At 41.1% G+C, this 72,089-nt stretch overlaps 2 protein-coding genes and 2 non-coding genes across 4 annotated transcripts; 3 read left to right on the plus strand and 1 right to left on the minus strand.

The window, feature by feature from the left end:
* Positions 1–2,383: 2,383 nt before the first annotated feature.
* TRNAG-GCC (transfer RNA glycine (anticodon GCC)) lies at positions 2,384–2,454 on the minus strand. The gene has a single exon. It is a non-coding gene; the product is annotated as a tRNA-Gly (tRNA).
* A 5,225-nt stretch (positions 2,455–7,679) lies between these two features.
* Positions 7,680–32,306, plus strand: Pop1 (POP1 ribonuclease P/MRP subunit). Its single transcript, XM_045749096.2, has 10 exons — positions 7,680–7,901; positions 9,665–9,765; positions 12,511–12,629; positions 13,979–14,215; positions 17,294–17,454; positions 18,404–19,236; positions 20,770–20,988; positions 23,045–23,889; positions 27,651–27,788; positions 31,719–32,306. The coding sequence occupies exons 2-10, from the start codon at positions 9,681–9,683 to the stop codon at positions 32,085–32,087; spliced, it is 3,006 nt and encodes a 1,001-aa protein (XP_045605052.1). The 5' UTR covers positions 7,680–7,901; positions 9,665–9,680; the 3' UTR covers positions 32,088–32,306.
* A 13,972-nt stretch (positions 32,307–46,278) lies between these two features.
* TRNAR-UCG (transfer RNA arginine (anticodon UCG)) lies at positions 46,279–46,351 on the plus strand. The gene has a single exon. It is a non-coding gene; the product is annotated as a tRNA-Arg (tRNA).
* Positions 46,352–53,752: 7,401 nt separating this feature from the next.
* On the plus strand, positions 53,753–70,142 carry Rab1 (RAS oncogene family member Rab1). Its single transcript, XM_045749095.2, has 7 exons — positions 53,753–54,293; positions 59,155–59,227; positions 60,090–60,137; positions 60,265–60,408; positions 64,650–64,781; positions 66,529–66,741; positions 68,749–70,142. The coding sequence occupies exons 1-6, from the start codon at positions 54,271–54,273 to the stop codon at positions 66,727–66,729; spliced, it is 621 nt and encodes a 206-aa protein (XP_045605051.1). The 5' UTR covers positions 53,753–54,270; the 3' UTR covers positions 66,730–66,741; positions 68,749–70,142.
* Positions 70,143–72,089: the final 1,947 nt, after the last annotated feature.

Here is a 72,089-nt window from a genome sequence, read left to right on the forward strand (position 1 = left end):
ATCATTTTGACAATTTTGACATTGGCACCATAGCCTGAGTGATAACCTGCAACAGCCTTGAGAGCTCGGAGCCTCTCTTTATACTGATGACAGTCTGAATACAACAGGACCATACAGTGGCACCTCAAGGTCAAGGTATTTGAATCTGTTTACATAGTCATGCTGGGAGCTATCAGACAGCTGCATCTTGCGAACAGCTCCTCCCTGCCTGGGTGGACGCCGATTTAGTATCTTTGTTTTCTCTGCTGAGATAATTAAACCTAGGTCCTGACATGAGTCTAATACAGAGTTAAGAGTGTTCTGCGTGTTAGCATACCCAGTGGTGTGTATCATTATATCATCAGCATAGCCAATGATGTGAACGTTGAGTTTGCTCGGTACAGAGTTTAACAGCGTGTTTATTAAGATATTAAATAAGGTAGGACTGAGGACACCTCCCTGCGGGGTACCTAGTTCAAAGTCTTGTTACACTCCTATGCCCCTGGAAAAATACAGATGACTTCCTGTTGGATAAGTAACCCCTGATCCAACAAAGAAGCCGACCACCAATATTCATTCTTGCAAGCTCACCCAAGATAACATGTCGATTTGTAATATCAAAGACAGACTTGAGATTCAGGAAGGAGGTATATGACTTTTCAGTGTGCAGGGTAAGAAAGGTGGTGATGCAATGATGCACACTCCTTCCAGTGCATGAAGCCATATATCTGGGTGGATAGCAAGGTTCTTATTCTATGGAGGAGACGGTTTAGGACCATTCTCACGAATGTTTTGCAAATGCAGCTAGTAAGGGAAATTGGGCGGAAAGCATTCTCTTGATTTGGCTTGGGAATTGGAATGATTATACTGTTGGTCCAAGAGATAGGAAGTTCCCCAGTAACATAGCTCATATTATACACCTCAAGCAGGGGATTCCCTGGTACTAAAGGGAGCAGACGCAATATGTCATAAGTGATACCATCTTCACCGGGGGATGTGGCTTTACCTTTGTTTAGGGTGTGACTAATTCAAACTCAGTAAATGGCACATTGCATTCATCTTCCTTGTGGAGCATGAAGTCAACGAGCCTTTCTCGATCTCCGTAACCAGCATTTAATCTGAATTGTGTGTCTGGGGGAAGATTATTGAAGCTAGAGGTGGTTGCCCAAGCATCGACTAACTCGTTTGCTCTGTGTAGAGGGTGAGGGTGTGCTACTTGGCCGATCTTATCGCCTTTAATTCTTTTAATATCCTTCCATGCCTGGCTGAGGGGGGGATGTGAGAGTTGAGACTGTTAACAAAAGTTTCCCAGTTATCTTGCCTGAGCTCTGCCATGCGCTCCCTCGCCTTGGCTAGGGCTTTCTGAAAGAGCTTGAGCATTGCTGGCGTACGTGTTTCCCTATATGCAAGCCCAACTCGTCTGGCAGTGCGTTTCAAAGTACGCAGTTTGGGGGCATTGTAATAGGCATGGTGTATATTACTTTTCATATCGTTGCGACTATTGGATGGTGCAGGGGGCCGACCTAAAGGGTCAGCGAACATCTGAATGCTCTGTACTAGACCGTCGTTAAATGTCTGGACTGTGGAGGGATCATAAGTGCTGTACCACTCTGACACATGACACAAAGTCTTCACGTCAAGCAGGAGGAACACTGAGCCGTTTGCGTTTAAAAGTCCCACCGGGCAGGATGGTATTTCCCATACATAGAGCAGTCAATCTAGGGTGATGATCTGACAACAAATCTGTTACAATAGATGATGTGCACCAGACGTGAGAGACGTTGGCACTAACACAGAGGTCTAGAATGCCTCCATAAATATACGTGGGTTCAAGGTCACCCACAATCTGCACATCTTGGTGACTATTTAGTAGCGACAGCAGTTTATTCCCATTCCCGTTACTGAAGCGAGAGCCACCAATGTCCTTGTGTCTTGTAGGGGGGGTGTGAATAATTAAAAATTCTTAAATAATTTAACTTAGGCCTTCCCTGCCCAGCCTATGTCCGTCCCATACCCTACCCACCTCATTTTCCCTGCAAATTTGGGCAAGGCTCCTCAAGTGTCTGGCTTCCAAATTTGGACAGACATTTTACCTTATAGTAAATAGTATAGATATCTGGCTGTCCAAGAATGGAGGCCAGACGCTTGGGTCTAGCCGCACTTAACTATGCAGAGAAAATGGTCTGGGGATGAGTTGGGTAATGACCACGCACGAGGGGGGGGGGAACACACGCAGGGGAAAGTAATCAACACAGGGGGAGCAATCATACACATTTACCAACATTTTTCCGATAGAAAACGGATAATACTAATGATTATAAGGACGAGAGCATTGACCTTACTCCGTGAATATTGCTGGACAGACTCGAAGTCTCTAGCTGCATAACTAACAAAATAAAAAATGTGCATCGGCCGGGAATCGAACCCGGGCCTCCCGCGTGGCAGGCGAGAATTCTACCACTGAACCACCGATGCTATACGATTTATATATTGTAAAAAGACTTAAAAATAAAACTATTATTTGATGTTTCATCCCTATTTATTTCGGGGTCCTGTGTTTGTGTACTAGTGCTCCAGGTTTGTTTGCTAAGGCTCTGTTTATATGTTTGCTAGAAATCTGGGTTTCTTTTTTTGTATATAGTTCAATTGTTTGCTATGAGTCAATAGTTGGTGTCTAGGGCAAGTGGAGGGTTTTAAGTAGGGCTAAGGAGATTTTTGTTTGGTGGAGCTAGGAATGGAGTTTGGTTGTGCTCTGGAACTGTTTAGCTTTGTGGGGGTTGGATGAGATGTATACTTGCTAGGCTTAAGGTTACACAACTCGTCGGGGTCCGGTTACACAACTGGTCGAGCTTTGGTTACACAACTGGTCGGGCTCCGGTTACATAACTGGTCGGGCTCCGGGGGTGTCACTTGGGCTTTGGGATGTGCATAGTCGAGCTTTGGTTCATGCATGGTTGTGATCCAGAGGTTGTTTGGTTCGTTCATGCTAGGCTTCAGGTTACACAACTGGTTGGGGTCCGGTTACACAACTGGTGGGGCTCCGGTTACACATCTGGTCGGACTCCGGTTAAATAACTGGTCGGGCTCCGGTTAAATAACTGGTCGGGCTCCGGTTAAACAACTGGTCGGGCTCCGGTTAAATAACTGGTCGGGCTCCGGTTAAACAACTGGTCGGGCTCCGGGGGTGTCACTTGGGTTTTGGGTTGTGCATGGTCGGGCTTCGATTCGCGCATGGTTGTGCTTCAGCGGTTGTTTGTGTACTAGTGCTCCAGGTTTGTTTGCTAAGGCTCTGTTTACATGTTTGCTAGAAATCTGGGTTTCTTTTTTTGTATATAGTTCAATTGTTTGCTATGAGTCAATAGTTGGTGTCTAGGGCAAGTGGAGGGTTTTAAGTAGGGCTAAGGAGATTTTTGTTTGGTCGAGCTAGGAATGGAGTTTGGTTGTGCTCTGGGACTGTTTAGATTTGTGGGGGTTGGATGAGATGTATACTTGCTAGGCTTAAGGTTACACAACTGGTCGGGGTCCGGTTACACAACTGGTCGAGCTTCGGTTACACAACTGGTCGGGCTCCGGTTATATAACTGGTCGGGCTCCGGGTGAACCCGGAGCGCGACTCACCGCTGCCACCATTGTAACGGGGGGTGGGGGAAATAGCTCTAACTTGTCCATTATTCCACCCCCCCAGTTAACTAACGAGGCCGGGGGAAACAGCTCTCTCTAGTCCGTTATCCCGTCTCCAGTTAGCTAACTATTCTAGAGCACTCCCAGAGTTCCTTAGGCAGCCTCTCTCGTTCAACACCTTGTAACCTAGGTATTTGACTACCTAGGTGCTAAGACTACAAGGCGCAGTAACTGGATCAGCTACCCGAAACTCTAGAGAGAACTCTAGAATACAGAATCATTGCCACAAACGTATAGGAGAAAACGAAAGGAAAGAAATGAATAGTGAAGTAATTAGTGAGGGTTTGGGGTGAGAGGTAGGGAGGTGGGAGGAGCGAGGAGGGTCATTAGTTGAAAGTGAGAGTTCAGAGAGGGGTGGAGGGAGAGGTGTAGATAGGTAGAAGTAGAAGAGTAGATAGTAGAAGTAGAAATGCTGCCACCATCCATTCATGATCATTACATACAAGACAAGGAATGGAACTTGTCTGTATCACAATATTCACCAAAGATGTTATCAAGAGATCATTATTAGTATGGTCCCATCTTTATCATGTACTCATTCTAAACCATGAAACCAGTAACCACAGAGGCTTTCTCACCTCAACTCAAAATCTCTAGGGAACAAAATAAACTCCATTTAAATAATAAATTCAACAATTATATTTTTCATGATAAGTATCATAACTTAAGCAATCCAATTAAAATGTTAAAGATTAATATTCAAAGTGAGTCATCCTCCAAGAATCTGAGAACACTACAATTGACTGCCCCTGATCTTCACACAACACTTGTAAAACACGACCAAGTCACCTTACTGCTCAACTCACCAAGTGTGTGCCTATAGCTGGATAGAGAGGGGGGGGGGTCTGTAGTTGACGGAGACTCCCGCCCTGCCGGCCGACAGCCTCCCTGCTAGGGCCGTCTGCTCTGCTCTGCTGACTGCCGTTCTTCTCTGTCTTGTTAATGCTAATGCTCCCGAATCGATAGCTCTCCGAGTATATATTGGGGAACCTAGTAGCTAACTCCGCCCACAAGTAGATAGCCTCCGGCTCTCTACCAAGCCACTCCTTAAACGTCGGCATGTTTGAAGGCTACCCGGCTCCAATTATGAGATTAGCAGAAGCAAGGTGAAATTCACATGATCTGAACTCAGGTCACTTGGGGTCATTAACGCTTTGAGGTGTGAGATCTCAGGCCAACAACCTGGCGCCTTTCTCAAATCCTTGTCTGTGACTCATGTACTATATATATTCTAAATAAACTAAACCAAACACTTTACAGTGTTACAGCGTCACTTGGGCTTCGAGTTGTGCATAGTCGGGCTTTGGTTCATGCATGGTTGTGATCCAGAGGTTGTTTGGTTCGTTCATGCTAGGCTTGAGGTTACACAACTGGTCGGGGTCCGGTTACACAACTGGTGGGGCTCCGGTTACACAACTGGTCGGGCTCCGGTTAAATAACTGGTTGGGCTCCAGTTAAATAACTGGTCGGGCTCCGGTTACACAACTGGTCGGGCTCCGGTTAAATAACTGGTCGGGCTCCGGTTAAACAACTGGTCGGGCTCCGGGGGTGTCACTTGGGTTTTGGGTTGTGCATGGTCGGGCTTCGATTCGTGCATGGTTGTGATCCAGAGGTTGTTTGGTTGGATCATGCTAGGCTTGCAGTTAGACAACTGGTCGGGCTTCGGTTTCACAACTTGTTGGGTTCCGATTGCATACCTCCAGGGGTGTGACTTGTTGGGCTTTGGGTTGTGCATGGTTGTGCTCCTGTTTGTACATGGTTGTGCTCCAGAGGTTGTTTGTGTACTAGTGCTAAAGGTTTGTTTGCAAGGGCTCTATGTTTATATGTTCGCTAGAAATTCGGGTTTCTTTTCTTGTATATAGTTCAATTGTTTGATATAGCTCCATATTTGGTTTCTAGGGCAAGTGGAGGGTTTTAGGTAGCGCTAAGAAGATTTTTGTTTGGTCGAGCTGGGAATGGAGTTTGGTTGTGCTTTGGGACTGTTTAGCTTGGTGGGGGTTAGATGAAATGTATACTTGCTAGGCTTATGGTTCCACAACTGGTCGGGGTCTGGTTACACAACTGGTTTAGCTTCGGTTACACAACTGGTCGGGCTCCGGTTAAATAACTGGTCGGGCTCCGGTTAAATAACTGGTCGGGCTCCGGGGGTGTCACTTGGGCATTGGGTTGTGCATGATCAGGCTTCGGTTCGTGCATGGTTGTGCTTCAGCGGTTGTTTGTGTACTAGTGCTCCAGGTTTGTTTGCTAAGGCTCTGTTTATATGTTTGCTAGAAATCTGGATTTCTTTTTTTGTATATAGTTCAATTGTTTGCTATGAGTCAATAGTTGGTGTCTAGGGCAAGTGGAGGGTTTTAAGTAGGGCTAAGGAGATTTTTGTTTGGTCGAGCTAGGAATGGAGTTTGGTTGTGCTCTGGGTCTGTTTAGGTTTGTGGAGGTTGGATGAGATGTATACTTACTAGGCTTAAGGTTACATAACTGGTCGGGGTCCGGTTACACAACTGGTCGAGCTTCGGTTACACAACTGGTCGGGCTCCGGTTATATAACTGGTCGGGCTCCAGGGGTGTCACTTGGGCTTCGGGTTGTGCATAGTCAGGCTTTGGTTCATGCATGGTTGTGATCCAGAGGTTGTTTGGTTCGCTCATGCTAGGCTTGAGGTTACACAACTGGTCGGGGTCTGGTTACACAACTGGTGGGGCTCCGGTTACACATCTGGTCGGGCTCCGGTTAAATAACTGGTCGGGCTCCGGTTAAATAACTGGCCGGGCTCCGGTTACACAACTGGTCGGGCTCCGGTTAAATAACTGGTCGGGCTCCAGGGGTGTCACTTGGGCTTTGGGTTGTGAATGGCTGGGCTTCGGTTCATGCATGGTTGTGATCCAGAGGTTGTTTGTTTGGTTTGTTCATGCTAGGCTTGCGGTTAGACAACTGGTCGGGCTCCGGTAACACAACTTGTCAGGTTCCGATTACATTACTCCGGGGGTGTGACTTGTTGGGCTTCGGGTTGTGCATGGTTGTGCTCCGGTTCGTACATGGTTGTGCTCCAGTGATTGTTTGTGTGCTCGTGCTCCAGGTTTGTTTGCTATGGCTCTATGTTTGTTAGAAATGGGTTTCTTTTTTTTTGTATATAGTTCAATTGTTTGCTATGGCTCCATAGTTGGTTTCTAGGGCAAAGGGGAGTTTTTGGTAGCGCTAAGGAGATTTTTGTTTGGTTGAGCTAGGAATGAAGTTTGGTTGTGCTTTGGGACTGTTTAGCTTGTTGGGGGTTGGATGAGATGTATACTTGCTAGGCTTACGGTTGCACAACTGGTCGGGGTCCAGTTACACAACTGGTCGGGCTCTGGTTATGCAACTGGTCGGGCTCCGGTTACACAACTGGTTGGGCTTCGGTTACACAACTGGTCGGGCTCTGCTGACACAACTGGTCGGGCTCCGGTTACACACTGGTCGGGCACCTGGGCTTACCCTCTTTGTGTAATGAAATTTTAAAATAAAGTTAGATATATATACACACATACTAAAAGTATAGGGGTGGTAGGAGAAGAAAATATCAAATATCAAAGTGTTCAGTGAGGATCCACAAGGTCTTCTCTGGGTACTCTTTATTTTCTTCTCTGAGGCTATGGGTCCCTACACTTGCACCAGAGGTGGTACCCCTTTTAGGTTAAATATATATATATATATATATATATAATATATATATATATATATATATATATATATATATATATATATATATATATATATATATATATATATATATATATATGTATATATATATGTATATAATATGTGTGTGTGTAAATATATTATGTGTGTGTGTGTGTGTGCAGACATAATATTAATAAAACAATTAACATCGTGTAGTGTACTCTATACACCAAAATATATTACTTTGAAACCCGTATCAGTCACTAAACAAAAAATTGGGCTACTCCTGTTACAAATTCGCTACTTTTTGACCGTCAGCTCGCTACTTTTAGCAATTTGGATCATCTGGCAAACCTGGATCCGGGACGATCCGGGGCTGAGAACGCCCCGAGTGTAAACACTGGCCACACGTGTCTCCCAGGGCTCCCGGGACCAGTCTCAGGAACAGGAACAGTCACAGGAAACGTCGCCGCCCTAAACATCTACAAGCACCACCTTTACGCAACCTGCAAACACAATAAAGAAGAAAGGAAAAACCTTAATAACAAACGCATCGCGAAGGAGGGCAACAGGATTGCAGGAAACAATAAAGGTGCCCATCAGGGTCTAAAATCACACACACACAAAATTCTTTAATCAAACTGTAAACAGCATAGTCAGGTTCTGGATAATACGGGCTCACCATAGCCCGTGCTGCTTGAAACTTTTTGTTCCAGGTAGCGAATCTTTTAACTACAACATCTGGATTGTGTGTGGGATCCATTGTGATCCAAACTGTAGAGATTTGAGGTAAACAACCTCCATATTCATCATCAAGACACAACTTGATAGTACTGCAGTCCAGGACAGACTAAAACAACATTGTTTCTTCATTTTCTGATGTGTGGTTTGGCCATCTGTTGCTCTGCTGCCTTCCTGATTCGTGTATATTCATTCCTGGCCCTCTAGTGCCTCCCTGTTTGCTTCCGTACCCATGTGCCAATACTTTTTCCATGTCTTTTCTGTCTTCTCTGTTTCCTTATTACACTGTTGAATTATAGATTTGCTGATCTTCATTCCTCCACTCCTCTCCTGAGAGGTGCCTCATGAGTCGGGCTCAGGCCCTGGAGTGCAAATGTTTAACCCCCTAAGGAGCTACTGTAAAGCTGCTCAGAAAGAGGTGTTATATTTCAGTTGATGTCATAGGCTTTACCATTACAAAATAAGTTGCATGAAATGAACACTGTATAGTACTTGAAGTGATTCATCAGTGTAAAATATTATTTAAATAATAATAATTATAAGAGGGTGAAATATTTCTGTTGCTTTATATATTTTTGGATGTGTGAAAACTGTCATGTCGAAACTTACCTGGTTAGGCGAGAACCCCATCATTACGATTTTCATGTATCCTGATACAGTACATGATTAATATTTCCAGGTCAGATTTTTGCCTGATGCGCTGAAAATTCTCATAAATAGGGCTTGGATAAACTATTCCACTGTACGATCATCCAATAAAATCAGCAGACGTCTAGATGTTACTGCTGCTTGGCTTAGATTCGGTTACAAGTATCTCTGGGAACTCTTATTATCTGCTGATGTAGACCTGACCAAATGTAAACTGTGTCAACAAAATTATTCACACACAATCCGTCACTATGTGATGGAGTGCAAAAAAGATATGTGAATTCAGAGACAATTCTATAGCATATGTTCCAAAGGTGTGTAAATATTTAATTCAAAATGATCTGCTGCCAGAAAGTTTAGCCAAATATCCCCAGTGTACTAACTGTAGGTAGTAACTATGTGATTGTAACTTGTCCACCACTGCCCACTGGATGGGGGGCGGTGTGCAAAGCAAACACATAAATTGTGACACTAGCTCTCCACATATGTCAGTTGCTTAATTTAAAAACTGTACTTTTGGTCGATTTTGAACTCATTGTTGATGTGACAATGTATATTGAATTTTGTAACTAGCTCATCAAGATTGTAACTTGCTTAGCTAAATGAATTGGGTTCAGTCCCTGAGCCCATTATGTGCCTCTGTAACCCTTTCTACTATCGCCCACAAGATGGGTATGGGGTGCATAATAAATGAACTAAACTAACAGAAAAAAGTCCACTACGGGCTCACCATAGCCCGTGCTACTTGGAGCTTTTTGTTCCAAGGAGCGAATCTTAAACAACAACAACAGTAAAGCACACACATTTGGTTATTTGAATACTGTACAATACTGTATAGTATTGAATAATATTAAACAAATTATTTATAATAGTACTAATGCAGGTTTTATATAGTATACAAAGATTGATCTGTACTGTGATAGGTTTTAACATTTGTTCTAATAATAAATATGTAATTTTTTTCAGGAAATTGTGGGGTAATATGGATGAGCTTCCCGGGCAATGTAACTATCTGTCCCTTGGAGCAGCTAGGATCCAAGAAATCAAAGCCATCATTTCAAAGCTAGGTATGTTGAAGAATTCATAATTGTTGAGTTGTACTTTCAATAACTGTACTGGTTAGTAATTATGTAAGTATTTGAACTAAAAAATGTTAGTTGTGTTGTCTGGGAGAGCTCCTATGGTGCTTCTTGGTGTTTGCTACCTAGCAAGCTCCACCCAATTCAATCCATGCCAGGCCCTTGCATGTCATATAAGCTTATCACAGACCAGAGGCCAAAACCTGGCCCCTGTTACCTATCGTTCGTTACGGCTCGTGACCCTACAACAGCCAAGCTTTAATTATGTCTAGGGATCCTACAACTGCTGTTCTCTAAAGCGGGTCACCAGTGTAACTCCATGAATGATAACAGGCACAGAATTAAAAGTATATCTCCCTTAGGACTGAGGAAATATACGTATGCATTTTAATATATATATATTCAATATACATCTCAATAATATATATATGAACAGAGGGTCACTATTAAAGCAAACATCAAAATATTGTCTCTCCCAGAATAAAGATCTACTACATGACACAACAACAAGTAAACAGACTTATCTCCCACATGTTATTCCTTCTGGTCCCTTGAAGCTACTGACTACTCGCGCACCGTCTTTCATAATTCTCTCCCCCTCTGCCTCATCCATGATGAGGGATGGAAACTAAAGACTTTTTAATATTTAAAACTAATTGAACAACCACTTGTTCTCAAAACACATAAGAATGCAAATAAAATGAGAATCGACTTGAGAATGGTCCAGGACGGACCTGAAACGTCGTCGTCCCTTCAACTTCTAGTGTGTGGTCTGGTCAACATACTTCAGCCACGTTATTGTGACTCATCGCCTGCATGCAAATAAAATATAATAGTTACTTTCAAAATATATGTTACAATGCCACCTGCTTAAATACTGTAAATTAATAATTATATGATAATTAAAAAGTGACATCTGGAACTCCCATAACTGAACAGGTTATGGGAGACAATTCTAATTTCCCGAATCTAACAGGTATTAGACGTGTGAAGAGCCACCGCGCTCTTGTCCCCACTGACATTGCCACACCACACGATAATTTATGAAATGGAACAAAATAAGTTTATTTAAATTTATATACGTATCCAGCTAGGAGTACGTAACAGCCCCATCCCCCATTCTAAAGAGTTGCAAGGAGCAAGAGTCATAGTTCACCACCAGAAAGGTGTGTGAACAAAAACATACACATGGTACATACAAATAGGTAAACAAAACGTATACAGCAGAACAGTGAAGCCCCAAGATTCAGGAATAACTCGGTGGTGGTGCAATTCTCTCATTGGTTCTACCTGCACACCACTAGGTAACTGTACACTTTCATTCTTAATACACCACCCTTGACACCTCAGTTATATTGCATGCCGCTTATGTCGGTGACATTTGCTGGTAAGCTCTTTTTCTTGCTCTAGAATCCTTAGTCTCAGATAAGTGCTGCCATCCTGGATTCTGTTTTTGTCATGTGGGGCCATTTATGTGTTTGTTTTTTATGTGTTCTTCATGATGTGTGTATATTTTAGCTTTACGTCTTGAATGGGCTCTTGATTAACTGTTTATCTTGAACTGCATGTGTCTAGAGTAATCATCTTGATGTATTAAGAAAACAAAGAGTTAGTATAAATGGGGTCAAGTAAAGAGTGGGAAAGCTCGAGGGTTTGTGCGGGAGCCTGAACTTTGCCGTGATGGTCTACCCGCCGGGTCGGGTTTGGCTTCGTCGGATGTCCTGGTTCTTTCGGGGACGTCCTTTCTGCCTCTCACGACTGCTGGATTCGTCCTCTGGGGGCCCTTGTGTCGGCAGTTGCGTCGCTGGCTTCCTCTTCGGGTTTCTCGGGGTTCAGTGCCGTGGCGGCGTCTACCCGAGTCCTCGCTCGATGTGTTCACAAATGCTTCGTCTATTGGCTGGGGCTTGGTGACCAGTGCTCACCAGGCCGGCCAGGGGCGGTGGGGTCCGTCCTTCTGTCGGGCCCACAGCACGGTGCAGGAGTTCGCAGCAGTGTGGATGTCGCTTCACAAGATTTGGGGTCACTCGCGGATCGATGATCAGGCTCCATTCATTCGGACTGCTTCCCGGTGGTTCATTGCCTGAACTGAGGGTTCATTGACCCCTTCACTTCGACATGGTCGAGGTGTCTTCCGGTATATGTGGCGCCCTATGTGGCATTATTTGTTCTTAAATTTTATCAGTTGTATATATTTGCTGACATTAATTGAAGGTTATCAAATATAATCTTGGGCTCTACTGTTAATTTGTTTTTGTTTTCTTAATCCTTGGAATAAACAAGGAAACATCCTGTGTGTCTTTGCTAGCATCTAATAATCAAGTAATAATCTAGAGTGAACTTGCTGGCATATTCAATTCTTACCACTCATTTTCTTTGGGTTCAGTGCTCAAATAATCTGACCACTACTAGGTCAGAAGTTTTACCAATTGTAATTACAGATGGTACAATTACCACCTGTAATTTTTTACTATAAACAGGAAAATATATATGTCATGACAGACTGCTGATTGTCAGTGTGTGTGAAAATAGAATATCCAAGGAAACACACATTTCTAATAATCTTTGTTCAAGGTTAGATTTTATTGTTTTATTTTTGGATAAGACTTCACATTTTGAGTTGTTGTTTAGTGCAATAACCAGTCCCGTCGATGTAGTGTCCAATCCAAATAATATTTAATTTTATTGCTAGAGTTAATATTGGCATAATCTACATGTTTCGTTTTTGTCTTCCAGATAAATGTGAACATGGCGGTCGGGCTTTCCAAAATCTGCCACGTCATATGCAGAGAAGAGCAGTGTCATCGCATCCAAAGCGCTTGCCAAGATATCTTCAAGAAAGACACAAAAGAGAAGTAAAAATCTTAACTTCCTTAACTTAACTTAAATCTAACTAAAAAAAAAAGTAACTTCCATTCTGTAAACTAGTGTTAATTTGTAATTTACAGGCTGACATATACTGTACTATAAACAGTATAGTGTAGTACATGCCCCTTTATTTTATTTTGTATTAAAAAACATTAATCACTATAACTGGATAGTGCCTGAGCAAGTTGCATCAGATTATAAATATGTACTGGTATTAAATGGTGCATTTTATTGGGAGCTGGTCCCATTAACCCTTTGGCTGAAATGTGCAGCCAAAGGGTTAATGGTTCAATAAATAATTTAAATAAACAGGAATATAAGTAATTGTGATACGTTAGTTTCAGTAACTTTTAACACATAAGTTATTACCAGGGAATTTACTTTCACACACACACACACACACATAAAATGTCGCACCTCAAGTATGAAAAATATTTACACAACTAGGTACTGTTGTATATAATAAGAGTCCCAAGATGCTTCCACAACCAGAAAGACTTCATAGTCCTCCTCCAGTTTGATGGACCCACTAGATGGGTCCATCAAACTTCCTTTCAGTGCCCTGTCTTAGTATCTTGACTAGCTTGACTAGCCTCGGGCTTGAGTCCTTATCTGATTAATTATTCTTGGTTTTTTAAATAAACTAAATATTAAGTACATATTGGCCAATAAGCTTTCTCTGTGCATTAAACTCATGGTTGATGGGTTCAATGGAAATTTCAACATGCTGAGTTCCCTGTTAATTGTTGGGTTGAGTGAGCTGGCGAACCCTTTTCTCTGGTACTTATTTATCTACATGCTTATTATTTATTATTTATCTGGTGCTTATTTATCCACATAGCCTCGTCCTGTGTGGTCTGGTAATAACTTCATTTGGAGCTAAGTCACAGTGGTTATTTGAGAGGGTGTCAGTGATAGGAATCTGACTCCATATCATGATAGGCATTGTATATCCTCTACATGTTCCATTATTCATGTAGTTTACCTGTAGACAGTTTTAAGATTTGTTTACTCTAAGTCTGGCTCTCTGGTAAAGACTTGATCAGTAAGGCAGCTGTTCAAACACATCAGTCAGCTAAACTGGACCTTTCCCAATATTTTCTGGTGTAACCAACCTCAAAAAGTTTTTACTTCTACAAATTGTTAAATCAAGTGGTATTCCATTCTACTTAATATTTTCATTAACAGCAAGTAAGTAGTGTACTGTACAGTACTGTGTTATAATAATTTAATGTAAATGCAGTACAGCATTTTGTGTAGTTATGCATCATTTAGTTAGGCAGCCTGGTCATTAGATTTTCCTGTAAATAACATATTTGTTCAATATACTTTATAGGGAGGTGCAAATGTTAAGCCTAGTCACCGTCCTAGAAGAAAGTATCGTCGCCGACCATTCAATTTGTTGGCCGAGTACAACCGACGTCAGAAGGAATTTGTGTGGTTAGAAACTCACATATGGCATGCCAAGCGCTTCCACATGAAAAGACTGTGGGGTTATGCACTTCCAGAAAGTCCTACATTCAAAGGCTACAGGGCAACCCTACGAGCAGCCACACAGTCCTGTCTTCTCCAGGTATGCACACACCTAGTACAACGCAGTCTATTTTGAACTTTTGGCTTGAGTACAGTACTGTATGTAGTTGTGTACTGTATTTGGTAGTTGGGCAATTGTAAACAGAGACAGTTCCATGCTAAATATTTTACAACTATAAATCTAGACTTCGAGGACCCATAGCCACGAAGATAATAAATTTTAAATATAAATAAATAAATATACAGTACTCAAATTTAAAAAAATGAACTCATACATAATGAAATGGATAGCTTCATCATTTCATAAGAAAAAAATTGGAAAAATGTGTAAATTCAGGAAAACTTGGCTTATTAGGCAAATTGGGCCTTGCATAGTAGGCTGAGAAGTGCATTCTGGCTACTAGGTATGAGACACACACACAAATATATATATATATATATATATATATATATATATATATATATATATATATATATATATATATATATATATATATATATATATATAATGTCGTACCTAGTAGCCAAAATGCACTTCTCGGCCTACTATGCAAGGCCCGATTTGCCTAATAAGCCAAGTTTTCCTGAATTAATATATTTTCTCTAATTTTTTTCTATTGAAATGATAAAGCTACCCATTTCATTATGTATGAGGTCAATTTTTTTTTATTGGAGTTAAAATTAACGTAGATATATGACCGAACCTAGCCAACCCTACCTAACCTAACCTAACCTATCTTTATAGGTTAGGTTAGGTAGCCGAAAAAGTTAGGTTAGGTTAGGTAGGTCAGATAGTCGAAAAACAATTCATGAAACTTTGCTTATTAGGCAAATTGGGCCTTGCATAGTAGGCTGAGAAGTGCATTCTGGCTACTAGGTACGACACATATATATATATATATATATATATATATATATATATATATATATATATATATATATATATATTGGTAGCAGTCTTTCCTGTAGACATATATTATTAAATATGACCGAAAAAGTAAGATTAATAATTCTAACACGAATTTTCTCAATCTTTCGTACATTTCTTTTCACTGTTGGTGGTAATTCAAAAATCAATTCTCCAAAATTCATTTTTATTTCTAGTCTAGACTAAAAATAAAAATGAATTTTGGAGAATTGATTTTTGAATTACCACCAACAGTGAAAAGAAATGTACGAAAGATTGAGAAAATTTGTGTTAGAATTATTAATCTTACTTTTTCGGTCATATTTAATAATATATATATATATATATACATATACATACATATACATACATACACATACAGGGGTACCTCAGTTTAAGAGTTTAATCCGTTCCTGGAGACGGCTCGTATTCCGAAGCTAATTTCCCCATAAGAAATAATGGGAAATGAATTAATCCGTTCCTGACTACCCCAAAAACCCCACATCAAACTAAATTTTTATACCTAATTCATCTAAATAAACCTACAAAACTATGTTCAAGCTATTACTTACCTTGCTGTTGAATGCTGTAGGCGTATGCAAGATGGTGAGGAGGGGGGAGGAGGAGAGGAGTTACTGTTTGGAAGGGGAGTCCCCTTCCATTATCACATCAGGCAGTGAGGACTTCACTGGTGAGCACACTGGCACATTTTGCCTGCATACCACTAGGATTTGTTTGTCTTACTAAGAATCTGTCTAAAGACACTTGTTTTCCCTACATTTTAACACTTGTTTGTAGTAAGACATCACATTGTCATTTAAAAGGTCAATGCAACAGCCTGCCACAGCTTTATCTGGGTGAGTTTTTTCAACAGAACTTTGCAGTTCTTCCGATACTTCACACATTTTCTTAATCAAGAAGGGACATCCTGTACTGCCTCTACTCACAGCTATTTTCTTAGGTTGAACCTTATCAATGGCTTTCTTGAGACCCATGGCAAGATATATAATAACTTTTATGCTCAAATGGCCAAAAAACCGGCAAAACTGTAAATCCTTGTGAAGAATTCAGGAGGGATAGTCACTGGGCGGGAGACAATGGTAAACTGAGGGGCGGAGGGGCGATGATCGCCGTACCACCATGCGCTAGGTCGGCCTGAACGCGTATCAACAAACTCGCGTTCCGAGGTAACCCTCGCCTTCCGAGACACATTTTCCGAGGAAATCCAGCTCGTATTCCGAAAAACTCGCATACAGGGACACTTGTATTCCGAGATACCACTGTGTGTGTATGTATGTGTGTGTGTGTGTGTAATTACAGCAAAACTATTTGTTTATTGTTTTATGAACATAATAATTGAATCGCTAATATGCACACCATACTTGTGAGTATAGCGATGATTCACACATTTTATTATATAAATATATCACACTACACACTATTGAATAATATTACTGCAAAAAACTAAGAAAAAATAATCAGAGCCATTGAAATAATTAGGTAACATCATCTTTGTGGCAACTCCCACCTGACAGCTAGGGGTGGAGCAGACTGCACTGATGCTTGCTCTGTCAACGCACGCCTACCTTTTTCCAGACTTCCTTGCCCTATTGCGGCCAAAATGTGCCACCTAAAAATTTTTTTTGTTTTTCCCGTGGTCTGGAAACATAAATGAACATGTATAAGGTGACAAAAAATTTTGGATTTTTTTTTTTTTTGATTGCGCCTGGCGGTGTTGAAAACCATTAAGCCCATAGCCGTCTAACGGTTAAGCTATTCTTAGGGCACCCTTCATTCAGGTACTTGCCCTCATGCTCTGTCTTCTTTAATAGAATGTCTGGTTTTCTGACCCCCTGTTTCTTCACAAAGAATTCTGGGTGCCTCAACTCCTACAGAAACGGACTGTACAGTTTCACTTACAGTGTATTTCACTGTACAGCACTGATTAAGACATTGCCTCAGATTGTGGACTGTCTCTTGGTCACTTTTCAGTGAGAGAGAATGGGGAATTTTCTCATTTATAAGGCTGCTACCACAGTGCTTCAGGTTATTTTCTTTGATTTTTTATTGTACAATATTAGAAAAAGGCAAATGAAAAGTCCAGTACTGTATTGTATCATTATTTATATGATATTATTTTTAGATAGTATATCAATACTTGAAAGATGTATTTAATTTAGTAGAATTTTATATTTGAAATTATTATTTCAGGATGTGTCTTACTTGTGTTGCATAGAGTTAAAAGGCCCAAGAACATCTCTAGTAGCTGGTTTGTCGTGTATAATGCAGCCATCAAGTTTGGTTTTAGTCACCTCTTCACAGGTCCAGCATGGTCAGAGTTGGACATCTGTGATGCTCTTTGAGCCTGGAAGGTAAAATTTGAAATAGTGAATATGAAGTTGCTACACATACATACACAGTTCTGTTTCAAATTTATTATTTCTGATCTAAAGCCCTCAGTTGCTCCCATAGCCAGCTCCTGTAGGGTTCACCTGAGCTGGACCTTACAGGAACTGTCCTTAGGTGCCTCCCCCCCTCCCCTCCTTTTTTTACCTCACAGAACCTTCAGCTGAAGGGTGGAATTAATATTGGATGCTTTGTGAGTGGATTGGAGGAGGTACCCATTTTGTCGAGTTCACTTTTTGCTTTCGACATTGTCAAAGTTGGAGAGCTTTGTGTGCTATATCATTATATTGGTTAGCAAGTGGTCTGTCCACTCTGGTTGCTGTCTCCCAATTTCTTTTCTGTGCCTTCATCTGTGCCAGACCATTGGATGTGGGTTGGGATTAGCCCTAGAGAGCCAGCGCTTAGGTACCAATTAGCTATTTGGGAGCACCCAAAAAAGGGCACTTCATTATATTCGGTGCTTTATTTATATACTGTAATGGGCTTGGACAGCCACCTTTCACCAATTTTGTGGTAGAGGGTCATTACTGGGCTTTACCCCCTCTTAATAGGACCATCCAATGTCTGTTCCATACACCAGACTATTCTCCTTGCAGAGGTGGGTAAGGCTAGCCCCAGGCTTCTAGCCTACATCCTTGGACATACACACACACAGGCAGACAAACAGACATTATTTCTTGTATGTATAGAAGAATGAGTGTATTTACAATAAAAAAAAATATTCATTAATTTTGTCAAGATAAAATAGATTTTCTATTTGAAATATGAAATTTTGTACAGCACAGTATTGTATTTGAAAGGCTGTTGCAATATCATTTGAATTTTTGAAGTTGTACTGTATTATGATTGCACAAATTTGTGAATCGATTAATAGTATCACTTTTATGAAGTTAATGCTTGTTTCCTTTTACACAGACAGCCGTACGGTGCTCTTGGTGATGTAGATATTTTATGGCATCCTACATCCTCTGATATGCCAGAGTGTCAGTCGAAGAATTCGGCAGTTTGGATTTGGGTTCACCCATCTGTTCATAGTCAAGTTGTAGGCGTCTTAGCACAAGTTTTTCAATTACTTAAAATTACGAATGTATCTGAAATTGTTTCAAGAACTGAAAATTCAAGCTGTGATAGAAGCAATGGGAATGAGGTTGAGTTAATGGAAGAGGAAGCTGTAGCTGAAACAGGCAAAATGCTGGAAAATGTTAGTAGTGATAATGTACAAAGTGAATTACTACCGTCGCCAAATAATGAAACGCCTAAAGAAAAGAATGAGAAAGTTACTGATGATTCCATTAAGGATCTTAATAGCATCAAGGATGTAAAGCCAGGAAGTGTTACCAAGTTAAAACTTGAAGGGAAGAATGTCCCCTTTGAACGAACTCCTAAATATGCTTCTAATGATAAGACTGTGACAATGACATTGCTTAAGGACACAATAAATAGATTTCAGCTCACTGGACCCAAATCTTTCTCTGTCTTAATGGCTGCACTCTCTCCTGCCAACATAGCACCTGAAATTGAAGACATTGATGTTGACTCATCAGATAAAAGTCAAGACTCTTTGCATTCTTGGTGGCAACAATATTACCACGATGAAGTCAGATTACTATGTCACCAACAACAAGTAAGTGCTTGGAAGAAATTGGCCTCCTCTCCCCAACCAACACAAGTGGTCTTACCATTGACAGTTCGAGACCCCAGAGTAACTTTGCCACACAAAAAGATACCTATTGCTGCTGTTACATCTGGTAAGTGGATAATTAAGTTCATTTTTATTCATTTTGCTTGAGATGGGAGGGTAATTGCAAACCTTTTGGTTTACTCTAATGGGTTGTTAATAAATAAATTATAAACTTAGTTTTCCATGACCGCACTTTTTTTTTTTTTTTTTTTGTAAGAATTTCTTTTCATTGAATATAAGGTGTAATATTTAATTGATTTTATTTTAATTTTTTTAAACAGATGCATGGTCTTTATTAAACAGTTAAATGTCTCAGGGTATACACCTACAAAGTTACATTATTGGTTAAAGAAATGTGACAGCCACCAGTCCCATGACAACTAAATATTAGTGTTTATATACCAAAATCAAATTTGTCTCAATTGAAAGTGCCACCAAAGCATTCTAACACCTTGTTACCTTGCATAATGATATTTTAACAGAATGGCTCTCGAGGAGCAAGCAGCCAAACATGGGGTTGGCCAATGTCAGTCTCAAGCACAAGAGATACTTGTGCTTCTACTGTCACCCCAAAAAAATTAAACATGCCACCAAAAAAGGCTGATACAGTGTGTTACCATATGTAGTAATATCAGATGCTAATGCTCAGTCTTTCCCACAATAAAATTCACTGAACATTTGGATGGCCAAGTTGATCTTGGACATATGGAAACCAAGAACTGTATGTTATATGAATGTTGCCAACTAGTATTGAGAGGAGGGTGGGTATGATATACATGTTTGTGTTGGTGAAATAACTACCCGACTGAACACACGGCACTTGAATGGTTGAATACAGCACATTTGGATGGTTGAACACATGGGAAGCTTGCTAACTTTATCCACCTGCAAATACTGGTTAATATGTCTTGGGTATTAATTGACTAGATTATTGTTTAATTTGAAGGATTTATGTCTTGTACTATTCATACCATAAGTTTTCAAAAATGCATTAGTTATATTTTTATATCTAATTTGAGCACAAACTTTCGTAGGTGACTGTGCTGCATAGTCTTTCCAGATGCGGCATAGTCATAGATGCGTTATTTTGATAATTACTTTCTCTCTTTCTTAAACGATTGGACATTGGTGACTTTAGTCCATTTTCTTTCAACATACCTACCTTGTGCTACACATTGGTGACCTTTTATGTTTGTAATACTCACCTTTTACAACATTGGCTCCTGTAAATGACTTTTTATCGGTTAAAATTTTCTCATTAATCTTTCTCCAGTTTTGATCATTAGCCTATTTATGATATAGATTTGGAAGATTTATTTGCAATTAATTATCATCACAGTTCAGAGGAAGTCTGGATTACATAGAACACAGAGCTCATGGTGTATATAAATTCATTATATAAATAAAGGTATCTAGTAATTACAGCGAATGCATTTCTGATAAGAAAGTCCCTAAAAGGTTTTGGGCAGGTAACTTTGTCAAATGCTTTGGAAGCATCCAAAAACAAATAGGGCAGGTCTGCCATGTGAGTTGTAGTTAAAGAAGGGCTGTAATTTACAGTATATAAAAAAGACCATTATATATTGATTATATATTCTAGAACAAACAGAGAAGGTAGAGCATCCAGACTGGCCAGCATTCAGTCCGCTGTATGACAGTAAAGTGAGAGATATAGTATCACAGTCTAAGGAGCCTGACGCCCTCATCAATAAACGCAGATCACAACTTTTAGTACCTGGCTCGGATATACCTGAAAGCATAGAAGAGATGCGGCTCCCAGTTCTTCTGCTTTCAAGACCACCCACCTCAAGAAAACAAGGTAAGGCATGGACAGTATGTCTTTTTCCTGGTAAAGTTGGACATATATAAATAGTGACATTTTCTTTAGTTGATAGGATGTTACAGCTCTGTATATTACTGTGTCCATATCCAATATGTTAGAGAGATCTACTAGGGATTGAACTGCTACTTTACTGAATTGAATGACCTGAGCGGAGATATACTACTATTACTGAATCCCAATGGCACCACATATGGGGTGCATTGCCAGGTCATGAGACTTTTGCTGTGGATGCATTTTGCTTGGAATAGTTGCCAGTCTTACCTTTACCTTTTCTCTCTGGTCCACCTGCTTCATTCTCGGCTGGTCAGGCTGAAGACTTTAGCAGCCACATCCTTCTCACTTCCTTGCTCCCACATAGTAAGTTCAGCCAGAGTTCTGACTTTCCTAGCCTTCAACCCTCATCCCTTTCTGAGACACTGCCTTTCCCAGAGGATTAGCTGCATGACTTACCTGGTGATTTGAGACTGCCAATCTTCATATGTATGGAGTTTTGAGGCCTTGTGTTCTGCCACCTATATGAATCTTGTGGTGGACCTCTTAGTGGCTTTCTGCCGTCTTCTCCCACAGCTAAGCCCTGGCTGCATTTTGAAATTTACAAATTTTTTCTGGGGGGAGCCCTGGAGGCTCCTCAGAGCTGAATGGATATGTATATCTTTCTGGCATCAGTCAATGCATGGAGTTCTTGCCTACCGGGAACCATGAGCCAGAACCTGGCACCCTCTAGAAAGGCACAAGAAGCAATGGACTATAGAGAGACCCCAGAAAGATATACATATCCATTCAGCTCCGGGGAGCCTCCGGGGCTCACCCAGAAAATGGTGTTTCATTACATTCAATGCTGGATTTTTAGAAATGCTGGCCACCTCTTATCTAGGGACACATGTGATTTCGCTTAAGGGAGCTACCAAAGAAGCCCTCTTAGAAATCAAACATTAAATGTAATGAAACACCCTTTTTAGTTGAGTTCTCAGTAGTGCTTTTTACCCATCCTCTGCCTTTCTTTCCAATGTGGTTAAAAAGGTTTATTTTGGCAGCTTTTAAATAATTAAGGGTGCGAGCATCTGAGACTAGATGATCTGGGCTGCAGCCTGGTGGAGGTCAGGTACAAGTCGGAGTGTTTACGTTATGGCAACAATCATTTGCCCTTGGTACCATTGATTACCTAAATTTATTCAAGCAGTTGCTTGTTTTCATTGGCTTATGCTTTCTGATAGTGATTTTAGGTTTTGGGTTATCTCAGATCCCCAAGTTCTTAATATGTCCCTAATATATCTGGCCTCCTAGAGAGAGAGAGCAGGATTCTGGTCCTGACCCCTGGTGAGGAAGAGTAGGTCTCAAAGGAATGGTGCATCTTGGTAAAGCATAGCTGGAATAGCACTTAGCTTGTAGAGCATTTTATTACATTCAATATTTGATTCTTGCTGTCCACTTCTTATTTTGCCTTCTTCCAAACTGCAGGGGATTTTGAAGTTTGACATTTTGGACATTGACATTCTGCAGGTAAAAAGCTGCACTTGCCTCTTCAATAAATATAGTTCTGTTTTTGACTGAAAAAAGTTCCTTGAAGTTTCCTGAATAAGGTATTGTCAATCAGTTTAACACCAGTTAGCCTAGAAAGCACTGACTTACACATGTTTGCTTGTGGTGATCCACTTCACCACAATTGTCATTACAAATACAACAATTACCATTACAGCTATGGTCACACCCAGCACTAGACACAACTAGTAACCAAAATAATGACTACAGACTCGCACTGCATACACATCAACTACAAATGCAACCACCACCACCCCATACTAATTACATTGTACTCACTATACCAGCTTGTGCTCAGTACACATTTCTTAATTGCATTTGTGCAAATAGTTGAGCATTTTATTATTTTTTTAGAATTTGTATTGTAAAACAATGTAGCATACTTTCATTAACAAAAAAAAAAGAATGAGCAATGTGCAAGCTTGACTCTTATAGGTTTCTGTTACTTGAGCTTTGTTACCTGTTAAATAGAGAATTATATTTACTTTTGCAGGTAGCGGTTGGGATGTTGTAGTGGCTGCAGGTTGGGGCATGAGTGTTTGGATGCCACTAATTTTCTGTGGTGCTGCTGTAGGGGGTCAGCAGGAATCGGAAAATCTGAATATGGAAATACTCTCTCCTCTACCTCCTCATCTTTTGCCAGACACACCAGCTGGGAACTACTATTCAGCATGGCTCGGAAAGCAGAAACGTACTCAGTTCTTTAAAAGGCCTCCTGCAAATAGATATAATTTCATAAAATTGGGTGTTCAGTATCCATTCTGTGCACCATGGAGAAAGCTTTTGCAAGAATGGGAACCTGGTACCCAAGATATCTATGTTCTCAGAGACATAAGGCTTGTGAATGGGTTATGTCACATGATTGGGGATGCCATTAAAAAGTTCAGGAAACGTGCATCTAAGAGAAAGGCAACTAACAACTTGGAAGATATTCCTCACAAGAAGTTGCAGACATGTAAATCTGAGGGAAATATTTATGATTTGAGTGTTTTTTCTAGTGATGATGGTGCAAGTAAAGATTCAGAAGTTATTAAGAAACCCTTAACTGAATCCCACAATTACAGTGAACAATTCCATGAATTGCTTTCACAACGCTGCAGTCTTGAGGAATTTCAAAAACTGAATTATGGCTGCTTGGTAACAGTGAAGCTAATATTGCAATATAAAGGAATTCTTGAACCATATGCCATGATCTGCCTTCCACATGAAGATGATATAGAAGCTAGAGACAAGTTAATGATGCCAACTAATAAGAAGGAAAGCATCTTAGAGTTCCCACACGATGATACGCAAGTTGACAAGAGAACTAAACTGAAGGAGGAACATGCCAAAATTAAGGTATACAGCATATCACAAACTGAAAATGTTAATTTTGCCACTATTTATATGTACATTATAAATTAGTTTTCTGTTAACCCTTAAAGGGCAGTTATTGTTATACGTTGATTCAGAGGTAATGTGGTTACAATATCACCATATGTTGTTTCATATTATTATTTTTTTTTTTTAACTAAGACTAGGGTTTATTAGGGCTGTTAAGTCATATACCTAGTGAAACTGCAACCAAGAGCTGTTATCCTACTTCCGCTCATCTGAAGCCTGTCCCTAGAGACTCATTTATTTCATGAGATTATTATGAGTCATTATTATCATGTCAGTTCACCTAGATTTTGGGCAAATTTTCTAGCATCCTCTCTGATTTTGATGCAGTTTAGTACATTTCTGGGGGGAGCCCCATCAGCTCCCCAGAGCTATCCAGGCTGAATGGATATGTATATCTTTCTGGTATCGAGTTCTTGCCTACCAGGAACCACGAGCCAGAATCTGGCCCCCTCTAGAGAGACACGAGGAGCAATCTGTGATTGGGAGCATTCTATGTCTGCCATCAACCGGGACAGGCGCCCCAAAACAAACCCTTATTCTGGTAAAAAAATTACGACAGAAGGCCGAACAAGTGAACAGAACTCCCCAAATGAAAATTAGCAAACTAGCATGACGTCATCATGTCGCCGTGCCGCTGTTTGCGCACGCCCCCCCCCCCTCTCCCTGGGAGGGGGAAGAGGGAGCCCCAGACCCACCCGCCGGCAACCCAACCTTCAGTTTTTAGGGTGATGGGAGTCTGGTGTGGTCGTGCCTCTGGGTCCAGTTTTTCATTACAGTTCTGTCCCTTGTGGTGTAGGCTGTCCCTTCAAGTGGTGCGTGAGCCGGGAGTGATGTTCCACGGTACTCGGGTTGCATGCACCTAGGGTAACCTTCCCTAGGTGCCCTGTAAGTACTGCCCTTGGGGCTTGGGGCCACCTTTCACAAGTCACCTCGGGATCTACCTCTGCTGTGCCGTTTACTGCTTGGTATTTGGCCGCCCTTGGGGTCAGCTGGGGTTTTTATTACCCTCGTTAGTCTCTGGGTAGGGGATAGTTTTCGTCACTGGCAGGGGCGCGGGGTACTGCACAGCTAGTTTTCACCAATAACAGCGGCCGGCTCTGTTCTGCCTGGGTATGTTGTCCTCTTGTGGGGTTTTTCTTTTGTTTTGGTTTTCTGCCTGGTGGGGGGGTCTGCCTTTGTTCGCGGTACCCTGCCTGGGCTTCCCTTAGCATGTACCCAAGGCTAAGGGCCCTGGGGAAACCCCCACGGGGGCTCCGTGGTCCTATGGGTGTGTCCCCAGAGTCCCCCTAGCGTCCTGCGAGTTTGACACAATGGAATGGAGTTATAGGCCTACCAGGGATCACGAGCCAGATCCTGGCCTCCCCTCAGAGAGGCACAAGGAGCAATGGTCTAAAGAAACCCCTGTGTGGTGGAAGCATTCTTTGTCTGCCATCAACTGAGTCAGGCACCCAGAAAGATAAACACCCCAAAACAAACCCCCTATTATGGTTAAGAAACTGCTACTGAAAGCCAAACTAGTGGATAGAACTCTCCATACGAAAACGAGTGAACAAACATGACGTCACCACATTGCTGCACCACTTGTCTGCGCAGAAGGGGGAGCCCCCAGACCCTCATGCTAGCTATCCATGCCCCAGTTCTGAGGCTGGATGTCAAAACATGCGAAAAACCGCTGACCGAAAGGGGTGTGTTGCTGGGGAGCCTCCGGGTCTCGCCCAGAAAATGGAGTTTCATTACATTCAACGCTGATTTTATGGTGTCTCCTTCAGTACAGAATTGTTCTAGAAAGCGTTGTCTTGCTTTCTCTGGTGTCCGGTTGTCAGGTGGGTGCACTTCATTCTCTTCTTTGGCACCTGGGCTTTTGTACTGTTGGTCCTAGTGTATGCTTTGTTCGTCTGCAGGTGTGTCTTCTTTTCTGATGAAGAATGACTTGGTTTGCTTCAGGAGGGGCTTTCTGGTTGTGGATGCATGGTTGGTTCAGCCGAGAGAGCATCAAGTGCTGTGTCCGGTGGCAGCTGTGCGTTGCTATTTTTATGCCCCTGGTTCTGCTTCAGTGGACTCTTGTGTGTTGATCTGGTTTTCCTAGTTCCCTGTTCTAGGGTTCATATTTTTCAAGTTGTCCGCCATGTCATCAAGTTTAGCCAGCCTGCAATCTACTTTTGTTCCCATGATGTACATAAGTATGCCGCTCTTTTGGCTGTCTTTGCATGTGGGCTGATATCTGAGCACAGGGGGTTTTGGCGGTCTAACAGGGTCGTGGCAGCCAGGTATCTTGTGAACATTCCCAGTCCTCAGTGGCCTTGTGTTGCATTGAGTCATGTCGTGGCTGGTTGTCTTCTTCACTTCGATGCCTGTGGTGCTTCCTCCTCCTTGATAAGTCCTTTATGTTTTTTCCTCATGGGTAAATAGCTTCAGGGAGCTGCAAGGGGCTCCCCCAGACAACCAGTGTTGACTGTAATGAAACGTCAATTTCATTACATTCAACTTTACATTCAATTTCATTACATTGACTCCCTTTCCCAGGGTGTTGGGTTGGTTTCCATCATCGTAAGGACTGGTGGTGGAGCAGCCAACTGACCCAGTCTCCCTCCCTCTTTACCCCCAAATGAGGGGAGGAGGGAGGGTGAACTAACTCACTTTAGTTTCACGAGTCTCTGATAGTTTGCTTACATTGTTGGGAGAGTTCTTTTGATGGTTTTGAGGCTGTGGTCTTGGTTCTAACCAAGCAGTGGTCTGTTTTGTTGTGTTGACTCTCTGGGTGCCTTCCTTTGCTGGTGGCAGACATGAATAAATTCACAAAAAAATTTTCCCTGCTCCTCTCTTGATGGGGACCAGGTTCTGGCTCATGGTCCTAGGTAGGCCCATAAGAACTATGTGACTGATGGCACCTAGTTGCGGAGTTCTTTCTTTAATGCCTTTTCAAATAATTTGTATGTTGTGTGTGGCCTATTTTCTCCTATTCTACATTCCACAACGTGGCATTTATTCACATTAAATTCCATCAGCCAAGTGTTGCTCCATACACTTTGTCCAAGTCATCTTGAAGGGCTTGACAGTCAAGCTTCTTATTTTCCCAAATATTTTGGCATGATCAGTAATGTTCATTTATCTCTATATTCCTTTTGGCATGTCATTCATATAGATAATGGACATTACTGATGCTAAAACTGAACCCTATGGTACACCATTTGTAAAATTTCTCCAGTCTGATACATTGCCTCTGATTACTGCCCTCATAATTCTGTTAGAAAGTTTTTCATCCATGTCAGAGGTCTTCCTGTCACCCTTCTAGTAAATTCCAGTTTCCAAACAACCTCTTATGTGTGACTTGGTCAAAAGACATTTTTTTTAGGTCCACATAAAGGCAGCCAACCCAACTCAAATATGGAGCTACCTCAGCGAGTTGGCTACAGGAAGTCACTGAGGCCCAACCAGAAAGTCATTTCATTACATTCAGTCCTGGTTTTGCTTTCTCAGATTCCTATGAATAATGACACCCAGATCGTGTCTTGGTATTAAGCAACACCATGTCTCCTAACCGCATATATTTATTGACTTCTAGATCTAAATTTCTGACATCCAAAGACTAGGAATTTGTAAACCAAAAATAATTTTCAATAGGTTTAAGTTCATATTTAATCCTACTCCTGCCTCTTCCATATGTCTTTTTTCATACATTGCTTCTTGCATTACAGTACAGTATATATATTTTTCAGGGAAGACTCCAACGTTTGAGGCGTAAAGCGAAGTTAAAACTGACGATGGAAAAAGACATAGTTGCCATGGCAGGAAGCAGCGGGAGTATGGAAAAGGCAACTACTGATGCACTTATTAAAGTGAATGAAGAAAATAAGGTTAGTTCATTTTTTAAGTTTTACTTACATAGTAAATTGACTTTCTGAGCTGTGTACTCTTGGTAGCCCCCTCTATACCTCATGCTCTTGACCTATATTTCCCAGAAGGGAAAATGAAGGTTATTTCCATTTTAATTTTTAAAAGTGGCAGGAAGCTTAGTTTACCTCAAAGCCTGGTGGATAGCGCACAGGACTCGTAATTCTGTGGCGCGGGTTCGATTCCCGCACGAGGCAGAAACAAATGGGCAAAGTTTCTTTCACCCTAAATGCCCCTGTTACCTAGCAGTAAATAGGTACCTGGGAGTTAGTCAGCTGTCACGGGCTGCTTCCTGGGGGTGGAGGCCTGGCCGAGGACCGGGCCGCGGGGACACTAAAAAGCCCCGAAATCATCTCAAGATAACCTCAAGATAACCTCTAAACTAAGCTTGAAGTATTGGAAGCTTAAGGTATTTACCTAATACCTCAAGGTAACCTGTCACTGTGACATTCAGTGACCCCTTCAAATCATTTGGATCTCCCTCCTAATGAAACTTGACCACTCGAATACTAACCAAAAATTTTTAAAATGGCTAAATGCTCATCACCAACAACTGCTAGAGGACAGCACTGCTGTGTAAACTGGCCAGGAAAGAGGGCAAGTCCTTGCACATCCAACATTTTGTATCTAATTTCTTTCATGCTTCTGTTCAAGAATACTCATTTTTAAAACCTGTGTTTTAAACCATTTTTTAAAACCTAGGGGGGAGCCCCTACGGCTCCCCAGAGCTATCCATGGCTGATATGGATACCCTAACTATTTTGCATCAGTCAATGTGGGTGGAGTTCTAGCCTACTGGGGACCACGAGCCAGAACCGCAAGTCTTCGCGTTTGGTGTTTTTGACTCGTGTTTATCACCATCTCTAAGGTGAGTAGGTGGCTTCTTTGTTGGTTTCTCACCAGCGGGTTTCCTCTCGGCTGCAGTATGAAGTTTCCTGGCGGTCCTTCCAGTTCTTTTTGGCTCTTCGGAATTGTTCCTCGCTTTCGGTTCGAGTGGTGTTGTCCTTTCTCTCTTGGTTGTTCCAGGACCGTCATCTGATGCCTAATACTGTCGCCTCATATTGTGCGGTGCTGGCAAAGCTCCTGCAGCTTGCTTTCAGTATTGATGTTACTTCTGCACAGTTTCACAAGCTGTCTCGTGTGTTGTTTCACCTCCGGCCTGCTCATGCACCGCCTGAGCCATCCTGGTCTTTGGACAGAGTGCTCTCATATCTTTCTTTTCTCTGCTTGTTGTGGCCCCTTCAGTTCAGGATTGCTTTGCTAAGGCTCTTTTTCTGTTGGCAATGGCCTTTGGGGGTCATGTGGCGGAGCTTCATGCTCTTCTCAGGCGCAGAGGTTTTTGCTCCTTTGGTCTTGATCGTAGGTTTGTTCGTCTGCAGCCGTCTCCCTCTTTTCTGGTGAAGAATGAGACTGCTGCTTTCCGGAGGGGTCCTTGGGTTGTTCGTGATGCTTGGTTTGTCAGGCCGGGGGTTCACCATGTGTTGTCCGGTTGCGGCCCTCTGCCATTATCTGCTTGCTACGGCTTCTGTGTCCGGGGACGCGCTTTGGGTTGATCCAGTTTCCCTTCTTCCCTGTTCGCTGGTTCGGGTCTCTCAGGTAGTCTGTAGGGTTATTAAATCTAGCCAGCCTGCAGTCTATCCCCATGCCCATGACGTTCGTAAGTTTGCTGCTCTTGCTGCCGTCTTCGGCAATATGTCTTGGGCTGACATTCGGGCACGGGGTTTTGGCGGTCAAACAGGGTCCTGGCTGCATGCTACCTTGTAGACGTTGCTGGGGCCCAGTCGGGCCTGTGTTGCTTTAGGTCGGCGGATGCAGCCCGTTGTCTCGACTTTGAGATGAGGAGTGGAGCACCGACCGCCTCCCGGATATGTCCCCTTGTTTTCTTAAGTAGTCTTTGGTGAAGTAGCTCCGGGGAGCTGTAGGGTCTCTTCCCCCCCCCCCCCTCAGAAAACCAGTGTCGAGTGTAATGAAACACCATTTTCTGGGTGAGTTCCGGAGGCTCCCCGGCAACTCTCCCGCCCTCCAGTTGGCGGTTTTTCGCGATTTTTTATATCTAGCCTCAGAACCGGGGCGGGGATCGCTGGTTCGGGGGTCTGGGAAGGGGAGCTGCGCAGACATGCGGCGCGGCTCGTGTGATGTCATGCTTGTTTGCTCGTTTTTTTTTTTGGGGGGGGGAGAGTTCTGTCCACTCGTTTGGCGATTTTCATTGTTAACCATAATAGGGATTTGTTTTGTGGCGCTTACCTTTCTGGGTGCCTGTCCTGGTCGATGGCAGATACAGAATGCTCCAAATCACATGTGCATTTCTATGGGTCATTGCTCCCCGTGCCTCTGTGAGGGGGCCAGGTTCTGACTCGTGGTCCCCGGTAGACTAGAACTCCACCCACATCGACTAATGCAAAATAATTAGGGTATCCATATCAGCCATGGATAGCTCCGGGAAGCCTCCGGGACTCACCCAGAAAATGGCATTTCATTACATTTAACGCTGGTTTTTATGGTAGCAACCATTAAATGCTACCAGCAGTTGGCAACAGGATTAAATATCATCCTCTGGAACATTGAAGGTCCAAAAAATGTACAATTAGGCTTACAGTATTCACTGTAAACTAATTCGCCACAGGGAATTAGTGGTGAAACTTGAGTTGCCTTACGGTAACGGTGGTCCATGTATGACATTGGTACCAGCACCGTTTCTCATGCAATGCAGTTACGGTACTCGTACTTCTTACAACAGAAGTTGGAAAGTTAAGAGAATGAACTTAGCTTTTTAATACCAAAATCAATGTTTTAAGCCTATAAATAGTTTTGCAAACCAAAAATGAGTTTTGTAATAAACCTCTTTAGGCATTGCACGGTGTATGGGCTGGCACATAAAATTATGCATCACTTTCCACATTTTATTGAATAAATATGACAGTAATTTTTTTATTTTTCTTTAGTGGTATTGATCGATTATATGCACACAAATGTGAATGTGTGCTCCTCTTTCTAGCTATCTGCAAAGGAACAAGTTTCAGATAGACTTTACTTGCTTTGGAAATCAGTTGTTCTATTCCTTGCACATAGATAAAATCAATTCTCCTTGGTATGGAGAGAATGAAATCCACTGGGAATGGTGAAGTGCCAAAAGTGGTCAATTTTGATTGACAAGAGAAATCTGAAGAGTTTAAGTTGAGAGTAGAGAAGCCAGGGAAGGAAAGTGTCTGGCGTTGCAAAAGCACTTGATATACAGAAAGCTACATATAGGAATGATGATGCCAACCTTTGTGCACAGTTGCTAGACAATGGTGTGGTATGAACATGAAAACTCATGTTAAAACAGTAGAAATGGATAATCTGAGAAGCATATGTTGTGTAAGGAGAATAGATAGAATTAAGAATGAAAATTTCATTAAGTTATGTGGAGTGTAAAGGTCAATAAACTAGGTAGAGGAGAGTGTACTGAAATGGTTTGGTCATGTTGAATGATTGGATGATGGCAGGTTGAAGAGCTTGTATTAGAGTGAATTTGATGATAGGATAAGGAGTGGAATGCCAAGAAGGATGTAAGTGGACGTGATGGAGGGTATGAGGAAGCATGGAGTGAGTGAACAATGCACAAGATAGGGTAAGAAATAAAGCTAGGTGGAAGAGGTTTAATAGGAGGGAGTGAATGTGTTTGTTTTGAAAGGCCTCAGACAATTCACAGGAATCACTCTGCACCTGGCCTTGTGGTGCGATAGAGTGCTCTTGAGGATGCTGCAGGAGTGTGACAGTGCTTGTTTATCCCTGATGCTTCACCACCTCATGAAACTGGGAAATGAGGCAATAATGTGATTTAAATCTGATGATTAAAATTGGATAAAATTTTATACTGTATATTCATATATAAAAAGTTTTATTTTTTACAGGTGATCCTTGCCAAATACTCTTCATTCCAAGAAGAGATGGAAAATGCATGGTTAATGGAAACGAATAAGCCATTACAGTGCTGTTCACGCAAGATAATGGGTTACGTTATAAATGGTAACTTTTGCCAAACTTTAGGAAGAGGTGCAGGTATTGGTTGGGTTGCTCTTAAACCACTTTTAGAATTTTTTCAAGTATGTAAAAAAATAAATGAAAAATTTGTTGAAAGTAATAATGACTCAGAAACTCATGATAGAATCAGAATAGATAATGAATTCCAAATAGACAACAAATGGAAGTATTCAGTGTTAGTAAGGAATCCATCTGGTCTACAATACCACTGGGCAAAACTCTTAATAGTTAACCACTAACAGTGAGATAAGATGATTGGTTCTTAGTATCGCATCTTTAAATATTAAATAAAACATTAAAAATGTTTTAAAGAAACCTCTTTACTGAAAATGTCTTACAGAAATGTATAATTCCTTTGAATGAGGATTAAGAATTTATTGTACAGTATCTTAAATTAATGTTAAATGTAAAGAGAGAGTAGGTGGAGCATCTGACTTAATAAACACAACTTGAATTTTGTAAGGTTTTTTTATAATGTATTCCTTACATTTATTGTCATTATCAGTATTATTCCATTTCCCAATTTCATAGTTTATATACAAAAAGGAGATTAAAGATACTCTAACATTGATCCACTAACCATACCCTCAACACAAAACACATCACATCACATAGAAACAAATCTATGACACTTCATCATAACATCCACTGCAGCACTCCACTCCTTTATGAATAGATGTGAAGCACTAGTTTAACTGTTTCATGTTCATGCCATACCAGTCTCTAAGCACCAGGACTAACCAATCCATATAGCCTGTCATTGGTGAGGTGGTCACAGTACTGTGTATGTTTAGGGAGGGGTCCTGAGAGGCATGTGTTCGAATCCTGGTCGGATCATTTAGAGTTCTTAGTGATCTATTGCTTGTGCAATCTTGCAGCCGTTCTCATATTTGTAGATTCAGCGCAGCCCATGCGTGTGTCGCAATTTGATGAAAAATTGTACCCAAAATGAACCACGAGCGTAGACGAGGTTGGGTAGTCATGGTGCTTAGTTAATAAGTACAAGAACTAACCAATCCTTATAGACTATCATTGGTGAGGTAGTCACACGACTGTGTACATTTAGGGGTGATCCTGAGCGGCATGGGTTCAAATCCTGGTCAGGTTATTTAGAGTTCTTAGTGATCGATCTATTGCGTGTGCATTCATGCAGCCTTTTTCATATTTCTCATATACAGTTGTGATAAAAAAATGGATGTTAGTGCAGTCTCTCTAGGACAGATGTAATGCCAGTGACATTAAACAAAAAAAAAAGCAAAAAAAGTTAGGCTGCAAGTTGAATCTTCACATTGAGATAACTGTAGGATAAGACACAGAACAAAAATTTAAAAATACTTTACTTAATTAATAAGAATGACCTTAAAAAAATTACAAAACAAAAAATGATATTGAAGCTTGGCTTGATACAAAGAGCGCAAATCAAACAAGACAAACAAATAATTAAATTTACGTTACGTTAATGTGCAAATACTAGAAAATGGTGCGGGAATACTGTGAGCTAACACTGCATAAGTCTGTTGCCACACAGAGGTATGTCAATAGACCTAGTCAGTAGAGCACTCGGGAGTAATCTGGCTTGCTGGAGCTGGCAAGCCTCTATAGGAGAAACAACCGTCCAGGTGGCGCTGATGTTGTTCATAACTGGAAACCGACTCACTCTAACCACCATTACAATTGTTTCTCGGGTGGCATGATCCAGGAGCCAAGTGCAAGGGCTGACGGGCCCTGGGGGAGGTAGACTGGTGGTACTGTACTCTGTCTAGACGTCTGGGAAGTAGTAGTAGTTGTTGTTCTTGGGGCTGCAGGGCTTGAATAGGTAGACGTGGTATAAGAATAGGTGATAATGGAGTAGGCCGAATCTCTTCCTAGAGAGATTACCGTGACACAGTATAAAAAAATGGGGGTGGTAGAAGAGGAAAATATTAGTGTTCAGCTTCTTCAATAACGAATTGTAAAAGCACCTATAACAAACATAATTGAATCTGCTTTGATACAGATCACAAAAGAAAGTAATTTGAACGTTAGCAGTGGTTTATATACCTTAGATCCATTTTTAATAGATCAATTAAAGGGCGATTTGAGTAGGATCATTGGAACACATTTGTCAAACTAATTCATTGTAAATATTTACTATCTTATGCTATGATTATCCATGTGTGGGCCTGTGTGTGGTTATGTATGGGAGCTGCATCGGATGGGCCAATAGGCCCTCTGCAGTTTTTGTGCGGCTCATATTTGTGTCCACTTATTGTACCTCACCTCACTCCACCATTCTCTCCTGCTTATTTATGTCCAGTATTCGACTTGTAAAACCACTCCTTCTGAAGATGTAATAATAACACTTTCGTCCAGGCATGACGCAATGCTGCGTCATCAGTTTACTGTCCGTAGTCTCGGGGATGACGCAATGCTGCGTCGTCCACTAAAATAATCGCCAAAAATCAGTTTTTTATCCGATTTTTGGGGGACTGTTTGGTAACTGTCCACAAGCCGAATGCAATCTGTGACTACAATAAAACATGAAAGGTGTTGATCACTTTGGCCAAATGATCAAATATTATCACTTCATAAGGAAAACTCACAAATGGATGAAGAAAATGACCATCCTATTTTGTGCAAATGGCTATCTACAATGCTTATGTGATGTACAACTACAACACAAAAAATACTAAACTATAATACTAAATATACTAAAACACTAAATACTAAACATTTGTGGGCAGGAATTGGGAGTGTAGCTGGAAGGCGTCTGGGCGCTCACTTGTGGCTAACGCGTGGCCCGTCTTCAACTCGTCGGCGGGTGGAGCGTGACCAGGTTTTTTATTTTATATGCTAATATTCCTCTAGAGAATTCTATTGCGAACCCATTGATACCAAAATGAAAGACCTAAGACGAAAATTGAGGTGACCAGAGTGAACACATTTTATATACATGAACATTATATATATATTTTATATATATGTCGTACCTAGTAGCCAGAACTCGCTTCTCGGCCTACTATGCAACGCCCGATTTGCCTAATAAGCCAAGTTTTCATGAATTAATTGTTTTTCGACTACCTAACCTAACCTAACCTATAAGGATAGGTTAGGTTAGGTATATATATATATATATATATATATATATATATATATATATATATATATATATATATATATATATATATATATATATATGCGAACAAGCCTGAATGGTCCCCAGGACTATATGCGAATGAAAACTCACACCCCAGAAGTGACTCGAACCCATACTCCCAGAAGCAACGCAACTGGTAACTACAGGGCGCCTTAATCCGCTTGACCATCACGGCCGTCAAAAGGAAGTGATAGCCGAGGCTATTTGAGCCACTTCCCCGACGGCAACTCGGATGGTAATCTTGGGCATAGCATTTCACCACCAGCATTTTCATTCGCATATAGTCCTGGGGACCATTCAGGCTTGTTCGCATTTGTGTTCCTCACGTGTGCCCCAAAGAATGAGGTGATTTGGTGAAATGCTATGCCCAAGATTACCATCCGAGTTGCCGTCGGGGAAGTGGCTCAAATAGCCTCGGCTATCACTTCCTTTTCACGGCCGTGATGGTCAAGCGGATTAAGGCGCCCTGTAGTTACCAGTTGCGTTGCTTCTGGGAGTATGGGTTCGAGTCACTTCTGGGGTGTGAGTTTTCATTCGCATATAGTCCTGGGGACCATTCAGGCTTGTTCGCATTTGTGTTCCTCACGTGTGCCCCAAAGAATGAGGTGATTTGGTGAAATGCTATGCCCAAGATTACCATCCGAGTTGCCGTCGGGGAAGTGGCTCAAATAGCCTCGGCTATCACTTCCTTTTGACGGCCGTGATGGTCAAGCGGATTAAGGCGCCCTGTAGTTACCAGTTGCGTTGCTTCTGGGAGTATGGGTTCGAGTCACTTCTGGGGTGTGAGTTTTCATTCATATATATATATATATATATATATATATATATATATATATATATATATATATATATATATATAAAATAACAGCAATAAACTGTATATCACATAAAGTTTGCTATACAGTACTGGCATGTGGTAAAAATATAAACATATTGTTTTATACGCAGCCTCGTTGATAAGAGCCAACATAACGGTGCCAGGGAATGAGGCGTGTACCGCCGATAAAGGCGTGTGGTATACACACGAGCTATAATTAACCTGCGCCTTAACAGCTGGGTTTACTGACCCTACCACGTGTTGGATGATGACGTCACTGGTAGTGGTGACGTCCCCTGTGCTCGTTGATGACGTCACTGGTTAGCTGAGATGTCACGTGCGTTGGCTGATAATGAGTCTCCTGCCCACCATATGTTTATAGTGGCCTTGAAGGGAGCCATGAAGTATATGCGACTTTATACACCTGTTTTTGTCAAGTCACAGTTGTCGAGTGTAGCACATCTTTTGCCTCATGGCTTCGTCAGTAGCTTGTAACTTGTGCTACATAGCCTTCCCGGTTTGGTGCCTTCTATTGCTAATTACTTACTTACTTGTAACTTACTTATTTATCTGTAGAAAAGTAATGCTCCCTGTTGTTGTTTTTGTTTTGCGTGATAATGTTTCAGTAACGTTGTAGGCTTACTTTAAAGTATCATTCATCAGGAAAGTAACTAGTGTAACAGAGATTCAACGTTAATAATCCAGCCCAATCCTGGTTGATCAGTCCGGCAACCAGGAGGCCTGGTCGACGACCGGGCCGCGGGGACGCTAAGCCCCGGAAGCACCTTAAGGTAACCAAGGTATCCTTTAGTTCCAATATGGTGCGGAATATCCTCATTAAAACACCACTTACAGTATTTAACCAGTTCATCCACTCGTCATATCATTTTTTTAAATAAGATATCAATAGCCAAAGCATTGGCTAAATATATCCAGTCAACCAAAAGATTAGGTCACATTTGACCTACTGATAAAGCTTTAACCACCAGGAAAACTGAACCCAAACAGTTTGGGTTCTGATCGTTACTGTTTGGGGAACACAACATCCAGTCCTCGCTGCCAAGTGCATCAAGACTTAACTCTTAAAACACGTTTGTGTCAACTGAAAACAACAAGAAACTACTAATTTGAAGCGTTGCCAACTACACACTGACGTGCCGTTGTGACGCGTCTCCCAACACGTCTTAGACCAGCACACACTGATTGCCACATGTACACATAACAAAATATATATATAAATTTTATATATATATATATATATATATATATATATATATATATATATATATATATATATATATATATATATATATATATAATTATAATAATAATAATAATATATAATGGCCTCCCTGCCTACCCACACACCTTGCAACCATGGGGTACCGCAAATTATGTTATCCCGAGAAGTGAGCCAGATAGTAGCGTTGATTGTTATCTTAACCGGATATCTGAGCCAGAGGGATAGCGCAGATTATTGTGCAAGCTGCTGTCTGGTGACAACAGTTGTTTAAAGTGTCCCTGCCGCTCAAGGTCGATAATCAAGAAGTTAATGCTACAGCGAGATCTTTTGTATTCTATTGTTGCTCGGTATTGTTTGTACGTCCCTGATAATACACATAATATTGAGGGAAGAGAATGAATAGACGTGTTTATTGTGTCTTCACGAGGAGATTACATTATAGTGCTCCCTCCCCTGCTACTCCCATCTTCTATATTGCTGGGAGATCGTTGTACAGTCGTTCAGTAGTTCAGTAGTTCAGTAGTTCAGTTGGGTTCGTTCTCGACTCACAGTCTGAACTTGTGGGTTCCAGTCCCAGACGAGACAGAAATGGTTGGGTGTATATCCTATCACCTAATTGACCTGTTCACCTAGCAGTAAATAGGTACTTAGGACTTAGCTTCTTGTGGGGTTGCATCCTGGGGAGGGTTAGAAAATAAATTTTGTTGGTGACCTCGATATAAGCCAAAAATGTACAGTACTCTGGCTTATATATACTATATAAGCCAAATATATACAGTATATATACTCAGCCAGAGACTGAACCAATCAAGAGGTGTCGCCTCCCTATCTCTGTGGCTGAGAGTGGGGCTCATATTGATGATTGATTGGCTGATAAAGATTAAGCCACCCAAAAGGTGGCACGGGCATGAATAGCCCGTAATCACATTGATGAGAGCTCTCATGATAAAAACCATATGCTACTTGGTTGAGCTCCTGACCTAGTTTTTGTAACCTCGCCTACCTCTTGTGTATGCAAAGGACAGAACTAGGCATTATGGAAGTGTATGGAACTAGGCATTAGAACTGGGGCGCACTTGAGAGTAGCTACTAGTGATTAAGGCTTTCTAACGTGTGAAAGTAACGTCTACTTAGTGTAGACAGCGGTTGTGGCGAGCCTTCCTTGATGGGTAAGTTGATCGGAGATGCTACTGGTGACTTGAAGAGTGTCCTGTGTCCATATCAAGTCATCGAGCTGATTCATAATCGAGTAAATGTGAGGATAATTGACTATTATATTCTTCGTGTCTGGTGATCAGCGCATTCGTTACTGCGAGTGATTGGTAAACTGTTTACTCTTACAGTAAACAAATAATTACACAAAAAGCTATAAAGCTGGAAGGCAATGTAACACCATCTGTGGTATAGAATATACAAGAAGTGCTGAGTATCACTCGAGACGTTGAAAGGCACAATGTCAAAGGTGTTGGATTTACTGAACAGTTTTCCGAGAGACCTACAACTCCATCAAGAGCTCTGGGAAAACCCAAGTTTCAAAACATACTGAAAATCGGAGCATTTACGAGGCGCTGCGCCACTGCTTGTGGACAGATGAAGCTCTGACAGGTAATTAAGAAGTAGGTTCCATGAAGTGGCCTCGAGTTAAGCGAGTGTGGCCACCACGTGCCTAGCCAGAGACGTTTCCTGCGTCCGTTTCAGTGATAGCAGAAAGGTCAAGGGGGATAGATCGCACATGTGACACTCCGTAATTGTATATCTGCGACAACTAACCAATTGTCTCCTAAATAGTTGCAGATTGCGTCATGAATGAAAGAGGCAGAAAAAAAGTTTTAATCTGCTTCTAGGTGAACAGATACCTTAGACGAAAGAAAACGTGCTGTATAAACATCAGAGGTCCACGGTTGTTCAACACCTCCTAGCGAGCATAAGAAATATTGCCGGAAGAACAGTGGACATCTTCAAGAGGAAACTAGATTGTTTTCTCCAAGGAGTGCCGGACCAAGCTCTCACAAGTCAAGCCTGGTTTCGGGCCTGGCTTGGGGAGTAGAAGAACTCCCACAACCCCATCAACCAGGTGCCTAACCATTTCAGTTCCGCCCGGGATTCGAAACAGATATTCCCGATTGTGAGCCGATCCTAACCTAACCTAACCTAACCTAACCTAACTTAACCAAACCTAACCTAACCTAACCGAAGCTTGGATCGTCGACTTGATTTGGCGTCACCAGCTTTTTATTTTCGTCTAATTTCTTTATAAAAAGATACTTTTTCAGATTAAAATTATGTTTTTTCGTGTTGTACATTCAGCACCAACATTATAATGAGTAAATATATCATATTTATTCATTACTAACGTATTGCCAGGAAGTTTTCTGAAGCGTGTGTAGTATGTGGTAGTTTTTGGTAATTAGACGGACCGCCGCGGCCCGGTTGTCGACCAGACCTGGCATGGTCGACGGTCAGGGACCCCCTCCCCACCACCGACGGGGGTGAGTGAGGTCCCTTACGCCCTAATGACCTTCCCTACCCGAGAGTGTTGCCATACGTTCACGTAAAAGTTTGACCTTCAGAACTTTGTTATTCTCTCTGAAGTTCGCCCTTGTGGTACTGCCCTCGGCATTCAACTCGGTATTGTGTGCAACTCCGTGGCTGTGTGCAGTGAGTGAGCATTGCTGAGCATTTAATGCTGGGTTTTACCAAGCAGAGAGGTCATGCATCTGTACCGCCCAGCTGGCCGGTTGTGGTGGTGGCGGGTGGCTGTGGTCATGGATGTGACGTACACAAATGGACCGTCGGATGGAAAACAGTTCACATGTTATCCTGTTGTCATACCGCAAATGTCAGGCTAAACAGTGTAGCAGTAACTATATACAACCCAACCTAACCTGTTCTAGGCCTTAATAAGCATAGGCCTACTATACGCCATCTTAGGCCTAATGTAGTTCATGTATGTGCTCTACTAGGCCTACAAACGTTTAGGTTTATTTGTTGCCTTCTTTCTCGTCCCATCAAGATAATTAATAGTACAAAACGAACCTATTTTGTGCAACAGTCCATGTTAGTACGTTCGACCAATAGTTGCTGTAATTATAATCATTTGTGAATGCGCATGTATCCCCTTGTTAACGTTTATGGCCATCTATCACGAGTCAGTCCTCGGCCTCCCGCCCCCCACTCGTGGACTCCCCGACCCCACCCATGGACCCCCGCCCCACACCCATGGACCCCCGCCCCACACCCATGGACCCCCGACCCACACCCATGGACCCCCGACCTACTACCAGCTCACCAGCAGGGAAAATGGAAAGTAAGACAAAAGAGCATCTGAGGTAGAGCAGAACGGCCGTGCCAAGCTTGTTGCAACACTTCATGACGAGCCAAGACGTGTCGACGAGGCAGTGCAGTGTGGACGACGATTGCACACACGGCTCCATCTTGCAGGCATAAATAGTAAATACACATACACACTAGTGGAGGCTGACTCCATACACAGTTTCAAATGTAGATTAGAGCCCAGGAGGCTCAGGAATCTGTACACCAGTTGAGAGGCGGGACCAAAGAGCCAGAGCTCAACTCCCGCAAGCACAACTAGGTGAGTACACACACACACACACACACACACACACAGAACATAAGGGGTCTGATATCTGAGTGAACAGCGCGCAGGGCTCGTAATTTTTTGGCCCGGGTTCGATTCCTGGACCAGGCAGAAACATAAGAACAAAGGCAACTGCAGAAGGCCTATTGGCCCATACGAGGCAGCTCCTATTTATAACCACCCAATCCCACTCATATACATGTCCAACCCATGCTTGAAACAATCGAGGGACCCCACCTCCACAATGTTACGCGGCAATTGGTTCCACAAATCAACAACCCTGTTACTGAACCAGTATTTATACTGGTTCAGTATACTGAACCAGTATTTATACATATGTAGTAGACATACTAGAGAAAAAATAAATTGGTTAGAAAGGCGGGGTCCAAGAGCTAATATAGCTCGATTCTGCAGATACAAATAATAAATACACCTGTGTCCCTTTGTATACTCACACACGCTAACACAGGTGGAAACTAAGTACCCAAATGAGCCACAGAGACATTTAAAAGAACTTTCAGTGTCAGAGTAGTTAATAAATGGAATGCATTAGAAAGTAATGTAGTAGGTTATCTTGAGGTTATCTTGAGATGATTTCGGGGCTTTAGTGTCCCCGCGGCCCGGTCCTCGGCCAGGCCTCCACCCCCAGGAAGCAGCCCGTGACAGCTGACTAACTCCCAGGTACCTATTTACTGCTAGGTAACAGGGGCATTCAGGGTGAAAGAAACTTTGCCCATTTGTTTCTGCCTCGTGCGGGAATCGAACCCGCGCCACAGAATTACGAGTCCTGCGCGCTATCCACCAGGCTACGAGGCCCCTAGTGGACGCAGATTCCATACAGTTTCAAATCTAGACATGACAGCGCCCAATAAGCTCATGAACCTGTACACCACTTGATTGACAGTTGAGATACTGGACCAAAGAAGATAATATGACCAAACCACACATCGAAAATTGCCGCCCGACATCTCGGACGAACCCGAGAGGTCGTCGTTTCTTCATTTTCTGACGTGTAGTTTGGTTATCATGTTCATATCATGCACTAATTTATCCTATTGAATCTACCGTATCGGCAGGCACCACAGATGAGGAATAAACACAGCTAATAATTAGTCTATATATTTACAAGTATATACACAAATATTCGATGTTTACATTTCCACAAACACAGCCCATAATGTCTTAAGCCCTTAATCCTCAATATGCAGGGAAAATACTGGTATTCAGTGCAAATGGTAAACAAATCGAACGAGTTTGAAGCAGAAGCCACCTCCATTCACAGCTTCAAGTGAAAGTACAGCAGAGTACAGGAACGAGTGATGTAACTGGATTAGGGCAAACATTTACGAGGCGGGTACCCTGGAGAATGTTAATCATGGTTGCCTGTAATCACAGGTAAGCACACAAGCTTTAATGTTCTTTAGAAAAAACAAAATAATAATATATTTAATATTAGAACACAAGAAGAGAGGAAACTGCACCAGTTTTTTTTTTTTTGTCAAATGTGAGACAGTTTTTGTTTTTGTAAAAAAGAGAGAGAGAGAGAGAGAGAGAGAGAGAGAGAGAGAGAGAGAGAGAGAGAGAGAGAGAGAGAGCACGGAGTCACAGCCTAGCCACGTGATGTGAAGAAATACGGTTTTAGGGAGAAATACATAACCAGAATTAAATTGGAAAGTCCTGCATGTACAGACAAATGAGTACTCATACATATTATTTATTATTATATACTAACTATTTAGGGGTACAATTAATACGGAGAACGTGACACCACGAATACAATTCTTATCCTGTAACGGCAAATTTATATCCGTTGAACGGTACAGTGAGGTGTTCTAAATATAGCTGGCGTTATAGACATGCAAAGAGTATAGAATACCCCTTGTATGTTAGTGTCGTGCGTGTGGCTCCGGCACCACCCTCACCACCTCCTGCACCACCACCCAAAACCCCCTTCCCCACACACACACAAAAAGATATATGCGTATACTTGTATATTCGTGAGCGCTTTGTCATGGGTTCATATCCTGGCCGGGGAGGATTTACTGGGCGCAATTCCTTAACTGTAGCCTCTGTTTAACGCAACAGTAAAATGTGTACTTGGTTGTAACAACGATTCTTCGCGGCAGGGGATCGTATTCCAGGGACCTGCCCGAAACGCTACGCGTACTGTACAAGAATGTAACAACTCTTGTATATATCTAAAAAAAAAAATATATGTACCGTAAGTGTTAGTAAGTTTGCTTATGTGATCAAGGCTAAACATTGGAGAAATACAAATCTGAGACAATTTTTAGAAGTTAGTCAGGCTGTCAGCCTCTTAGTGAGTACCTAAGCCGCCCCTCAGGGAGGCGCCGGGTTACTTGACCCACCTCACTAGGGTTTTGTTAATGACCTTAGGTCCAAGAGTATGTTGAATTTCACCTATACTCTGGCTATTTATACTCGTCCAAGCTGCGGCCGACCCCAACCCCGACATATGGTTGATATACCCGGGTTTTGATTGATATACCGCGAAGGGGTATATAAGCATACCCATTCGCGATATAAACGATTAAAAGAGTTTAAACATCCCAAGATAACGTAAGATTTTAAGAGTTGACGAATGTTAATCTTCTTGTTTGAGAAGGTGTTCACTTGAGACAGTTAACAGCTGTGTCTGGGTACAAGTGACACGATCAACAACCAACCCAGCGGGTTTTCTTCCTATTGGGGGAGTGTTGTACATGCTGCTATGGCGATGTGTCCACTCGCAGGATGAGTGGCGCTGCCCATTTAATATTTTGCCCCCGTCCCCGGGGGCAAAATTTTAATGTAAAACATCGGTAAATATACTGTTGATAGATTTCTAGTCTCCGTAATTCTTGGGAGCACCACCTAATTTGTACAAGAACATCCCCCCCCCCCAATCAGTTCGGTTCTCGGTGTGTCTGTACGGTAAAGTATAGTTTCCTATATATTACTGTCCTTCTACAGCTCACCAGGTCATGCCTGAGAGTAGTGTGAAGGTGTCTCGTGTCTCCCTGTAACTTGTAGAAGGGGGGGGGGGTAGAAATAGCCTAAGCTACTCTATCCCTTTGAGATGTATTTCTTTCTTGTCTCAATAAACATACTTGAACTTGTGGCACCTTTGCCCAGTGGGCTTCAAGCCGTGGAAGCACCAACGAAGCCAAACATGCTTCAATTTCCTGGGGAATATTTCCTATTAAGAGGCTGAGAAAATCACAATATTACCTTTTAATGTACTGTAAACCTGACCAGCCCGTCCAACAGCCCGTCCAACAGCCCGTCCACCAGCCCGTCCAACAGCCCGTCCACCAGCCCGTCCAACAGCCCGTCCAACAGCCCGACCTCGCTCTCTTACAGCTATGCCATTACCCTGATGATAATCTGGGATAATGTTACATCAAGAATAATCTTGTTTCCAATTGTTTCCCCTTGATGTTATTGTTGTGTTCAGAGTGATTGTTGTGCTGAGAGTGATTGTGTGGCGCTAGACACACCTCCAAGCTCGCTGCTCCGGGAGTCATCTCCATTAAACAATTCTACACAATTGTGAGTATAATCTTCACTTGAGAGAGGGCTTGCGATGTGGGGGCGAATTAGCGGAAGTGACCGTGATGGCTTGCGGAAGTGACGTAGGTACGTCGGAAGTGACGTAGGTGCGTCGAAAGTGACGTAGGTACGGCGAAAGTGACGTAGGTACGGCGAAAGTGACGTAGGTATGTCGGAAGTGATGTAGGTATGTCGGAAGTGACGTAGGTACCTCGGAAGTGACGTAGGTACGTCGGAAGTGATGTAGGTACGTTGGAAGCGACGTAGGTACGTCGGAAGCGACGTAGGTACGGCGGAAGTGACGTAGGTGCGGCGAAAGTGACGTAGATGCCTGTGGAGGTATCACTGATGCTTGCGGAAGTGCCGTAGATGCTTGCGGAAGTGACGTAGTAGAGGCGTTGATGATCTTCACTGGCTTGTTCTTATAGATCCCGGAGGTCCTGATCACAAGACCTCGCGCTCTGCCCCACCGACCGCAGGACTCTCTCTTGTGATCCTGAGAGAGAGAGAGAGAGAGAGAGAGAGAGAGAGAGAGAGAGAGAGAGAGAGAGAGAGAGCATAATATTTGTTTTCGTCGCTTCAATACATAATAATAATAATAATAATGTGTGTCGGCGTTGTGCAGGAGCTGTGGTGAAGGTCGCACACCTGTCAGACACACCCACAACACCTGCCAGACACACCTACAACACCTGCCAGACACACCTACAACACCTGTCAGACACACCCACAACACCTGTCAGACACACCCACAACACCTGCCAGACACACCCACCCACACCTGCCAGACACACCCACAACACCTGCCAGACACACCCACACCTGTCAGACACACCTACGACACCTGCCAGACACACCCACACCTGCCAGACACACCCACAACACCTGCCAGACACACCCACAACACCTGTCAGACACATACACACCCACAACACCTGTCAGACACACCCACACCTGCCAGACACACCTACAACACCTGCCAGACACACCCACACCTGCCAGACACACCCACCCACACCTGCCAGACACAAAAACAAAGCCTATACAGACCTCGATAAACAGTACCACGAAAATGTACCGTTTAATAAATTGCTGGAAGATAATTTTAGCTAAAAAAAAAAATCTAAATTTAACTAAAAATACAAATGTTTAGAATTATTTTTATATATTTGCTGGATTGGCCCCCAAGCATAGAATCACTTAAACTCTATGGCCCCCTCAGGATTCGAACCCCGCCGCGGGTCTCCTGCCCCGGTACTCTGACCACTGCACCAGCAATGGAGGTTGTGACAGAGATAGACTTTCCCTAGATACACTGGGGGGAATATATTCAGGCGGATTATAGAAAGCTTAAATCCTCACTTTAACGAAGCCTGAAATAATCCCATCTCACACACGGGTTATTTATACACTGGTGAAGAACACCTAACAGCGTTATTTAAACACTCAGCAGTTCAAGACGAGGCACACAACAGTCTGTATACATGACAGTTTACATCTATGGTTGGTCGGTTACAGTTACTATTCCTGCGGTAGTTGTGCAGTCATGAGTACACCTGTTTAAATCCCTACGTATGTTAAACATGCTAATTATACACTCTGTACATGTTCTCACGTGATATTTACACTTAGATAACCTTCTTCCTATATTCTAGTCTTGTCATTCTAGGAACTTCTAGGAACTATTCCTAGAAGTTAAATTCTATCTTGAGGTTATCTTGAGATGATTTCGGGGCTTTAGTGTCCCCGCGGCTCGATCCTCGACCAGGCCTCCACCCCCAGGAAGCAGCCCGTGACAGCTGACTAACCCAGGTACCTATTTTATTGCTAGGTAACACGGGAAGAAACTCTGCCCATTGTTTCTCACCGGCGCCCGGGATCGAACCCGGGACCACAGGATCACAAGTCCAGCGTGCTGTCCGCTCGGCCGACCGGCTCCCTTTGGTGAAGGGAGAAGTTTTGGTGAAGATCTCCTAGGTGAATACAACTACGTAAATACATTTTTTGTATTCACGTAATAGTTGATAGAGCGACCACCTCGTTTTCTTGGGTCTGAAGATCAAGTCCCATCCGAGGAAACGTATGGCCGTGTGGCCTAACGGATAAGGCGTCGGACTTCGGATCCGAAGATTGTAGGTTCGAATCCTGCCACGGTCGATCGACAGGGTCTTTTAGTGGTTGATGGTTGAAACAAGTTAAGTGAGAAGGTGGTGGAGGCCAAGACCGTCAGTAGTTTCAAAGCGTTATATTACAAAGAGTGCTGGGAAGACGGGACACCACGAGCGTAGCTCTCATCCTGTAACTACACTTAGGTAATTACACACAAGGGCTGGCTGGCTGAGTGGACAGCGATCTAGACTCATGGACCTAGGGACCAGGGTTCGATTCCGGCAGTCGGCGGAAAAACAAATGGGCACAGTTTCCGTCACCCTGATGCCCCCTGTTACCTAGCTGGGAGTTAGATAGTTGCTACGGGCTGCTTCCTGTGTGTGTGTGTGTGTGTGTGTGTGTGTGTGTGTGTGTGTGTGTGTGTGTGTGTGTGTATGTGTGTGAAAAAATAAATAGTTCCCGACAACACTCAGTGATCTTTTTGATAAAAAAGATATTAAAAGGCACAGATATTTCATTAAATCATTTCATCATGCTGGGGCCACGTGAGTAACATCTGAGTGATTCAAACATTGAGTAACATTCTAATGTCAGTAACATGATGAAGTGAAGTGACGAAATATCTGTGCCCAAAAAGGTCACTGAGAATTGGATTAAGGAAATTGTCGGGAATTAGATTAAGGGTCAGACAACTTCCAATTCTTTTGTACAGTCAGGGTGGCCTAGTGGTGAAAGTAATGGACAAGCCAAGGTGCATAGAGCCCCTGGCTGTCTGGGTTCGAATCCTTCAGGAGTGAAGAGTTTTCTGTTTCTATATATATATATATATATATATATATATATATATATATATATATATATATATATATATATATATATATATATATATATATATATATATATATATATATATATATATATATATATGTCGTACCTAATAGCCAGAACGCACTTCTCAGCCTACTATTCAAGGCCCGATTTGCCTAATAAGCCAAGTTTTCATGAATTAATGTTTTTTCGTCTACCTAACCTACCTAACCTAACCTAACCTAGCTTTTTTTGGCTACCTAACCTAACCTTACCTATAAATATAGGTTAGGTTAGGTTAGGTAGGGTGGGTTAGGTTCGGTCATATATCTACGTTAATTTTAACTCCAATAAAAAAAAATTGACCTCATACATAGAGAAAAGGGTTGCTTTATCATTTCATAAGAAAAAAATTATAGTAAATATATTAATTCAGGAAAACTTGGCTTATTAGGCAAATCGGGCCTTGAATAGTAGGCTGAGAAGTGAGTTCTGGCTACTAGGTACGACATATATATATATATATATATATATATATATATATATATATATATATATATATATATATATATATATATATATGTATATATTTCTGGGATGTCAATGGCAAGAGATCACAGTTCATTTTCATTAAGTCTGTCACATTTAACGGAGAAAACGCGAGCCTGAAATCTACGACACACTTGCATGTATCCTCTCAATATTTCTTATGCTTTTCTTCACTGTTGAGGGAAGTTGAAAAATTAACTCTGCAAAGTTCATTTTCAAAATTTATTATGGTCTAACGCCTAGGGATGTGTTAGGCAAGGCGCTCCTTACATTTTCAAAAACAAATTTACAATGCTTTAGCAAGAGTTAATATTCTCTTGGGATGAGGTGGTACAGGACGTGATTGAGATGAACAAGTGGATGAATGGATATTAATAGTCTATTACATGCATGAACATAAGCAGCCCGTGTTCTTGCTGCTACTGTCTCTGTGTTGGTTTCGGGGTCTTGAAGTGGGTAGAATGTAACTATGTGTTAACTGGTTGTTGATTGCTGGTCTTGGCTTTTTGATGTGTAGGGCCTCGCTGATGTCCAGTTTTCTGTTGTCGTTATACCTGTTTATTATTTCAGTGTTGCTTATTAAGATGTCTCTGGTGATGTGAGTAGATTATATGCTCCTTGGTGGAGCCCTGCTACTTGTGCATTGTTAATCGCCTAGAGAGAGACGTTGTTGTCTTGCCTATATATTGAGATTCTTGAGGGCTTACAATCCCCAAGTGGGCATGTGAAGGCATAGACGACGCTGGTCTCTTCTAGGGCGGCAATTTTAATGAGAAGTGGGAGGTATAACTGGAGGCGAGAGAGGCATGGTATAGATCAGTGAGAGCAGTGATTAGATATTCTGGGATGTCTGTGGAGAGATTGGCCAATTCCTGACACTCTTCGACAGTATACCCATGACAATCAGCTTCACCTCGGCCGCAGCCAGTGGGGTTGTTAGTCTTGAGTCTTGGGTTTAATCTATCATGGTCGATGATGGAGTCAGGTGTTGTCTGTCTGTCACTATGACGTATCCATGTTTCAACTGAGTGTATGTTTGGAAGTGCTGACAGGCGAGGAGGGAGAGGGTGGAAAAGGCTTGTCAATGTTGTCTAAGCATGGGTATAATTTCGTCAGATCTGTGATAAGGATATTTTTTTGTCATTTTCCAGAAGTCTCTTAAAGCTTTAAAGCAAAGGGGGTTGCTTTGCTGTGGAGCGCGGCTCTCTCTATGAGATGATTCCAGTGATGTGTGTTGTCATCATCGGGCTGTTTAGTATACGGTTGTGAAGTCCCACACGACTTGTCCGTATCTCTGTGTTTTGTATCAACCTGTGTTGGTAGCATATGAGGAAGCGCTTTGAACGAATGGAGGCACGGCGTTTTGGTCATACGGAAATGCCAGGAGGCCGAAGAGAAATGTATACCAACAGTAAAGGAAAAAAGCAGGAGGGAATATAATAACCCATGGTTTAATAGACAGTGTTAGGAAGCAAAAATGAGAAGCAGGAGGGAGTGGAGGAAGTACAGAAGACAAAGGGCAGAGGACAACAAGATCAGATGCAACAAAGCTAGGAACGATTACATTAACATAAGACGAGTATCGGAAAGAAATTATGAGAACGATATTGCGATCAAAGCGAAAAAGCAACCTAAATTACTACACAGCCATATAAGAAGGAAAATGTCGGTGAACGACCAAGTGACAAGACTAAGGAAAACAGAAGGGGCATATACTGAAAGTGACAAGGAAATCTACGAGGCTATGGCATTCCATGGAGTGTTCACAACCGAGCCTGAGCAGCTCCCATTGTTAGAAGAGATTACCCTAGATGAAAGACTGTCAGATATATATAGAGGTGACAGCAGAGGAGGTAATGAAACAGTTGACAACACTGGATTCAACTAAAGCGGTTGGGCCAGACAAAGTATCACCGTGGATACTTAAAGAGGCAGCGCAGGCTCTCGGCGTGCCTCTGGCAAGGATGAACACCTAATGAATCACTTATGTCGGGAGAATTGCCCAGTTGCTGGAAGAGGGCAAATGTCGTACTGATTTTCAAGAAAGGGGACTAGAGAGGAGGCACTTAACTATAAATCTGTATCACTGACAAGCATCCCCTGTAAAATACTTGAAAGAATAATTAGGCTAAGACGTGTTGCACACCTAGGAGAACATTAGGTTTGTAAACAAACATCAACATGGGTTTTGGAAAGGGAAATCTTGCCTAACAAATCTTTTGGAATTCCATGATAAAGTAACAAGGATAAGGCAGGACAGAGAAGGTTGGGCAGACTGCATATTTCTGGACTGCCAAAATGCCTTTGATACAGTACCGCACATGAGACTACTATTCAAACTTGAGAGGCAGGCGGGAGTAAGCGGAAAGGCCCTAGCATGTGTAAGGAACTACCTAACAGGAAGGAATCAGAGAGTAATGGTAAGGGTCGAGAAGTTAGGACTGGTGAACAGTAACGAGTGGAGTACCTCAAGGATCAATGATGGGACCAATTCTATTTCTAATATACGTTAATGACATGTTTACAGGAGTAGAATCCTACATGTCGATGTTCTCGGATGACGCAAAGTTGATGAGAAGAGTTGTGACAAATGAGGATTGTAGGAGCCTCCAAGAGGACTTGAAAAGGTTGCAGAGATGGTCACAGAAATGGCTACTGGAGTTCAACATGAGCAAATGTAAAGTTATGGAAATGGGATTAGGTGATTGGAGACCAAAGGGACAGTACACAATGAAGGGAACTGCCTACCTGTGACGACGTGAGAAAGAGACCTGGGCGTGGACGTAACACCTACTCCAACTCCTGAGGCCCATATTAATAAGATATCGACAGCAGAGTACTCTACACTGGCAAAAGTTAGAACATCATTCAGAAATCTAAGTAAGGAGGCATTTAGGGCGCTTTACACTATTTACGTGAGACCAGTCTTAGAATATGCCGCCTCATCATGGAATCCCCAACTGAAGAAACACATAACGAAACTGGAAAAGGTTCAGAAGTTTGCAACAAGACTCGTCCAGCGTTACGAGGGATGGGATATGAAGAGCACCTGAAGGAACTGAGCCTTACGACACTAGAAAAAAAAAGGGAGAGGGGGGGATATGATAGGAACGTATAAAATACTTAGGGGGATTGACGGAGTGGAAATAGACGAAATGTTCACACGGAATAGTAACAGAACGAGGGGACATGGGTGGAAGCTGGAAACTCAGATGAGTCACAGAGATGTTAGGAAGTTTTCTTTTAGCGTGAGAGTAGTGGAAAAATGAAATGCACTTAAGGAGCAGGTTGTGGAAGCAAATTCTATTCATAATTTTAAAACTAGGTATGATAGGGAAATGGGACCATAGTCATTGCTGTAAACAACCGATGCTCGAAAGGCGGGATCCAAGAGACAATGCTCGATGCTGCAGGCACATATAAGTGACTACAACGAGGTGAGTATGCAAACACACACTCACACACACGCTGGAGCTGCATACACACACACACATTTATGTGTGTGTGTGTGTGTATGCAGCTCCAGCCTGGAGTCCATACCTAGTTAAACACAAGACAAAGTTAGAGAAGATTCAGGGGTGTGCCACCAGGCTCGTCCCGGAACTGAGAGGAATGAGCTACGAGGAAAGGCTAAAGGAGCTGAATCTCACATCCCTGGAAAACAGAAGAGTAAGGGGAGACATGATAACAATCTACAAAATTCTCAGGGGAATTGACAAGGTGGACAAAGACAAACTCTTCAGCACGGGTGGGAGGTCAGAATTCGGCTCAAAAATCACGCTCAGGAGTCAAATTTCCAACATTTCAGATATTTTGAAAACTGCAGGGGGGTTTGGGCAAAATATGACCCATCGCCGTTTTCAGTAATTGGCATATTTTCGGTGTAAAAAGTAGTAATTTGAAAATGAAAATAGGTGCAGAGAGTCAGAATTCGACTCAAAAATCACGCTTAGGAGTCAAATTTCCGACATTTCAGATATTTTGAAAACTGCAAGGGGGTTTGGGCAAAATATGACCCATCGCCATTTGCAGTAATTGGCATATTTTCGGTGTAAAAAGTCGTAATTTGAAAATGAAAATAGGTGCAGGGAGTCAGACCGTGGGACACGAACACGGTGACACAGGTGGAAACTTAGTACCCAGATGAGCCACAGAGACGTTAGAAAGAATTTTTTCAGTGTCAGAGTAGTTAATAAATGGAATGCACTAGAAAGTGATGTGGTGGAGGCTGACTCCATACACAGCTTCAAATGTAGATATGATAGAGCCCAGTAGGCTCAGGAATCTGTACACCAGTTGATTGACAGTTGAGAGGCGGGACCAAAGAGCCAAAGCTCAACCCCCGCAAGCACAATTAGTTAGGTGTGTACACACACACACATCCCCAGGAAGCATCTCGTAGCATCTGCCAAACTCCCAGGTGCTAGGTGAACAGATGCATCAGGATGAAATAAACTCTGCCCATTTGTTTCCTCCTCGGCCAGAAATCGAACCCGGGCCCATTAGGACTACAACCCCTGAACGCTGTCCACTCAGCGACGAGGCCCCTATGTGCGGGCCGAGTTGTATGTAGAACATTATGACCATGAATCATGTGTGTTGCCATGGTGTTTGTAGACTATGGTGTTAATATGTATCCTGTGTAAATATTACTACTTCCTCGTGTGCTTTGCCTTGATAATTACCGAGTGTCGAGGACAGAAAGCCTGTGTGTGTATACCTTAGACTTGTATCGAGGTCACCCGCCCCTCCTTACCCCATTCGGGGCTTTTTAGTGTCCCCGCGGCCCGGTCCTCGACCAGGCCTCCACCCCCAGGAAGCACCCTTTACACCGTGACAGCTGACTAACACCCAGGTACCTTGGTAACAGGGGCATAGGGTGAAAGAAACTCTGCCCATTGTTTGTCGCCTGGGATCGAACCCAGGATCACAGGATCATAAATAAGTCCAGTGTGCTGTCCGCTCGGCTCCCTACTGACCTTCCCCAGGATACAACCCCATAACAGTAGCCTAACTCCCGTGGATGATCTTAGGGGGAACCTCGAATAGCCTAAGCTACTGTATCATTTTCAGACTGTATTTTATCGTCTCAATAAACGTACTTGAACTTGATACAAACCTAAAGTATATATATACACAGGCTTCCTGTTCCGGACAAAACGAATTGTTATTATTATTATTTGGGTGTTTCTTTGTTTTGTATACAATGACATTTCATAGTTTTCCTGATGCCTTCTTATGTATCTGTTCTCATCTCTGTTGCCCATGTCCCGGTTTTCTCTTGTCTTCTGTTTTCTTCTTCACTCCCTCTTGCTTCTCATCTTAACTCTTGATCCACGGGTTGTTGTAGTCCTTCAAACTTGTTATCAATATTGTTGTATGAATCTCCCTTCATTTATTATGTACCAAATACTCATTCTGTGAGTATGTACGCAATACTCATTCTGTGCGACTTAGTGGAGGAGGGTAGAAATAGCCTAATCTACTCTATCCCTTTGACATGTATTTTATTGTCTCAATAAACGTACTTGAACTTTAGCGTTAGTGGGGTTATTTCCTTACATTTCGTTAACTCATTTGCGTATCCAGCCTTCACCTATATCATCGTGTCCTACTTTCAATTTAACGAGGCTGTCCTAGCTTCTCCATCTTGTCTATTCTCCTCTGTATCTTGTAGATTATTGATGTTGTGAGCATCTCTCCTCAGTTTCTTCTACTAGATGTGTGCCTGTGGGATTGCATGTGCGAATGCGAGCATGAATGCGTGTGCGCTCAGTGTGTTGCGAACCTTCCATTGCGTAGCCAGTACGCACTATGCATGTGTATACACAATTATACTTTGATATGTTGAGAGTACAAATGAAATAGTGGATCCAGTATTTGTTCACCCCTAGAAAATAAGGAATTAATAATGTCAACTTCTCCATTGTATCCCTCTTAGGTACTCCATTGCTAACATAGTTGAACTCCGCCGAGAAATTCCACTGATTAAGGTAAAAGTTAGTGCGCAATTTTGTGGCACTAATATATAAAAACACCAGGTAGTGGGCACCTTGCCTCGACGACGTCATCGTTGCGTAATAGTTTGTGCCCACTGGTAGGAAACATTCTGCAGGTATATGTGGCCGGCGCTCCAGGCGCATATTTCCTGCGAATAATTGATTCTTAGCAAGCGGGTCACATGACAAAAGGGCTCTTATGATTCACGGTTGAGGGATGAATCACTGGAACCTATGCAATAGCGAACTTGAGCGAATCAGCCGCCCCATTTGTATTCCCATCTGGCTCCACCCATTTAGAGCCTGAGTCTCATATTTTCGTATGCAGAATGGTATTAAAGACGAAAATACATTTTTTTAAGATGCATTAATATTAAATTTTGAACGACTTGTCGTTAATTTGCTTAGGAGAAGGGGGCTGGAGGAGGGTTGATACGCGAGGCTTTTCATAGCGTGTCTATGTGGCATGACGTCATCGTGGAGAGCAAACGCCAGGGAACGGCCATCTTGTGTCAGTGAGGGGAGGGTCTGTCTTGTATTCCTGCTGGTACTGCCCTATTATCCACCCGAGGCGCTCGAAACCTACTTGTCCTGAAGGTCTACAGTTAGAAGATGTCCACGATGAATCCTGAATAGTGAGTACAAGCGGGTTTTGAGGGGTAAGGGGGATTTGTTATGGTGTGCAAGGTCGATGATATTTCCTGGCAGTTGTTCGATCAGGTGATCATATTTGACGTTTAGTAGAGAGACGTGTACGTTTAAGAGCTTCGCCACGGGTAGCGGCGCCCGTGGAGATTAGAACTTGTAGCTGAGAGGCATTAATTAGAGGGGTTAATTTAGAGTAATATTGGGGGATAAGTGGAGGCGGAGACCAAATTAAGAGAGGGTAGCAAGCCGCTGTCATAGTCAGCTGAGCGGAGCCCAGAGGCGATCACCTGCGCAGTATACACACAAAGGCAACGGCCTAAATAGTCCCTTGGTGAGCGCACAGGCCAGCTGGAACACTATATTAACCGTTGTTTACCGTGGACGTATTATGGAAGGTGAAATGCAGCCGCCAGAGCCCCCATGATAGCCTTGGTGTCCACCCCCCTCCCTCCCTCCTCCCTCCCAACCCCCCCACACACACACCTTGTCTATGTATTTGCAAAAACACAATATAAACAGTGTAGAAATGTCTATTTAATTTATACAGACATTGTTTAGCGAGTTGGTTTGGCTTTGGCAGATTTGCAGGTGCCAAAGTTGAGCACATGGTAGACCTGAGTGAGGTCTTGGCAAGAGAAAGAAAGCTCTTTCTTTCTGCAGAAAGAGCTCATCATACTGCAGAATTGGGGAGATGTTTCATGTATAGTTCAGCATAGTCAAGTGTATAGTCCCAAACTTGATAATGTGGCAAATGGTTTTGAGGCTTGGGGTCATGATTGGTAGAGATTGATGCACGTCGCCTAGCAAAGTGAATAGGACGCTTTGATTTATAACCAGAAGTATATCTGGAGAATACCTGGAGGGGGTTCTGGGAGTTGTTCTCCCTGAGGCCACGCTCGACTTGTTAACTTGGTCCAACAGGCTGTTGCTTGGAGTGGCCGCAGGCCCACCACATAGTCATATAGCCTGGTTGGTCCGGCACTTATTACAAGAACTTATCCAAGTGGCTCTTAAATACATCCACTTTTGTTCCAGCAATATTTATAATGTTTGATGGGAGGGTGTTGAACAGCTGTGCACCTCTGATGTCAGTGCTGTCTGATTGTGCCTATGGCACCTCTACTCTTCACTGGTTCTATTCTGCATTTCCTTCCATATCTTTTGTTCCAGTACTGTATGTTGTTCTACTGTGCAAATTTGGGACCTGGCCTTCAAGTATCTTCCATGTATATATTGATAACTTTCTTCTCTCTTTTTTCCAAAAAGTACATTTTGAGTGCTTTGAGACAGGTATGCAATAGATACATAAACATTGTTGTTTATATTTGACCCTTTGTGGGGGGAGGGGGGCACTTCAACTATGCTCTGGACACTTAGTGATCATGGCTTCTCTTTGACCACTGCATGCACTGCACAAAACAACAAATGTGGTGGGAGGAGGTTTATGCGTAAGGTGGTGAGAGTTAAGTGGTGGACAGCAGGAGGAGAGATGTTAGGGGAGGGAAGAGAGAAGAGATTCGGAAGGTGGGGAAAAGACCTAGATGCAGCCAGGTACCCATACAGTACCACAGTACTGTAATTCATTTTGTCTAGGATAGGCAATTGGTGTATAGTATATTTGTACTGTATAATGTAGGCTTGTACATTATTGGGCTGGAATATTTTCCAGCCCAATCTCATGTCTAAAGAATTGCTTCAAACTTATTGAAATGGGTACCTTTTTATTCCATGATCCATTACATAGTAATCATATCTCTTTTAGCTTCTAGCTTTGGCATATTTCATGCCTAACCTCTCGTCGTAGCACTTGGTCTTCAGTTCAGAGCCATTTAGTTACATATCTTTGCACTTTTTCCAGTTTGATGTTCTTAATTAAGATATGGGCACCCTACAACCCATATCTTAAGTACACAAAACTGGAAAAGGTGCAAAACATGCACTAAATGGCTCCTGGAACTGAAGGACAAGAGCTATGAGGAGATGTTAGACATTAAATATGCTAAAATTAGAAGATAGAAGAGGCCATATGATTACTACGTACAAAATAGTAACAGGAATAGATAAAATTGATTGGGAAGAATTCCTGGAACTTAAAGAACAGGAGGGAGCTCATTAGTGGAACATAAGACTACCACTGTCTAGTGTAGTTAGTGGTCGCTAGTGTTTGAATGACAAAATAAGTGGTTATTACATTGGTGTGGGAGAAAATGATTCTCTTGCATGTTAATGATTTGTATGTGTGAGACCCAAAACTGCAGTACTGTATAAGCCAGTTTTGGCATGGTTGGCCCGGCTAATGGATTTCATTAGGACTTCTGATAAATACTTCCTGAATTTCTACCCTATTTTTGAAGACACTAGGCACACCAGTTCCTTTTTGATGTTATGCACAGCCAATCATAAAATTGTTTCTGCCATTGCATGGGTGATTGCTTTATTAATGGAATTTTCAGATATTTTCCAAGGAAATGTCTTAATTCTCCTTCACAGTTGTTGTGCCCGTAGTGGATGGTCTGTGAAGTTAAAAAAAAAAAAAAATCCTGCAAACACACACAAATTACAATAGTGTGATGCATCAAATGAACAAATCCACAAGGGCCGTGACAAGGACTCGAACCTACGTCCGGGAGCATCCCAGGTGCTACCTTAATCGACAGAGCTACAACATAATCAAGAGTTGAAACCGAAGTTCTACTGAACTTACTGCATCCTGCAGCCTTTCCGAGACACAAACCAGGGTTTTTACACAACTCCCCCATGCACTCTAGCTATGTCAATAGGCCATTCTTCCTCTTCGCCCTTACTTCAATACACACGACGTAGGTTCGAATCCTCGTCATGGCTCTTATGGATTTGTTCATTTGATGCATCACGCTATTGGGATTTGTGTGTGTATTGGAAGTAAGGGCGAAGAGGGAAAACGGCCTATTGACATAGCTCGAGTGCATGGGGGGAGTTGTGTAAAAACCCTGGTTTGTGTCTTGAAGAGGCTGCAGGATCCAGTAAGTTTAGTAGAACTTCGGTTTCAACTCTTTTTGACCATGTCGTAGCTCAGTCGATTAAGGCAGCGTCTGGGATGCTCCTGGACATAGGCTCGAATCCTCGTCACGGCCCTTGTGGATTTGTTCCTGCAAACAGTTTTAAGATACTGTTATGATATGAATATTATAATGACTTTAAGACTTGTAATGTGATGAGTAATTTGTGGATACTGTGTATTGTTCATATTCTTTCCCCATTCCCCCAAAATATTTCATTTGTTCTTACTCGTCCTGTTCCCATATTCCAACTTCTGATTACAATACCATTTTTTCAGTGCATTACTGTATTATAATATAGAATTTCTTCAGATTTGGAAATGCACTGAATACAGTACAGTTTTAATTTGCGGGAATAAATATAAAATGCGAATTTAATTATCCTACTATTATCTTGTTAAATGTGTGTTGGAAGTACAGTACAAGTATCTGCATTTAATTTGCAATGAGTTTTGGCGGTTATAAAATATTTGTGTAGCTTTTATAGGTACTGTAGTCTTGCATGATTTGCAAATCACAAGTGCTGATTAGTAATAGGCGTTGTAAAGAAAATAATCAAATATTTCATGAACCCACTTTAATCAGATTACTTGTTTGTTGTACAATGTTGGGTAATAGATAAGTTTTGATTTGTTCTGGATGGGTGTACACTCCAAGGTCTGTTCCCTCATCTGTTTCACTTTTCTTTCTGAAATTTCTCATAAATTGGTCTTTCTCCATATTTGGATCTTAAGGGGCCAGTCATGTTTTTAAGTTTATACATACAGTATTTTTTATTAATATTAGAAAACATTTATTAGCTACATTTTGAGCTTTGAAAGAAATCGGCCAACTCAACGTATTTTATTTATTTTTCATCTTTAATAAATCTGGTAATGACAAGTTGCCAATTAGTAATTTTTTCTTCCATGTGAACATAAAACATAATCAGATTTACTATACAAGTCATCTATAAAGTATGTTATATAATTAATATGGATATTCCTAAGGAATTGTGATGCTGCATTTTTGCTTTCAAATTTAATTCAGGACACAATTATTTAAGTGTTTTCTTGATCATCGTAGTTTTTATAGGTGTTTGATTGCAGTCTCCGTGGTGTAGTGGTAAGACAGTCGCCTGGCGTTCCGCGAGCGCTATGTCATGGGTTCGTATCCTGGCCGGGGAGGATTTACTGGGCGCAATTCCTTAACTGTAGCCTCTGTTTAACGCAACAGTAAAATGTGTACTTGGATGAAAAAACGATTCTTCGCGGCAGGGGATCGTATTCCAGGGACCATAGGATTAAGGACTTGCCCGAAACGCTACGCGTACTAGTGGCTCTACAAGAATGTAACAACTCTTGTATATATCTAAAAAAAAAAAAAAAAAAATTTACACAATTCCCAAATCAGCAATGTTAAAAATTGGTTGTGATTTGTTAAATTTGTTTAAACATTTTGTTAAAAACCATTCATTTTTTTTAGTAGGAAACAAATTTAATGTCTTTCCAATGATACCAGAGAGATTTTGAAGTACCGGTAATACTGTACAATATTGACAACTTGCAAAAATACTTAGGTTATAGTAACCATTTCATGTTTTGAGGTTAAATATCAAACAAAATATACAGTAAATCCGAAAGTTATTCCAAGTGTGACTTGAGCTCCATAATGCTTTTTGCTCAGTCGTTTTAGAATTTATTTATTTTCTTAAGGTTCAATTGCATTAATTCATTTATGCATTGTTTAAACTGAGTTAACCTATATGAGCTCTGTTTAATGTTACAAAAATTAACTATGATGTACATTAATGACATTTCTCTCTTTTCAGTGACTATCTGTTCAAACTACTACTCATTGGTGACAGTGGTGTGGGAAAGTCTTGCCTTCTCTTAAGATTTGCAGTGAGTATTTTTGTAGTATGGTGTAGGAGACATTACTAGGATATAATATGTTAGTTTCATTAATATTGAATGCATACATTATTGATGACTCTGCAAGGCCTTTAACCCTCTAGTTTATGAGATTACCGTGAGGTGATTTCAGGGCTTAGCGACCCCGCGGCCAGGTCGTCGACCAGGCCACCTCGTTGCTGGACTGGTCAACCAGGCTGTGTTGGACGTGGCTGCTCGCAGCCTGATGTATGAATCACAGCCTGGTTGATCAGGTATCCTATGGAGGTGTTCAAGTTCTCTTGAACACTGACTTCAACTTTGAAATAATGATGTATTTAAAAAAAAAGTACATGCTCTACTAATTAAAGGTCAAACCACACTTGCATGAGGAGAAAACAAGGTCGGTACATGTTCCCTAACAGTACAGTAGGTCTAAATACCTTTTGAAGAAGTAATTTGTTAAATTTATAGTACATTACAAGCTTAGTGAAACCATTCAAAAATATAAATGCATTATTGAAAATAATATTTACAAATAAATTTACAAGATCAGCCAAATTAAAACAAATGAATTGATGGAATTTACTTTCATGATTCTGATTTCAGAGTTTATCCTCCTGGATATGGATTTTTTTTTTTTATATATATTTGGAGGGGAAAGTCAGTGGGCAAGCCTGGTCCATTGTGAAGAGGGAAATGTCTAGGGTGGTCCAGATTTGGGAGGGTGCACTGTATTTCTCTTATTTTACTATAGAACCTTGGTACCACTATTTTACAGTACTAAGTACGATACTACAATATTTCATGATTTTTTTTTTGTATACTAAATTACGTTATTACTGTGACTTTCATTTATCACTTTTCTTTCCAGGATGACACTTATACAGAATCTTACATCAGTACCATAGGTGTAGATTTTGTAAGTATAGCTTATACATTCTTCTTATAACTATAAAAAATGTTTTATCATTTAAGGATTTGGTTATATGAGTAATAGTAGTAGTATATAGTGTTATTGTATAACTAATGTAATAAATGCTTTACAGAAAATTCGTACCATTGAGTTAGATGGCAAAACTATCAAACTTCAGATATGGGACACCGCAGGACAGGAACGTTTCCGAACCATCACGTCATCTTATTATCGGGGAGCACATGGAATCATTGTTGTTTATGATACAACTGACCAAGTAAGGCGGTGCCCTTTACCACATGCCTATGTATACGACTTTATTTGAATAATATTATTATACCTTTTAAATTTATCTCTATGTTCTGAATCTTGAACATAGATCATGCTAGCTGTTTTCTGTCAATACAGAGTTTGAGGGATAATTGATAAAGCATTACAGACCTTGTGTGCTAATGCTAATATGTTGACATTTTGTGACTTGAATATTGGTCCTTGAGATTATTTTGCTTGGTTATTTCACAATTGTATGTTTACTCAAGTAGATGACGATATGTTTTAAGGTAACACCTTGTCTCTTGTTATATAATGAGTCGATGGGAAGATATGATGTATAGAATGTTACTGTAAGGACAACTGAGAACTTTCTTTACTTGCACAGTATTGTATTGAAGGATACCAGTACAGTACTCTCTTGTAAATTTCTAAAGCTTATTAACCCTTAGACCGTGCATATGTCCGCGAATTTAGGGGGCATAACATCGAAAAATATTCAAATTATGTAAAAATAACGTAAAAATTTTAAACAAATCTCCAACTTATTTACTTCAGTGTCGTGAAACTCTCATAAAAATATTTTCAGATGTTGATTTTAGACGAATTTTTGAAGAATAAGAACGTTTTATTCATAAGAACAGCTACTAATAACTGTAACCAATCAGTTTTGGTGGGGGTGTGGCAATGAAATCATAATACAACATGGAGCCACATGATATCAGCAGACAATACCCCAGCAGATGTCACCTATGCTAGAAAATACTTCCAATACACTATGCACATCACTAAGACTAACCACAGAACTATTACCGTCACCACATTCCTGTAATTAAACCCTTAATATGAATCCATTTCCATAAGGTTATATTATAAAGGAGCATGGGTTTGCTTCATGATGCATAAATGCACGGAACAATTTCTGAGTGCTCTCTTGCCACATGTGAACATCATAAAATAGCATTGTGTTCATTGACATCTGAACATTGTTCATAGTCTTTATCACAATCACGATCTGCAATACTATCATTGCATCGTTATCAAGTGGAGCTGTGATCCCGACCTGCATAGCTGTGACGAGAGCTCCAGCTGCATGTGCCAGCCTTGGTCACTCTGGCAGTACTAAGGCTCTGGCAATTAGATGGGATGTAGATGATCTCTCTAAAGATGACATCTGTTTACTTTGGTCCTGAGGAACAGGATGTGAGCTCTGTAATTGTGAGACTTTTGAATCTTACCATATTCTGATAAATGTGATATGCTGGTGTCAGCACATCCTTTTCCCATGATATCATGGTTTGCGCAGGATGGTCTATACAGTCTGGAATGCTAGTGGCTGAGTGGACAGCATGCTGGACATGTAATCCTGTGGACTGGGGTTTGGTTCCCGGTGCCAGCGAGGAAAAAAAATGGGCAGAATTTTTCACCGTTACCTAGCAGTAAATAGGTACCTGGAAGTTACAGCTGTTACAGGCTGCTTCCTGAGTGAATGTGTGGGGGGGGGGGGGTTAGTAACAGTTGATTGACAGTTAATAGGTGGGCTGAAAGAGCAGAGCTCAACCTTTGCAAGCACAACTAGGTGAATACAGTGGTTAAACAAAATATACAGCACAATTTGATAATACAAGGCTACACTTATCTGATTACCAATATTTTTAATAAATTATATAAAACACGCTACCTATACATTTTAACTTTTAATTGCATAACCCCCTCCCTTTCCGTGAGGGGGGGGGCCTTGGTGGGTGGCTGCTGGGGTGTGATGCTCCATAGGACAGTCCTTAGTCCTTTTGAAGCCTTATGCTCCTGCTGTCATGTTTCTCACTATTCCCAACCCCCCATACCTTGAGGTGCTTCCGGGGCTTAGCGTCCCCGCGGCCCGGTCGTCGACCAAGCCTCCTGGTTGCCGGACTGATCAACCAGGCTGTTCGACGCGGCTGCTCGCAGCCTGACGTACGAGTCACAGCCTGGTTGATCAGGCTCCCCACCTCCCCACCATTTCCCACTCCCCCGTCCCTTCGTCCTCCCTACCATTCCCCCTCCTTGTCCCTTTGTCCTCCCCACCATCCCCACTCCGTCCCCTCATCCTCCTAACCATTTCCCTACTCCACTGTCCCTCATCCTCCCCACTATTGCCACCTCCCCCATCCCCCTTGTTCTCCCCACCATTCTCCATTACCCTGTCCCCTTGTCCCCACTATCCCCCCTCCCCGTCCCCTCATCCTCTGTACCTCCATTCCTGTCCCCTCTTTCTCCCCAACATTCCTCACTCCCTCGTCCGATGCATTCCCAAATGATCTGATGTTCCCATCACAAAATTGGGAACATCAAATGACCTGATGTTCCCATCACTGAAATAAGAGAAAAAGTTAAAAAAAAAATGAAAATGAAAAAATAAAAAAACTATACTCATGAAATGAATGGCATGGTAAAAAACACAGCTCAATTCCAACGCAATGTCACACAAAATAATTAAATAAAAATTAAAATAAATAAAAATCTATGAAAAGTCAATTTATCAATGCAATCGGAAACATGGAATATGTTTCCGATTGCATTGATATGGAATCGGAAACATAATTAGTATTCCGTATCAACAAACTAGCGTTTGTTGCTATTACGTGCAACAAATGGCGCTGTTTCTCAAAAAAAGCATGCTTTTACTTGTCACAGGTGTGGCATGTATATAGTAGGTATATAAAAACGCGCGCCTATTCGAATGCAACGTTGTCAAAATTTTAAAACAATCGGTAAAGAGGTTTCGAAGAGTTCCCCTCGCATAAAAAAAAGTTTAAAAAAAAAACATGTTTTTTTTCCCCGTCAGATGTGACATCTATATAGTATGTATATAAAAACCCGCTCGGATACGAATGGAACGTTGTGTGAAAATTTCAAAGCAATCGGGGAAGTTTTGAAGATTAGCGATTTTGAACAAACGAACATTTACATTTTTATTTATATAGATTTGCATCCTTAGTGATCTTCTGGCACCTTTTGAATATCTTGCACGTTTGATGGTGCCATGTAGCTTTCCCGGCTTGGTGCCTTCTTTTTATAATTACTTACTCACTTGGTATTTATCAGGGAGGAGATATTTAACATTCAGTATCTTCTTCCAATGGGCAAGAGTGATGTCCTTTTGGAAATCAGATGTGCAATGCATCATAATTTTGAAGATTTGAACCTGGGTGTAAATGGAAAGTGACTGGGCATTTATTAACTACTGCAGTTAAATAGGCATTTTATTATCTTTCTGATTGGGGGGGGGCATAGCCACTGGCCTCCACCATCCATACTTGTATATGGAGCCATACTTAAAACTTAGGGCTCGAATCAACTCTATTTAGCAGACATTGAGTTTATGAATATAATGTATTTTATACTACCTAACTACTGTATCTAAAAAAAATAGCATTCCTGACTTCAAAATGTTCAGAGACCATATTCTCATTGATTTACAATGTGCTATAGAATAGGTATAAATTCACTAGGATATTTAAAGAGAAGGATGATGGTTAATCCCAGGAATTGGGAGACTCCCATATACAGATGAAGAAAAATGAGGAGTAAAGGATGACATTATTGAACATACAAATGTATTGGAGTATAACCAGAGGAATACTAACAAGGGACTAAATATGTAAACAAAATAGAACATAATACAATTGATACATATTGGATAACTTTAGATTTGGGAAAGAGTTTGGTAAATACTGGTTTGGGAATAGGGCTGTAGATTTATGGAACACATTACTGTGCATATTAATGTGCATAATAGGCATGGGAACACTAGATATTTTAAAGAAGTTTGATATATGAATTAGCTTGGTTATAAATAGAGCTGTTGCATGGGCTAAAATGCTTTCTGCAGTTTGCTACTTGTGTTATGTTGTAAACACAAATGAGTAAGAGATGGTTGTACTATTATGCAGGTAGTCAATGAGGGGAGTACCTTTTTAGGTTGAAGAGGAGATTTGATGAAACTTGAACATAGAGATTTAATGCAGTCTAAGGTTAAATGTGTTAGTTCTTTCATTGAATTGTTTAATATTAAATTCCTTATCATTTTCATTTGATTTTGATTTTGCATAGAATGTAGCCTAGGAGAAACATGCAATCATATTGTGCATTTTTGACAATTATGTTCGCAGTCATACATTCTTAATGTGAGACCTACCTTTTTAGTCAACATACTAGTGCACACACTAATTCTGGCCTATTTATAACCTCATACTTATTTATTTTCAGGAATCTTTTAATAATGTTAAGCAGTGGCTTCAAGAGATTGATAGATATGCTTGTGAAAATGTCAACAAACTGCTGGTGGGCAACAAATGTGACCTTACCCACAAGAAAGTAGTTGATTATCAAACAGCTAAGGTAATAATAGTATTGTTTTTGTTACTGTACACAAATTTGTGGTTTTCAGTTTTTCATTGCCCATTGGCATCTTTAAATAATTTCAGATTGTATTAGCTATACTGTGCATCAAAAGATTATTTACCTGTATAAATTTAAATTCTTGTTACAGTAATGTATTAATTTTGTTTTACTTTTTTATAATATTAAGTTAGAACATAAAATATTTTACATGTTGCAATATAAAATTTTGAATGGTAAAGTATTTTAAGTAGCCTGAACAAAGGAATCTTTAGTAACCCATACTCCATGTTCTTTCTTTCGTTGTTCCATATTTGTTTCACATGCTTGAAATAATTTAAGAGGATTATCAGTGTGCTTATACGACTGAACCTTTTGAGAGTCAGAACTAGCATTTTGGCCCTTACTTATCACTGTTGTACCCAACAACAACATGCACTGTTGTATGTTGTTGCATTTATCTCAACATTCTAGTAATGTGTGTTCTTGCTCTTGGATGCAGTTGGCTTCCATGACTACTACTTGGCTCGTTTCCCTTACATATTGCATGCACAATATAGGTAATTCTCCAAAGTTCTCCTGATCTGTTCTCATACCTCGGCTCTCTTCTCTTCCAGTCTTGTGTTTTGCGAGGTGGGGGGACTATTCTAGTGCTGCATATTCTTGAAATTGCCTGTTGTAGAATGTGTTGTTTTGAAAGTCCCTGCTTAGGTTTCTAAAGCTATCCTTATCTATGCTAGTTTTACAAATGCTGCTTGCGTTAGGTGTTACTGGTTATGCACCAGCCAGATGGACGAATCGACTGTGGTGGTGCCTGAAATGCTATTCTGGCTGATAGTTAAGTTACGTAGGTTAGAGTCTAGCACACAAACTGTGCATGCAAAGACAATACAATGCATTTGTAGGCTGTTTCATGTTTAATAAACATTAATGTTGTTAAACTGCATTTTGTTTTCAGTATTGGGTATATTTACAGTCTAATAAAAGCCTTCATGGCTTTGATTATTCACATAGTAATGTATAAGCTACTATGTACTGTATTTTCATGAATATGGTATTGTGTATATATAGTATATTTGTACATCAGTGCAAGTTATTTTATTAAAAAATACTAGGTGGAAATATAAGTGTTCAGGGACCAATTTGACCAAAATACACCATATAGGGAAAGTAAATTTTTGTTTTCCAGTGACTTGGGTTTTTGTATTCAGAAAAGTTGTTCATTAGGTCCTGGGTTCAACCCTTCTGAAAATAGTATCATTGCCTGTATTACTATTCAGTCAGCTTTATCGGGTATATCTTTCCCTTTCTAAACCTGTGCTGTCTTGATGATAAAGGTAGTCATCTCCATATAATAATTAATTTACTTGAAACGCATGTCAATAACACTTGTTAGTTATTTAACCATTTAACTGTGCTTAACACCTTAAAACTATTTAAGGCCTCTTGCCTGAATCCTTATTTTAACATAGAAATCTGGAAGACCAAAATTGGTCTTCCAAATTTCTGGACACTTCCTACTTATTAATGACTTGAACTAATAGTTTAAATATTATTTCTGCTCCATCTTTCAGTAGCTCTTGTTAAATCTAGTCTGATCCTGCAGATTCCTTATCTAATCCTACCAAGAGGGTTTGCCTCTGTACATATGGCCCCATCACCTTTCTCTGTACACAGTAGATGCTTTTAAATTAGCCTTTTCTTGGTTCTTATTCATTAAAGACATGGTAATGTTTCTTTTTTGCAGGAATATGCAGATTCATTAGGGATCCCATTTCTTGAAACCTCTGCCAAGAATGCAACCAATGTTGAACAGGCCTTCATGACTATGGCTGCAGAGATTAAGAATCGTATGGGACCTCCTTCTGGAGCTGCTGGGGCCACACAAGGAGTCAAGATCAATCCCAGTGCCCCAGTGGAGGCTCAAGCAGGTGGCGGGTGCTGTTGAACACCGTTTTAGGTAAGAACTAGTTTTTTCACAAGTATCAAATATACAAAGAATTTTTCTTCTGTTATACAAATTTATATATTTTCAGCTTACATACATCAGTGGAATTATGGGCTGGGTCTGTCTTGCTTTCTAGCTCATTTGGTTTTGTCTTCCTGTTCCCATTCTTCTGGTAGCTTCTCTCCCTTATCAAAGACTTGAAGAGGTGCTCTCTTGGCTGCTTTTTGCCTGTGATGTTGCAACAGGGTTAGGTGTGCTTCTAGCACATGATTCTTTCACTTCATCTTTGTTTGCCCTTCTCATTAATAGATTCTTAACACTTTTGTTGACCCGGCAGGAAAGACCCACCGCGCACCTCAAGGTCAGCCGAGCAGTGCTCGTGAACTCGCCACTACCCACAAATGTTTATACTTTTTTTTTTTTTTTTTTTTTTTATAGCGGTCTGACCTGAATGTTTGTGCTACATCGTTCAATTTGGTATCAAATTGTTCGCAATAGTGCTCTAAAGGAAAATGTGCATTTAAGAACATGTCTCGGTGTTCTATACTTTAGACCTGCCACTCTCTGCAAGGTAGCCCGAGCATTGCCCAAGAGCTCATCACTCCAATGTTTTATTCTCTTTTCAGATTTCTGACTTAAATTTCCATGCTATATCATTCAATTTGGTATCACATTGTTTGCGTAGAATGCTATAAAGGAATTTGTAGCATATAAGAACATACAAGAACACTTCTTGCTTTTCTATACTTTCGATGGAAACTAACTTTTCCCTTGTGTGTTTCTTTCGGTGCTTTCACAATGGATTGGATCTGTTCTTGATCAATATCCATCTGAAAGTCAATCTGCAGTGTTTAAAGCCGGTAACAACAAATACCCGAGATAAAATAACAGGAACAGGGAAACTTTTAGACTAGAGGGAAGGCTGTGGCTGTCACGAGCGAGGTTAAGAGAACAATGAGTCTCCAGTATGGGTGGGTGCTCACATGGCAGGGTCAGGATGCCACGTGGGGTATACAGATAATGGGCAAAAGTTGGCGCGGATTTTAAAACGGGTCCCATAATATTCGGACAATAAATGGAATTTCTACAATTATTTTTAAATTAATGACTGCATTTGTGTCATTGGGCATACTCCTTATTTTGGTTCTGTGACGGAATATGTGGCATCGGGCAGCGAAAGTGTTGAGCATCTTGCTGAAATGTACATATCACCAAAGTATTCAATTTCACCCACTCCTCCACACAATTCATTGGCTCGCCCCATTATACTTGTACCACATTTCTCATACTTCATTGCTATAGTATAACCTTTCCACATACACCAGCTGCATTTCTATACAAAAATACTTTCCACTTTGTACTCTTTAAGTGCACTGTCCTTTTCCATACACAAGTTTCACTTTTTGTCAGGGCTGGCAGTAGTACACTATCTGCCTAATATTACTTTTGGGATGAAGTAAAATGTTTAGAGCTCTCATTTTGGCTCTTGATAGTGGTATATGGGTTCAGAGCATATTTGGCTGTCATATATACATCTGAAGAAGTGTGTAGTCTCTCTCCACCTCAATTATTACTGCATTCTAATTGTTCACTATTGACACTGGATACATTCTTAGTTATATCTTCATGTTTCCTTCAACTCGTTACACATTTTTACTTGTCCAGTATATCAAGTTTTGTTAATATTTGCAAATGAATTTACTGGAGTATAGGTGTAAAGCTGTGTTTTGATAATAGATTATGCATGGTGCTGAATATGCAAATGTTTATGAATGTTTAAACATTCCTCATTTATTTTACCATTTAAGTAAATAAAAAATTAATATATGCACAATTAGTCTATATCACTGTAGAAAGAAAATGCTTTCATAGGTATCCAGCAAGTAATTTGCAAAGCCTTGTGGAGACTTTCATGTAGAGCCGTTATCACTTTGATAAGTAATTGGCTAAAGTGATCTCTGGATGGATTCTTTGTGTAACGTTTATCCCCACAGGCTAATACTTTTTATCTTTTTACAGGCTAACATCAAAAGATGGCAAATCCAGGACACTAGAACTTCAGTGGGACTCCTGTTGCAACTTTACAATCCAAAATGTTGGTAACAGACCTAGAGCTGGGAGATTTGTTTATAGAAGCACTGCTGTTTTTGTGTCCTTGATGATGATTGCCTGGTGTCTAGATCGCCACTTGGTGCCGAAGAGAAGCTGGAATCTGGGCTTTACTCGGGTGATTTGGTTTGGAGATGCAGGATGCATGTATTGATGGAAGACAGTTTTTATTCTTTGTTTTGCTCTGAAATTACATCTCGAGCAATTTTGATGAGAGCTAGGGAAAAGTTTTTACTGTGAAGGTGGCACCAACATTGTCATACTTGCCTCTTAAATTGTGTGAAAGATGTAAAGTTGGATATCATCTGATCTGTTAATCTCCTGAATAAACGGATAACAAGAATTCCAGTCTTGTGGTAAAAGGAAGATTCTCTTGCTTCTCTTGTCCTATAACAATTTGAAGACTTGACCATCGTTGTACATACAAGGTGTTTTCTTAAAGCAGAGGCAAGTATTAAATTTTTCATACTTAATGTGCGGACACCAAAACTCATTCAAATATTTCCAATAGTTCATCAGTGGAAGCGGGTGGATAGCAACATTTCGATATTTGAGTGCTGAAGTAATTTTCATTTTATTTATGGTAGGCACTAGGGTGATAAGAGTTGTACCTAATGTCTGAATACTTGTGATGCTATTGGCCAACTTCCACAGCACTCGTACATTTTATTAAATGTTATTGATTATATATATATTGGGTGAGTTAAGAACTTTTGTAAGTTTTCATAACATTATATTCTGGTATCTAAAAGATTTACCAATTAGGAAACTATGGGATCAGTAAAGCTTATTAGGAGTCGTGCTGTTGCTGTACCAGAGTGAAAGTTTCTAATTGACCTTTCTTTTGCATATACGCAATACTTCTACTCATTTTGTTATAGCTAGGCCTTTTCCCACAAGCATGTTAGGATAAACACAGCACATATGATTTATACTATGAAAGGAAATGTTTACAAGCTTCGAGACTGGTTCTATTATTTACAGTGTTTTTGGGTGTTTTGTCCAGCTAATGTATACACTGCCCTCAAGTGTAGTGTAGATATTTAACCAGAGTAGACAAAAAGAGATGCTATTTAGAAGTGTATATTGATTAATTAATATTCCAATTATATTCACTTCCGTAGCTTAGTGTCAGTTTTACAGATTGCGGAGGGCACGATTCACCTAATATCAACAGGGCTGTGTAAACATTACATGGGGCATGAAGTATATTGAAAGGAAGATGTCCATTCCATCTCTTTTCTATTGATCAAATCTGAACCTTGTACATGAATGAATGTTTCACAGTAAACTGTGTAAAGAACCTTTGTTTCTGACTTTAAAGTTCCTCCATTGGTGAATACCCATTGATGTTATTCTTAGTAACTCCAGTCAAGAAAGTTGGTCCATATTTTTATCAAGTACACACATTGCAACATTTAGTGTTGGGTTTAATTGGATATTGAAGTTACACGTCTAATCTGTTACTTGTAGCTTTGGCATACACTGTATGAGAGATGTAGGTTGAAGGTTGTATATTTTCAGTATTTCTGCCTATAAGTTAAAATTGGGAAAATCTGTTGTCACTAAGAAAATTTTAGAATAAAATATTTCTAGTGCAGAAAATGATGTACAGATTTAATAATATTTACTCTAGCCCATGGAAGAAGATATATATTTTTAGTACTGGGTATTCTTAGTACACCACTGGGCTTTTACAACCCGTCATGCAAGATATAGAAATTAATCTTTCTCCCATAGTTGATTCTCGTCTATACCTACGCTGCTGCACCATTTGGATGTCTGCTAAATATTTTACAACAATCACACACCTTTAAAGGCTTGCTATTACCCATTGGTTGCAAGAATAGATTGCTTCCCCTCATTATTTGTCATAAATATTTTTTAAGGTATTACCTTAAATTTCTGGATCGTTAATGGTGTGCAAGCAATAAGTGATTACTTTTATCTATGTGATAATCTGACCAACATGTATTCTTATGAATTAGGTATTAAAGAATGAGTGATTAATGCAGCTTTCAGGGAACTACTGCCAGGACCATCGTTATCAGTGAAGTACCAAGTATGCAATGAACAATAATGGGGTTGTAATAATTTAGACATAAAATTTGAAGGAATTGAGGCATTTACAAATGTCTTTCAGAATGTAGTCCTTTTTCTATAGTTAACACAGTGTTGAAGAAAACCTGCGAATTTAATGAATGGTAAAATAAAATATCCCTTTAATTTTTTTTTTTTTTTTTTTTTAGCTAGATAATTGTAAAGGTTTGCCAGGAAAGTATAGTTTTGAGAACAAGGTGAGGCTTGGCAAAATGCAAAGACTAATGTAGAGTCGGTTAATGTTATACAAAGTAGTATTGTTATTGTAGACTTCTCATTATATCATATAGCATTAGAAAAAAAAATGGAAACTCATAGTAAGTGCATTTGTTACTTTATAAATTAGAGAACCAGTAAAATTGTTTTTCAATTAAAATACACTAGAGGAAATTCTTTAATTTCCTAACAAACCTCTGGTGGTTAGTACTGCAGCTTAATCCTGGTACTTTAACAAATGCTGTATTTTTAGAATGGTAAATTTGTCTCTAGTGTTCTGAGGATTCGGTACGATTTTAAGCCATTCTCTACTTGCTCAACATTGGCATACATCTTCATGGTCACTGTCTATAAACTTGCACAGTGCATCCTTCATTTAGCATTGTTTGAATCTTGATACACCCTTTTGCCTTTTCCGTGGATTTATTAAAGACGACAAATACCCATTTTTTTTTTTATCCAATTAAATTTTAAATTGTGGTATACTTTAAATTAATAACTGTAACAAGCATAAATTTTGCATTAACATTTTGGCAAAAGAGTCTGCCGAGATTTTTGCATTTCCTGGGATACCATTTTTAATTTGATTAAACTTTGAAGTAACTTTGCTTACTGAAACGCTGTTAATTTTGTCACACCAGGGGGGCCTCGTAGCCTGGTGGATAGTGCGCAGGACTCGTAATTCTGTGGCGCGGGTTCGATTCCCGCACGAGGCAGAAACAAATGGGCAAAGTTTCTTTCACCCTGAATGCCCCTGTTACCTAGCAGTAAATAGGTACCTGGGAGTTAGTCAGCTGTCACGGGCTGCTTCCTGGGGGTGGAGGCCTGGTCGAAGACCGGGCCGCGGGGACACTAAAGCCCCGAAATCATCTCAAGATAACCAGTAAGGACTGCTTAGGTTGTGATTGTGAGAGATTCTTTGTGTGCGTAGGGTG

This window comes from Procambarus clarkii, chromosome 27 (genome assembly GCF_040958095.1).
Source record: "Procambarus clarkii isolate CNS0578487 chromosome 27, FALCON_Pclarkii_2.0, whole genome shotgun sequence".
In the NCBI taxonomy this organism is placed as follows: Eukaryota; Metazoa; Arthropoda; class Malacostraca; order Decapoda; family Cambaridae; genus Procambarus; species Procambarus clarkii.

Excerpts from the sequence above, each read along its gene's own strand:
- Pop1 (XM_045749096.2), top strand. The coding sequence starts at position 9,681 with ATGGATGAGCTTCCCGGGCAATGTAACTATCTGTCCCTTGGAGCAGCT. Across the intron at positions 12,630-13,978 it reads AAGAAAGACACAAAAGAGAA|GGAGGTGCAAATGTTAAGCC; the intron begins GTAAAAATCTTA and ends TATACTTTATAG. Across the intron at positions 20,989-23,044 it reads ACCCACCTCAAGAAAACAAG|GTAGCGGTTGGGATGTTGTA; the intron begins GTAAGGCATGGA and ends TTACTTTTGCAG.
- Rab1 (XM_045749095.2), top strand. The coding sequence starts at position 54,271 with ATGTCCACGATGAATCCTGAATA. Across the intron at positions 59,228-60,089 it reads GCCTTCTCTTAAGATTTGCA|GATGACACTTATACAGAATC; the intron begins GTGAGTATTTTT and ends TTTTCTTTCCAG. Across the intron at positions 64,782-66,528 it reads TTGATTATCAAACAGCTAAG|GAATATGCAGATTCATTAGG; the intron begins GTAATAATAGTA and ends TCTTTTTTGCAG.